At 64.2% G+C, this 60,948-nt stretch overlaps 6 protein-coding genes across 12 annotated transcripts; 3 read left to right on the forward strand and 3 right to left on the reverse strand.

The window, feature by feature from the left end:
- The first annotated feature begins 17,067 nt into the window (after positions 1-17,067).
- POLR2H (RNA polymerase II, I and III subunit H) lies at positions 17,068-19,300 on the forward strand. 2 transcript variants are annotated; one of them, XM_064457408.1, is made up of 5 exons: positions 17,071-17,216; positions 17,513-17,596; positions 18,329-18,422; positions 18,578-18,661; positions 18,789-19,300. In XM_064457408.1, exons 1-5 carry the CDS (start codon positions 17,144-17,146, stop codon positions 18,904-18,906), a joined length of 453 nt encoding a protein of 150 aa, XP_064313478.1. In that variant the 5' UTR covers positions 17,071-17,143; the 3' UTR covers positions 18,907-19,300. The 2 variants fall into 2 exon arrangements, with proteins under 2 accessions (XP_064313480.1, XP_064313478.1); XM_064457410.1 differs by lacking the exons at positions 18,329-18,422; positions 18,578-18,661 and having other exon boundaries at positions 17,068-17,216.
- A 392-nt stretch (positions 19,301-19,692) lies between these two features.
- Positions 19,693-21,963, reverse strand: THPO (thrombopoietin). 2 transcript variants are annotated; one of them, XM_064457407.1, is made up of 5 exons: positions 21,728-21,963; positions 20,773-20,900; positions 20,599-20,685; positions 20,222-20,386; positions 19,693-20,119 (listed from the first exon to the last, which is right to left on the reverse strand). In XM_064457407.1, exons 1-5 carry the CDS (start codon positions 21,765-21,767, stop codon positions 19,937-19,939), a joined length of 603 nt encoding a protein of 200 aa, XP_064313477.1. In that variant the 5' UTR covers positions 21,768-21,963; the 3' UTR covers positions 19,693-19,936. The 2 variants fall into 2 exon arrangements, with proteins under 2 accessions (XP_064313477.1, XP_064313476.1); XM_064457406.1 differs by having other exon boundaries at positions 19,693-20,386.
- A 69-nt stretch (positions 21,964-22,032) lies between these two features.
- CHRD (chordin) lies at positions 22,033-37,470 on the forward strand. Of its 2 annotated transcripts, none has more exons than XM_064457404.1 (25): positions 22,033-22,298; positions 26,932-27,237; positions 29,308-29,581; positions 29,997-30,100; positions 30,659-30,785; positions 31,176-31,322; positions 31,403-31,520; positions 32,405-32,501; positions 32,605-32,746; positions 32,818-32,958; positions 33,471-33,553; positions 33,644-33,791; positions 33,889-33,995; positions 34,082-34,198; positions 34,287-34,443; positions 34,529-34,770; positions 34,866-34,979; positions 35,234-35,434; positions 35,518-35,611; positions 35,742-35,798; positions 35,895-35,998; positions 36,175-36,277; positions 36,414-36,568; positions 36,746-36,839; positions 37,005-37,470. In XM_064457404.1, exons 3-25 carry the CDS (start codon positions 29,452-29,454, stop codon positions 37,070-37,072), a joined length of 2,850 nt encoding a protein of 949 aa, XP_064313474.1. In that variant the 5' UTR covers positions 22,033-22,298; positions 26,932-27,237; positions 29,308-29,451; the 3' UTR covers positions 37,073-37,470. The 2 variants fall into 2 exon arrangements, with proteins under 2 accessions (XP_064313474.1, XP_064313475.1); XM_064457405.1 differs by having other exon boundaries at positions 30,662-30,785.
- A 2,164-nt stretch (positions 37,471-39,634) lies between these two features.
- Positions 39,635-51,920, forward strand: CLCN2 (chloride voltage-gated channel 2). 4 transcript variants are annotated; one of them, XM_064457413.1, is made up of 24 exons: positions 39,635-39,787; positions 44,375-44,528; positions 45,019-45,150; positions 45,245-45,373; positions 45,752-45,885; positions 45,970-46,047; positions 46,148-46,226; positions 46,817-46,942; positions 47,018-47,102; positions 47,213-47,314; positions 47,398-47,482; positions 47,560-47,715; positions 48,079-48,148; positions 48,324-48,434; positions 48,672-48,885; positions 48,982-49,115; positions 49,228-49,355; positions 49,437-49,542; positions 49,611-49,684; positions 50,100-50,150; positions 50,653-50,691; positions 50,892-50,996; positions 51,069-51,155; positions 51,237-51,920. In XM_064457413.1, the coding sequence occupies exons 1-24, from the start codon at positions 39,737-39,739 to the stop codon at positions 51,441-51,443; spliced, it is 2,637 nt and encodes an 878-aa protein (XP_064313483.1). In that variant the 5' UTR covers positions 39,635-39,736; the 3' UTR covers positions 51,444-51,920. The 4 variants fall into 4 exon arrangements, with proteins under 4 accessions (XP_064313483.1, XP_064313481.1, XP_064313482.1 ...); XM_064457411.1 differs by having other exon boundaries at positions 49,228-49,542; XM_064457412.1 differs by lacking the exon at positions 50,100-50,150 and having other exon boundaries at positions 49,228-49,542.
- LOC135314355 (heat shock protein beta-7-like) lies at positions 51,890-53,941 on the reverse strand. Its single transcript, XM_064457416.1, has 3 exons — positions 53,697-53,941; positions 52,779-52,930; positions 51,890-52,231 (listed from the first exon to the last, which is right to left on the reverse strand). The coding sequence occupies exons 1-3, from the start codon at positions 53,836-53,838 to the stop codon at positions 52,043-52,045; spliced, it is 483 nt and encodes a 160-aa protein (XP_064313486.1). The 5' UTR covers positions 53,839-53,941; the 3' UTR covers positions 51,890-52,042.
- A 1,178-nt stretch (positions 53,942-55,119) lies between these two features.
- FAM131A (family with sequence similarity 131 member A) lies at positions 55,120-60,497 on the reverse strand. The gene is given in 7 exon segments (XM_064457415.1): positions 55,120-56,119; positions 56,492-56,620; positions 56,822-57,004; positions 57,275-57,368; positions 58,461-58,585; positions 60,009-60,052; positions 60,054-60,497. Coding segments are annotated over 7 exon segments (1,074 nt in total). The 5' UTR covers positions 60,110-60,497; the 3' UTR covers positions 55,120-55,676.
- Between the last annotated feature and the right edge of the window lie 451 nt (positions 60,498-60,948).

The following is a 60,948-nucleotide window of genomic DNA, read 5'->3' on the forward strand; positions in this document are numbered from 1 at the left end:
TCCGTCCACAGGCAAGCTTTGCAGGAAGGGAGGTGGGAGGATGAGCCAAGCCAGGGCAGGAGCACTGGGGCGGGATCGCTGAGGTGTTTGAGCTGGCGTCATCAGCCCTGTGCAAACAAACCTGTGGGGCCATGCAGGGATGGCGAAGAGCCAGGCAGAGGGATGGGGAGAGCCCATCCCATGCCAGCCCTGGCTCTGAGGCTCATGACATTGAGGCCCCAGGTGATGGACCCATGGCATAGCACATCTGGGGGCTAGTATGGAACAGGGGCTGTCCCTGACAGCATGATGGCAGCCGTGCTGCAGTCCCAGCCCATGTCCCTTTATCCCCTTGGGCCCAGGCATCAGGCATGGGATGGGGTGCACCAGCACTGGGGGCACAGGCTCCTGTTCACACGCTTCCAGCAGGTGATGGACAAGGCATGTCGCAGCCTCTGCACCGAGATAATCCCATCCCTGCCAGCACTGCCGGCCCATGGCCGGCATTTATCTCTCACCAGGGCTGACGTCACCCTCCAAGACCCCAGCCAAGGAGGCCTTGCTTCTCCTCCTGGCTTTTCCCAGGGACAAGGGGCTTCGGGCCCCTCACCCCGGGCTGTGAGCAGGTGGATTTATGACTGCAGCCATGCTCTGGCATCCAGGGGGACAGGAGAGGCAACGGGGTCTTTATGGCTTTAATACACCTTTCTGACAGTGAAGTTTAAATAGCCTCATAAACCCCACCATCGCCCACCCCCAGCAGAAGGCAGTGGTTTATTAGGGCTGTAATTCTTCTCCTGGCATTTCATCTGTGTCCTTTTAATCTGCACTTGGGTTTTTTTTATTTCTGTTTAACACCAGCAGCTGTAAATGCTGTTAGGGATGGTCTTGTGCAGGGACCCTCCAGAGGGTGACCGGGTGCTGGGGCAGGAATACGATGGAGCAGGGGGAGATGGTGGATGGACCCCATTGAGGCATCACACCGGTTAAAAGCCGAATTTTGTGGCTCCAAGCACATCCCTCCTCTGCCAAGCGGGCCCACGGTGCAAGGAAAGCCTTCCCAGGGAACCTTGGGATTTCAGCAGCAGAGCCGGCCGGGAGCTAATCCTTTGTGCCAGGCTTTCCACTTTCATCTCATTAAGTCCTGCTCTCTGTGCCGCTGCCCTTTCAGTTTTTCTGGCGGGGAGATAAGTCTCCATGCTCAGCGCGGCGAATCCTCCGTGCCTGCTTGCCCGATGCTCCTGGTCGCGCTGACGCTGGCAGGCAGCTTCCATCCAATTACAGTGGGGTGAAGCTCATTTTAATTGCATAGAGCAACTGGGATTACGCAGACTTTATCTCCTAATTCCCTCTTTATCTCTTAACTTCACACTCGCCGCTTGCATTGAAGGCAGGACAGCTTGTGCTGGCGTTCGCAGTTTCTGAAGTAGCCTTTCCCTATGTGCCACCCCCTTGCCCAGATGAGGTTGGCCCCAAAATGCCCCAAAATGCTTCAGAATGCCAGAGCTGGGGAACCCTCCATGTCCCATGGAGCCAGGACGAGCTGCTGGCCACAGCCCCCAGGATATCCCTGCAGCACTGGGGGGTCAAGCCCCCCTGCTGGAGGATAGCACCCGTTGCATTGGCTGCTTTGGGAGGACAGCTCACCCTCAAGCTGGTGTCCCCATCAAAGGCCATGTGACACCTGGAGGCAGAGGCTCTCCAGGGGCGGCTGGGATGGGCACAGCGGGGAGAAAGGGCTTTTCCTCTTAACACTCACACCCCCCCCAGGCAGCCTGGCAGGTGCTCAGCACCACTGCTGAGGCTGCTGTAGGGCTCAGGGGGTCCCTGTAAGGGAGGGACGGGGTGTTAGCCCCCCAAAACACACCCTGGAGGCAGGGAACATCTCAGCCAGCTCCTTGGGACTCTTGAGGACCCTTTACTTGTCCTGTGCACTTAAACAGGATGAATGCTGTGGCAGGGCACTGGGGGCTTGTTGGTGGAGCCAAAAGGTGTTTTGTAATCTCTCCAGGTACAACCAGCACCATGGGTGCCTGCCTCCCCCTTCGAAGGTCTGCCCCATCATCCCTCCCTATAGCAGGCGCAGCGCAGAGCCATGGTGCTCTGCCCTTCCCACACTTATTTATTCACACCCCTGAGACATCCATCAGTACCCAGGGCAGGGCGGCTTGGGGATCCAGCAACACCCACTTCTGCGTGCGGACATGTCCACCCCGACCCAGAACGAGCTCTTGAGATAACGAGATAGCCGGAGGCTGCCCCGACCAGGGGCACTTGGCGGGGCCAGCCCTGATAACAAGTCAGCAACCATCCCCTCTCCCTGCGATATCTTCGTGTTGGTTTGATGGCATCATGGAGAGCCGGGTGCCAGGCTTATCCATGCTGCAGGTGGGTAAACTGAGGCAGCAGGACAGGGGGCAGGTGCCTGGCTTAGCAAGCTCTGCATCAGCAAGGTCAGGTGCTAATTAGCTTCCATTAGCACATGCTAATTAATCTAATTCCGATGACCCACAATTCTGGAGCGTGAGAGCTGCTCTTTGCTCTCTGCCTTTGCCGTGCACAGGTCTGCCCATGCCATGGCTGGTGGCAGCAGGGAGGGGATGGACCAGGGAGCCACTGCTGCTGGTGCCAACCTGCAGACATGCCCTCCCCAGGCTCAGCCCTGTGTGGTGGGCACGCTCTCGGCCTCCCCTCCCCAAGCACAGCCCGCACAAGCCAGACCCAGCAGATCAGGGATTTCGGATGCTGGGAGAGCCACACTAAAACTGTCAGCTTTTACTGCAGGAGTGCCCCGAGTGACCATCCCCTTGGCCTCCTGCTGGTGGCACACACACACCCCCTGCCTTGCGTATCGTGCGTGGGGGCCAGGCATGCTCGGGGGGCTGAGTGCTTTGGTGCGGGGGCTACGGCAGCGAAAGGGTGTTTCTTAATCCAGTGGCAGCTGCGGGGCCCAGGCTTGCTTGTTCAAGGGATATGGCAAATCGGTCAACAATCCCCCGGTACGTTTCGGCGGGGGATTAGCAGCCCCCCAGGGAGGGAAGGGGCCCACATGAATATTAGGTGGGTGGGAACATGGCCCCGCAGAAACAAAGCCGGCTGAGGAGGGGTAAGAGAGTGGATACCCACCATCCCAGGGTGTCCCTGAGGTGGGGGACAGGGTCTTGGGGACCGTCCCTGTCCCCATCCCGCTCTCACACCCCAAGGTGCCAACAGGAGGGAGCTCTGGTTATCATCCCATACCACCCCAGTGTGATAGCCCCTGACAGCACCAGGGCGGATGGCAGCTCCCTGCCACCCCCTTGACCCCCTGTCTGTCCCCATGTCCTGACGCCCTGGGCCCCGGAGGAAGGTGGCACAGGAAGCTCCCAAAGGCTGACAGCTGGGAGCTCCCGGCAAATAGGGCAAGTGTGTAATTAGTCCTTGTTTGCCATGGGGTGGCCAGCTGGGGTGAAATCCGTGCTGAAGGAAGCTATGGGGTGTAAGGTCAGCCTGGCAAGGAGGGGAGCTGGGCTCCCTGAGGACCACCCCCAGGGGCTGTGGGAGTCTGCCCCACTGCTCCAGCGCAGGGGGAGCTCTGGCCCCCTGAAGCACCTGTGGGTTCAAAATGTCTGGCTTCTGTCTGAGCAGCAGATAGGACCTGGTCAGAGAGGAGAAGGGTTTGCGTTGTTGGCATCAGTTCCCACGTTTCCTATGTGTTCAGCACCCCTCCATCTCCTCTGTGTCCTGATGTGCCCCATACTGGGTCCTCGTGTGGGGACCCTCCAGCCTGCCTTTGCCCGGTACTTGAGGCTACCTGTGTGCAAGGTCTCAGCGAGCAGCCCTGCAGCCCTCGGTGTTTGCTGAGCAGTTTGGAGCTGAGCCCTAGGGCCTCGTCTGCCCTGGGCTTATCTCCCTGCTGAGCAGAAACCCTTTCCAGGGCAGCTCCCTCCAGGGCTGAAGGGGTCCCCAGGGTGGATGAAGGTCCCTTGGGGCCACAAAGGCAGGAGAGACTGGGGTGTGCACCCAGGGAGATGTCCCCAGTGTTGGTGGAGCTCACAGAATGAGTGTCCGCTGGGGGGGGACGTGTTGGGTGCATGTACATGTGCTGCTGGGTGCTCCCGTGGGCTCCCCCCAGGGTCCCCTCACACCATTCCCTGCGGGTGCTGAGCAGGGGCCACTTTTCTGCTTCGTTAGCCACAGCTGTGCTGGCACATAATGACATGGTAATTGCGAGCTGAGGCCCGGCCACACGCACTGCCCGGCTCATCGGCCAGTCCTCGCCACACCCAGGTTAGCCACTGCCCGGGGGTCCCACCACCTGCCCAGGGGAGCCCCGCATCCGGCTCCATCTGGGGTCTGCCCCAGTGGCAGTGTGGGGGGGAACCCCACAGCAGGCTGCGGTCACCTCCTCGCCTGGGAGCTGGGAAACCTGTCCTTCCCCGTGGTGTTTACATGGGTAAGAGGGGTCCTCCGCCACTGCACATCGCATTTTCTGCTTGGTCACTTCCATCTGTGTCCCTGCATAATGATTTTTTCTGCTACATTAATTTAACACACTGCGGTGAGCCGAGGCGCTGGGACCCCAGGCTGCTTAATTGTGTCAAAGGAAAGGCTCCCTGTTCCTGCTTTCAGCAGCAGCCTGGGCTGCTGCAGGGTGGGTGTCCCTGCGGGGGGGTGGGAAGGGGTCTCAGGGTGGTCATGAGGTCTGGAGGGAGGTGGCGGTGGAAGGGTGTGGGGTGTCACAGGGGTTGGCCTGAGCGTCCCCGTCCTGGGGCAGGCAGTGGGTCCTGGCTCAGGACATCAACTGGGAGCTGTGGGGTGAGAGTGGGGGGTCCTGGGAACTCTAAAACATCTCTTCCAGAGACCCTGGCACCATGGGGCATGCCACCTCATCCCCATGGATGCTGCAGCAGGATGGCGGTGGCACGTCTGGGTGCCCAATGCATTGCTTGGGGCCAGCCAGCCCCACACCCCAGGGATGGCGGGAGCCGGAGGGTTAAGTGCTGTGTTTGTGTTGGCTCAATGCAGCAGGAGCTGAACAAGGCCCCCACAAATGGAGGTGAAGGGCTGCCCAGACGGGATGTGACAGCCCGATTTCAGGGCTGTCAGCCCCGGCATGGTGGGCATTGAGCAGGGACATTCCTCCCCGCTGCTCCCCACTTCCCTGGCTCCCACACCATAGCTGCCAACAAAGACGATGGGCAGCCCCTGCCCACCTCAGCCCCGCCATCTGGGGTGCCATGGGGCATCTGTGGGGCAGTGCCAGGCCTGGGGCTGGGCTCTGTGCCCAGCTTTGCCACACCAGCAGAGCGCGGTGCTCAGTGAGCCCCTGGCTGAAGCAGGATGCCGAGAGCCCCCCTTGCCCTCCCCACCGGCAGCCCCACCGTAAGTGGCCTCCAGTATTTGCAAACACTGTGGCAAGGGGCTGGGAAGGTCTCGGCCCACCCCAGCAGGTGTCTTTATGCTGCACAGACCCCTGGGGACTCATTTCCATCCCGCCCGGGCGCTTGCCCCGTTCCTTTCAGCACCACCAGGCCTTGCTCCCCACTCTGCCAGCGTGCCAGAGCCTGGCAGAAGCAGCACCAGGCACACAGCTGTGCCCCAACCTGGCACCATTTCCATCCTGGGGGCTCATGTCTGCATCACTGGCATACTGTGCCATTGTGTGTGCCGCTGCCCCACGGGGTCGTTGCTGAGCTGGTCTGTCCTGGTCCCTCCAAAACTCACTGAGGTTCCCTGTGTCTGTGCAAGCTTGTATAGGCATGTGTGCACACTTGTGCATGGACTGCCATGCTCAGAGGTGTGTGCGACAGAGCACACACCTTCTGCACACACAGCTGTGTGGATGCACCCACTCATGCACACCCACCCTGGCTTCCTTTTCCCTTGCACATTCACCCACACCAACTCCAGCTGTGCACACCCCACTGTGCACACTCCCTGCCCTGCCCTCAGGCTCCCCCAAGTCCCCCCACCCCAGCTGAGCAAGGTGCCCTGGGCTGGCAGGCAGCTCTACCCAGGCTGGCAGAGCCAGATCCCACAGCACAGGGATGCCATGAGTGGCTCTGGGGTCCCCACACTCCCAGCACCCTCCCTGTGCACCCAGCTGTGAGGTCACCCTGTCCCCTCTGATGCATTTTTGGGGGCCGCCACAGCCACATGCCCTATTAAATCACAGCAACCCAGTCTGGTGTGGCGCAGCTAGATCTCAGGCAGCACCCATCAGCTAGCACTGGTGGTTTATGGTCTGCTCAATGCCCGCAGATCAATGCCAAGCCCCATTTTATTTGCTTTTGGAGTTATAAAGGTGGATTACCCAGCCGCGCCTTTGCAACTGCTCTCCGCTGCTGCCAGGTGCAGAGTGCAGGAGATGGGCAGGAGACAGTGGGGCCCTGGGACACTGTGCCTATCCCTCACGGTGCCAGGGAGCACCCGAGGGAGCTGGGGTTGCTCTTTTCTCGCGCCTTTTGTGGCCAGTAAATCTCCTCGGGGGCCCCCAGCAGTGACCTCTTCCCGGGCGCAGCCACTAAGCCCTTTGTAATGGGATTTTGTGGCAGAACCGGCAAATTAGGGGCGAAGTGAATGTGTTAAGCTGCTGGTTTCTTTCTGGCGGGTTCCCCCTCCCTGGCCCACACTGGCCAGAGCACAAACAAAAGCAACGAGCTCTGCTTTTATCTCTGGCCCTTAGAAGCTGGAGCTGTACAGGGCTGTGTTCCCCCCGCCAAGAAACAGCCAGGCTGGGACAGGGATGGGACAGGGACAGGCAGAGCCCGGGGCTGTGGGAAAGGAGCATGGGAGGATCCAGCTGCAAGTAGGTTTTGCTGCCATGTTGGTTGTGGCAGCAAATTTGGGGCCGGGGGGCAAAAGGGCCCATCTTCGGGCCTGGAAAATGTGACAGAGGGGTTCTCCCAGCTTCGGACCCCTCAGCATCCGAGCCGGGGCACAGCACTGAGAGGGCAACTAGGATGGGGCAACGGCTGGGGACAGTCCCTGGCATCACCTGGGGACACATGGTAGGAGGACCCACCTTTGCTCTGGAGCCAATATTTTTCCAGTGCAAGGACTTTATTAACACCGGCAAATACAAGCCATAAATACTCATTAATTCCCTGCATCACTGATGGCCTTGGGAGCCAGTGCACCCCCACTGCACCCCCAGCCACCCGTGGACCCTTTGCCAGCCTCATCACCAGGGAAGGCAGGGGGATGCTGGGTGTCCCTTGGTGGAGAACAGTGGGCAACACCCAGCCTGGATCATCTCCCCTGGGCAGAGCTGTCCCCCCCTAGGAGGTGTCCTTTCCAGGGTGCCCCACCGGCCCCCCGACTTGGGGTGACGGGTGATCCCCTTGGACCAGCCCCATGGCCCCAGACAGCTCTAGGCACATGCAGCCAGGAGAGAAACACCACAGTGCTGGGCAGGGACAGTGGTACTTTGGCACCCAAAAACCCCCAAAGGCAGGCAGGGCGCAGGTAGGGGACAGAGCGCTGCCCCCAGGGTCCCCGTAAGGGCCTGATTTATTGCTGTCTCTTGAAGGATGACATTAAGGGAGCGGCCAGAGTGGGGAGCGCAGCTGCTGGAGCAGATCAGTGCCTGATTAATGTTGGGCAACTTGTTATATTGTCAGATAATTATCCCCAAACTGTATGACTTTTCTGCTAAGTGGCAGGGCTTAATTGCATTTTTAATTACACCGCTGTCACAGCAGCCCCTCCACGCAGGAGGTGGGGATGCCAGGAGCGGGGTAGGGTCTCTGGGACCCCTTGCAGAGGGCATAGCAGGGGCATCCTGCCCTCACAGACCCACCCCCCCACTGTGGGGCACCCAGCTGCAGCATCCCCAAGCTGTGGGTGCTGCATGCAGCAAGGTTTTGGGGTGATCCTTGTCAGTGCTCCTTGAGGCAGCAGGCACGTGGGGTGCAGGAAAATGGGGAGTGAGGGAGGATGCTCCCCCTTGCCCACTGTGGGCTTCAAGGGCTCACCATCCTTTGCAGCCCCCCCGGCCCCATCCGGCTGGGGGCAGCCCAGGGTCTGGCTTCCCCTCGCAGGCAGGGCTGGGTCAGGGGTCAATGCATTTAAAATTCCTCCTTGCTCTTAAACTCAAGAAAGCAGCCGGGGGGGCAGCGGCTGTGTGGGGAGCACCCGCCAGCACCCCAGGCAGGGAGCACACGTGTACAGGCAGGAGCGGGCGTCAGTGTCTATATACGTGCGTGTGCATGTTTGTGTGTGAGTTCGTGTGCATTTGTGTGTGTGCACTTACAGGGGTGGGGGGGTGTACAGGGGGCCACGTGTGTGTGCATGGATGTGCACTCATGCAGGCGAGTGTGCAGCATGTACGCATATGTGCATGCCTGTGGATTTATGCGTGCACTCACAGGGGCTGTATGTATGCATGCAAGTGCATGAGTGCATATGTGTGCACAATTACACATCTGCTGATGTGTACATCCGCACAGGTTTGTGTACATGTATAGGTGTATGCACGTATGCGTACGTGCACGTGTCCAAACGTAGAGGTATGTACTTGCATGTGAGCCTGTCTGTGGGTATTTGAGCACGCGGAGGAGTGTGTTTCTGAGTCTGTGTGGGACATCAGTAGGGGTGCCTGTAGGGGTGTATATATGCGAGTGTCTGCATGTGCAAATGTGCGTGTGTGGCTGCACACCTGTGTGGGGTGCATGGATGCCCCTGTGCACCCACCCAGATGGCTCCAGCATCTGGGGTGGCCGCGGCAGGTCCCAGCTCTGCCCCCCTGCCCCAGCCATGCTGGACCTCCCAGGGAGCCTCCTCCCGGTGACCCCGTGGGGTCAGCCCTGCACGGGGGGGTGGCAGAGGGGACAGGACCCCCGGGGCTTCAGGTGCAGGAGGCACCTGTGGGTCATAGCAGCTCCTCTCCCCCATCGCTCCCTGGGACAGTGGTGTTCCTGGTGCTGCAAGATGGGCACAGCCTAGGACCCCCAGCACTGCCCAAGCGCTAGACCCCCACAGGGCTCAGCTGTGCCCCCCAGGGCTGTGGGGCAGCCAGGGCTGTTCCTGCCGGGGGACACGGTGCCGCGCCTGGGCAGGCCCCACACCCCAGCCCTCCCCACCAGCCGGATGCCAGGCAGAGCCAGGAGGAAATCCAGGCGTTATCGGGCAGCTGGCTGCAGCCGCAGCCTTGGCCGCGGCCTCTGGCCTGAAATTTCCTGGTCTGGCCATCACAACAGTGTTACCCTGAGCTTTACTTTTTCCACCAAGTGGGGAGGTCAAGATGTCAGGAGAGATGGCTTCCCCTGATACATGGGGGTGAAGGGAGAGGGTGGATCAGGCCCCCCATGTCACCATCACACAAGTGGAGAGGAAGAAATGTGGATTTTGATGGGGAAGGAGCCAGCCCCAAGCGCCCCCTTCCTGCTCAGCCGCGGCCCCTGCTCTCATGGGATGCATGGACTGGGGCAAGCATAAGAGTGAGCATCACAGCCTGGGGGGGAATATGCCCCCTGAAACACATCCTGACCCCCAACAGACCCCTTGCCAGCCCCTCTTATCTTTGTGGCAGCCGGATGGGGTCTCACCAGAGAGGCCAAAATTTCAAGGAAAAAATGTAAATAAATGTCCCTGTCCCACGCCTGTCCTCATTATCTCAGGAATCCAGAGTGTGCTGGCCCTGCCTGCCAGCCGTATTTCATCCCAGCCATTGCCGCTGGCCGCAGACCAAAGCAGTGATGATGGGGACAGAAGGAGGCTGTGCCTCAGAGTCCGCCAAGACCCCCAGACCGGGAGAGCCACAGCACCTTCCCACCCCACAGTGCTAGATGTCATAGGATGAGCAGGGGGCTTGGTGACCTGGCTGTCACCACAGGCCACCTGGCCACAGGGACATGAGGATGGGAATGCTTTCAGGTCCCTGTTGCCCACCTGGTGTCCCCAAGCAGTGGGGTGGGGGCTTGTCCGCTTCCCCTTCCTGCTCCGAGATCAGCCGCTAATGATGTCTCCCGACCTGCTCGCAAAGAGTGTAAATTATTTAGCTCCTCATCAGGGCAATTAAATTAACTCGTCATTGCAGGCCATGAATATTTCAGGGGGGCAGGGACCAGGGAGCTGCAAGGGGGGTGGCAGGGCTGGGGCTGAGCCCTGTCCCTCAGCCAGGATGTGGAGCGAGTCATTGTCAGCCCACGGGAACCAGAGGGAGCAGGGAGAAGGGGCTGGGGGGTCTCTGAGTGGGGGGCTTGCAGATGGGTGCCTGGCGGTCTGGGTCCCACGGCTGGGCCTGTCTGCCCAGATTACTTCCACTGGCTGCTGATGGAGTCCAGGTGCTGGGCAGCCCTGGCCTCATCCCTGAGAGCCTCCTGCACCCCATATCACCCCCCCTTTCTGGGGAGAGGGAACCTGGGTGTTGGTGGCACCACAATGGTCTGCCTCCACCCCAGGGACCCCATGTACCCCCTGCCCTTCCCTTGCCCCAGGCTGTGCCGGCCCCTGCCTGCCACCCTCCCCGGAGCCTGCAGGATCTCCATCAGGATTTCTCTTTCCTTTCTTCCTTGCACCGAACAATTAATAATTTATCCCATAATAAAAGAGGAAATGGTTAATGAGATGAAAACAAGCCAGAAACATCTGCTGGGGTTGCTTTCATCGCCTCCCCGGGCCGCCTGCACAGGAAGCAGCGGTGGAAGAGGGCCGGGGTGCTGGGGGTGGGGGTGGGGGGCCTGCGGCAGCAGGAGGCTGTCCCCCACACCCAGCCTTCCTCACCACAGCCCCCTCCTCCTCGGGGACCCCTAGACCACCCCAGCCCAGTACCGTCTCCTCACTGTACCACCAAAACCTGGCTGAGACCTGCCAGGCTTGAATCACGAATGGTGCTGGGTGTCCAGCCATGGGGGTGTCACCCCAAAACGGGCAGTGAAACTCCCAATGCTTTAACTGGTCTGGCACTGCCTGGCATCCCCAGAGATGCACTTGGCTGCTGGAGGGGGACCAGACTGTCCCCTCCATCCCCTCCGTCCCCTCCGTCCCCTCTGTCCTCTCCATCCCCTCTGTCCCCTCCATCCCCTCTGTCCCCAGCCCCCATGCCCAGATGTTGTTCATTACTGGTGATCCGATCTTCAGCAAGGGGGGCTGCCCCCAGGGCCTGATGCTATCAGGGTAGCAATGTAACCCCAAACACTGCCGTGGTGTTGGGGGGGGGATGCGTGGACTGGGCACAGCACCCTGCCAGCAAAGGGGACTGCAGAACTGTCCTCCTGGCTCAGTGCTTTGCTGAGATTTATGGGGCCTTGGGAGGAAGCTTATTTTGGGACCATTTATTTCAGCAATGGCTTTGTGGCACTTGAGGAGAGGTGCAATGGGACACAGCCAGCATGTGGGTGGGGATGTGGGGCACTGGGGAAGGCAGGGAGAGGGGGCATGAAGAGCGGGAAAGGGGCGGGCAGGGAAAGGGAAGGGGAAGGCAGCAACGCCCGGAGGCTGCTGACACGCAGCCAAGACCCAGGCTGGAGGGAAGATCCTTCCCCAGACAGCCCACCACCAGCTTGGTCACAGGAGGGGACTGTGAGGACCTCATGGAGGCCCTGGGCTGGCAGGGTGGAGACAGGCTGGAGTGCTGCTGGGATGGCAGTTTGGGCAGGGGGAAGAAGGGTTTAGGCAGGATGCTGCCGCCCGCCTCTGCTTCCAATTTAGCTGATCCTTGCCCTGATCCCTGCAGCTCCCTAATCTGTTTATCTTCCAAAGCCATTAAGTTAATTTGGAGACCAGCAAAATCCCCCAGCTCTAATCCCAGCCCACCCTCCAGTTTAGCCGGGTTCGGCTCAGTGGGTCTGGCCAGGGTATGGCTGCCAGACACTGCCACTGCCCAGCACGGAGCCCCTCACCACTGCAGAGGAGCAAGGACCTGCTCCTGCAGGCTCCCAGCCCCAGCAGTCCCCACGTCCCTCCCAGGGCCGGGTGCCACTAAGGGCCACCACAGGGCCAGGTGGGCCTGATGACAGCTGGGGGAGATGGCCTGTCACTCTGCCCGGCACCTGGCCCTGCTCCTGAGAGGTGTTGCAGAAAAACTGACGTCAGCATCAGCTGGCATTTGGCTGACCTGGTCCATCCTGGCTGGGGATGGGGACAGGGGCCTCTGCCATGCACCACTGCAGTCTTGAGCAGGGCAAGGGTGAGCGGGTGTGCTATAAGCCCCTTCCTTGCTGTACCCTCTCCCAGGGCTGGGAGCATCTGGGAGCACCCCTGGGGTACCTACTGGGAGCCATTGTCTCCACTCCCTGCAGTCACATGTCCCTTCTCGTGACACTGGTGACACCCCCTGTGCCACAGGTTGGGGTTTATTTCCCCAGAAGCTCATTTTTTTCACCCAGGGCCTCAGTGGGGGTGGGGGGGTAAGGGGCTAATCCCTTCCCAGAGGCCTCCAGGGCTTCCGGCATGGCTGTGGCCAGGCATCCCCTCTGTCCCACACCCTGCAGGGTGTGGCTGGTGGTCCCCGGGGGGCCAGTGGTGATGGGGAAGCTGTCGAGACACGGTGACACCCCCCAGCCACCCCCATGCTGAGGATCCTGGCATCCTGCTCCCCTCCCCCAGCCATGCCACTCTCCATCATCTCCTCATTCCCAGCCTGGTAATTGGTGGCTTGGTGACAGACGGGCTATTAACAGCTTAATTTCGGCTTCCTCTCTTCCTGCCCGACCCCCAGCCCAGGTGGGGACCAGCCCAGCAGGGTGCAGGGATGGGCACCATGAGGCCACTGAGCCCCATTGCTGCACCCCATGGAGCTGGCAGGAGAGTACACGTGTGCCCATGTGTGTGCAACACACACTGGTGGGAAGCACTGCCCTGAGCAGCCCCATGCAGCCTCAGCTCCCCAGCATTGGGGGTGCATGGGGGAGACCCCCATCCCTGGACATGGGGACGGTGCCACAATGCCCCTTGCCCCACCACCCACAGCGATGCCACCGGGGCACGTGCACGCAGGTGCCGGCAGCTGTCTTCCCTCCCGGCCTCACCCTGCCCTTGTTTGCTCCCATAACGGCAGCGGCATTTCGGCTCCTTTGTGCCAGCAGATAACAGGGGCTGCCGCCGCCTCTGAAACACCCGCTGGCAGCCCAGGCACTGCTGCCACCCTGCACCCTGAACCCAGCAGCAGGCAGGGGTGCTGGCAGAGGTGTCAGCAAGGGGGTGCAGCCAGGGTGGCAGGTAGAGGCATGGGTGCAGGCAAGGGGTATGTGTAGGAAAGCAGGCAGGGATGCATGGCAGTACAGGCAGCATTGCAAGCAGGGGGTATGGGCATGGAGTGCAGGCAGGTTTCCCAGCCCCACTGCTCCTCTTCTTCTGCCCTCAGGTCCATATCCAGCCTAGGAGCCTGTCCCCAGCACCCCCTTGCCCGGGCAGTGCCTGAAATCACGTCTTCCCTCCCCATCCTTGGCAAAGACAGCCAGAGACAGCCCAGGGCTTATGTTGGGCCCCCAAAGGCCACCCTGCCGGATGGAGGCCTGGCCGTGTTTCAAAGGCACTCTTGTGTTGTATAATTTATCGGCTGGAGATAACAGCCGAGCAGCTAATGAGGGGGGGGAATTGCACCCCGCTCCAGGGAACCTGGCACCACGGGCACCAGGGCTGCCAGGATTCGCCTTGCTGGGAGCATGGGTACCTCCCCAGCCACAGCAGGACAGGGGAATGTCCCAGTGGATCCCATTTTGCACTTGTATGTTTTGGAGGTGCCCCAAAGCAGAGGCAGAGACGGGGGCACCAACTATGTGCTCCCCACCACCACAGGTACGCCTGCCCCGGCCACCCCAATGCACAGAGACCCCAGGGGTTACGGCACAACCAGAGCAAGGGCATCCTGCAGTTAGCTTTTGGGGGGCTCTTCACTCCCAGGCACTCATGGCCTGGGTGCCCCCTGCAGCCCAGGGGAGGGGGGCAGTGGGCATGGGGGAGCCACGGGGTAGGGGAGGACAGGTCCCATGGGCACAGGGGCAGCACCTGGCGCCGGATCTGGGGAGGGTTTATTTAATTCCAGATAAGGTGACGCCAGGCACCTGGCTGGCAAACAGGCACTCCGGAGGTAACGGCACCAAAGGCAGTGCCGACCCGCCCGAGCACCCGCCAGCACCCACGCCAGGACCATCTGCTCACCCCCTGGCAGCACAGGGCTGGAATTAGCTGGGCACATGGCCACCCACGCTCCTGTGGCACAGTCTGGCATGGCGCTGCACGGCACAACATGGCATGGCATGGCACAGCATGGCACGGGGTCAGTGAAGCAGTGGGCACACAGGCAGAGTCAGGGCAGATGGGGAGGTGGTGCAGGGAGAAGCAGGGTGCCCCATCCTCTGCCAATCCCAGCCGGATTTACGCCAGGGCCAGCCATCCCCTGGCTGATCCTGCACCATGGGCTGCCTGAGCGCGGGGCCGAGGAGGGGGCTTGGCACAGTGGCCATGCCCACAGTCAGCCCCTGGGGGCTTGGGGCTGTGCCAGGCTCCTGCTGCCACCCTGGCCCCGTGGCATCTGGGGGGCACCTGGAAACCTGCCCCTTCTGCCCTCCACCGGCTGGTCCCACAGGTGGCTGCGTGCCTTTGATCCCCACGCGGGGCTGTGTCCACCTGTGCCCAGGGTCGGGCCTCAGCTGTGCCCTGGTCCCACAAGGGCAGGGAGACAGACGGTGCTGCTGGCTGGCAGGAGCCGCAGGCAGCAGCATCCATGGGGGGCTGCCTTGCCGGCTGGTGAGCACAGCCCTGGCTGCCTGCTGGCCTGCACCAAGCATGCCAGGTCTCAGCAGGGGCAGGCAGGGCCAGCCAGGTGGGGTAGGGCCAGGGTGAAGCCTTTGTGTCATCCTGCAGTGGCCCTGAGAGCCCAAGCAGAGGGTACAGCCATGCAAGGGCCCCCCAGCCTGAATCGCACCAGGCTCCCAGTGTGTACCCCTGAGTGGGAACTGGCACCCAAAAAACAGCCCTGGGCCCCACAGCTGGCCGCAGCCTGGTGGGTCACATCCCTCCGGAGCTGTACCCTGGGAATGCTGGAGGGAGCAACTTAGCCTGGTAAGCCTGGCTGGGGTTTCAGGGTCCCCTTCCAGCACACACTGTGGAGGTGCTCTGCCATGCTTGGCGTGTTGCTGCCACCCCCTGGCAATGTGCAGTCCTGGGTGCCCCCCATAGCCCCCCACACGGGGTGCACAGGCCCCCCACAGGCCAGCCCCACACCCCCCACAGCAGGCAGGGGCACCCTGGGGTGCAGCATGCTAGGAGGGTGCAGGGACCTCATGGGGAGGTTCACACCCCACACCTTGCACCAGGTGGTGGGGCCTGGGCACGGCCCCACGTATGGCCCCACATTTAGGCAGGGAGGGTTGTGCTCCTCTGGGTGGGCAGAGCAGGGAGGGGGTGCAGGGCTGGGTGGGGGAGGTCACCTACCCAGACGATGATTAGAAGGAGCTGAGGTTACATCCCACCACATTAAGGCTGTCCCCACTGAGTGCCACCGCCACAGGGTGACCTCGCTGTGAACCACCCATGCCCACGCCCCCAATGGGCCACCAGCCCCCTCTTGCCAGCTCCCCTGTCACGCCACACCAGCGTCCCTGCTGTGTGTCACCACGCTGCCCCATCTCACTGCCTGTGCTGCAGCGATGCGCTAGCACTTTGCCACAGCAGGGGACACAGGGTAGAGGGGTCACACCTGGGTGGGTCTGGGTACCACGCATATCTTGTGGCAAGCATCCCAGCACAGATGCTGGGGGCACCTTAGCTCGGGGTACCACTGCAAGCCATGTCCTGGAGATGACCAGCTCCTGGGGACAGCATGGGCATTGACCCCACATGGCCACCTCACTGCAGGCACTGGGGCCGCACACGGGGACCTGCATCCCATAGATGTCCCCACTCATGGCCTTGCCACCCCCAGTGAGCTGCTGGCATGGGTCACACACATGACGCCATGCCACCTGCCTTCCCCAGTCCCCGCAACACCAGGGGATGAGTCCCAGCCACCCACTTCTGTGCCAACCCCCTCAGTGCCACGTCCAGCGGGCACCCCCTGCCCAAAGAGGGCGCAGGGTCCCCACTGCCATGTCTCACCAGAGCCAGGGAAAAATCAGTTCAGGCAGGCTGGCAGTGGCATTTGGGGACCAAGGTGGCCAGGGCTGAACTCTCGACCCCACACCGGCAGCTCCCAACCAGCTGCCAGGCATGTGAGCACCCCATGGCGCCCCAATGTGTGAGCGGCCACCAGCTCTGCCAGACCCCCCCGCCCCCCTCACGGTTCATCGGCAGGCCACGGGTGACGGCCATCGCCTGTCCCTCCCCTACGTGGCTGGCGTGGGAAGGGGAAGGAGCCGGCGGGGGCTGAAGGGCCCCAGCCCCATCCCTGGCTGAGTCCACGCAGCTCATGACACAGATGCCCAGCTGCAGCCGGGGGCCCGGGTGAAGCCCTTCTGTCCACGCCTCGAGGGGGGCGGGGGCCAGGGGACGTGAGGCCCTTTGCGGGGCAGTTGGGACCTCCCCACGCAGAGTTGCGCTCGCTGCGGGTGGGGGGCGCTCCGGGCCGGGCCCCGCCCGTAACGGTGGACGACGCCGTGGCGTGCGCGGCTACGCGCGGTGCCATCCGCGGCCTCGCAGCTCCCCCTGCCGACACCCGGCCGGGCGGGCCGGCACCCCCTGCCGCACAGGCACCCCCGGAGGGGCCCAAACGCATGAGCCCCCCCCGCGGCCACAGGCTCTGCGGAACCCTCGTGTGCCAGCCCACGGCGATGCGGCCACGCCGGGGGCACTGGCAGCCCCCCCATTTCAACGCACCTCCTTCTGCAGCGCACCCCACTGCAGCGCACCGCAACTGCTGCGCACCCCATTGCATTGCCGGCGCCCCCCCGCCCCCGCCCCCCGCAGTAGCAGTGTCCCCGCCAGCCCCGGCTCCGGGGGTGCCAGCCCATTGACCCAGCCGGGAGCCTGCGGCGGCCCCGATGCACGGCGCCGCACGGCGTCTCCCGCCCGCAGGACGGTCCGGGCTGCGCCCCACGACAGCACCGGCGGGCACTAGGACTGCACGGACACCCGCCGGCGGCCGGCAGCAGTGCGCAGGCGCGGGGAATTTCCCCGGGCCCCCTCCCCCAGGCTACTTCCGTCCTGCGGCGAAAAGGGCGCCTGCGTAGCAGGGCGTGGCGGAAGTGAGGGCGCGTCATCGGCGTGCGCCGGGCGGGAGCGGGGACGCGGGGCAGCCGCCATGGCCGGGATCCTCTTCGAGGACATCTTCGACGTGAAGGATATCGACCCTGAGGGCAAGAAGTTCGACCGTGGTGAGCGGGACCCCGCGCCGCCTCCTGCCCGCTCCCCGCTCTGGGCCGGGGCTGCGGACACTGCCCTCCGGCGGGGTGCCGGACCCCCAGCTGCCCCGCCCCCCACCCCCGCTCCCCAGGTCCCCTTACCCTTCCCGCTGGCGGGGCCCGCCGTCCCCCAGTCTGCGGCGCCCCAGAACAGCTTGGGTGCCGTTCCAGGGTGGGAACACGAACGGCCCGGCACTGGGACCCCGCTCCCACCCGGCCCCGGGGGGGGTCTTCTCTGCTCTCCTTCCTGATTCTGCCGCTCTCCCCAGTTTCCCGCCTACACTGTGAGAGTGAGTCCTTCAAGATGGACCTTATCCTGGACGTGAACATCCAGATCTACCCCGTAGACCTTGGTAAGCTTATTAGGCTGCTAGTTCAGAACAGGCTGGGATGAGGTGAGGTTAGAGGCACGTGGTGGTGCTCGGAGCAGGGAGGCTGAGCTTCCTGTGAACAAGGAATGAGCTGTGTCAGATTTCCTTGGGTCCCCATGCAGCACCCAGGTCGCAGGAGGTGCTGGGCACTCTAACTGTGCTGGGGCTGATCTGGATTGTGGCTCTTTTCACTGTGACTTGTGTGCTTATCTCTGGCCTATTCCCCACAGTTGCTGCCTAGTGAAACTGCCTCAGCTGGTGGTAGCCAAGCTTTGAGGGAGACCTTCTGAAATAAGCTTTTGTGGCTAAATGTACTAAACAGGTGAAAAAGAGAGTCTCCCCCTCAACAAAGCACAGAAGGGCTGGAGCAGATGCTGGTGCTGTAGTGTCTCACGTACCTGCCCAGGGCCCAGACAAGCCTTCTGGGACTCTCCCTGTGAATATGTTGCTGTGTCCCATGAAAACACCAGCAATAGTGTCCTGGTGGCACTGGTCTCCTCTGTGGGGGTGACCAATGTCTGTGAGGAATGGGGAGATGGAGGATCCAGTGTGATCTTTTCCTCCTTCCCCACAGTTCTGTTGGAGGATTGAATGTAGGGACGGGGCTTTGTGCTAACCTTCCTGGGGCAGCTCCTGGCCACCACCCCAGGATCTGCTGTAGTCACTGCTGCCCTAGCTACACCCACCACTTTCTCACCACTCCTCTGCTCTCAGGGGACAAATTCCGCCTGGTCATCGCCAGCACCTTGTACGAAGATGGCACCCTGGATGATGGCGAGTATAACCCCACAGACGACAGACCGTCCAGGTACGGGGGTCCAGCCGGGACCCACTTGATTGGGGGGGGTGGGTGAGGGAAAGGTGAAGTGCTGAGGAGCTGTGAGGTACCTTCTCCTAAAGGACGCTCAGCTGGGGGAACACCCGGGTTTGACTCTTCTCTGAGCTCCCACCGTCCCATCGCAGGGCAGACCAGTTCGAGTACGTGATGTACGGCAAGGTGTACAGGATCGAAGGGGATGAGACCTCCACAGAGGCAGCCACGCGCCTGTGAGTGCCTGTCAGCAGGAGGGGAACGAACATGGTGCCCCAGGGTGGGGTGGGGGAGGCACCAGGACCCCGGCCTGGGTCTCCCATGTGATTCTCTGTGCTCACCACTCCCTTCCTCATGCCCCAGCTCTGCCTACGTGTCCTATGGGGGGCTGCTTATGCGGCTGCAGGGAGACGCAAACAACCTGCATGGGTTTGAAGTGGACTCTCGAGTTTACCTGCTGATGAAGAAGCTGGCCTTCTAGGAGACCTCCTGCTTCTGTGGGCTCCCCCAGAGACATTCTGCTGGCGAGCAAACAGGAGCCCTTTGACCCCAAATCCTGCCCCAGCTTCCGTGCTCCTTGGCCCGTCCAGAAATGGGGAGGAGGGGGCAGCCCCCCTCCTCATCCCAGCCTATTCTGACTCCTGCTGGGGTCCACAGCCCCCTCCTGCATGGAGAGAGGTGCCTGGCAGCTGAGTGGAGACTGTGCTGGGTGCTCCACAGTCCTCTGCTCCAAAAGCAGGCTCAGCCCTGGCTCTGGCCGGGGGCAGCGGGACTGGGACAGCCACCTGTCTGCCTCAGGGCTGCGGACTGCTTCCTAAGGAGCTGGCCTGAGGCAGGCCGGGCTTGTTCATCATTAAACTGGGATGTGTTTTGTATATCTGGCTCTGCTGGCTGAGAGATGAAGCTGGCGGGGAGGGGGTATGCCTGTGCAGGATGCAAGGGGGCCTGTACCACTTTCCCAAAGGATGGACAGTCCAAACCTGCCTTGGGCTCTTCTCTGCAGCCCCTCTGGGCATGGTGTATGCTGGGGCGAGGGAGAGACAGGTGGGTGCATGGGACAAGGAGAGGTAGCTCCTGTCTCCAAGTGGGACCGGGTGCCCTACGGAGCCCCTTTGCCCTGCAGAGCTGGCAGCTGCCGCGGGAGGGAGCTGGGCACTGAGGAGAGACTCCGAGCACCTCCCCGAGGGGCTGCCTCTTACTGATCCCCTGGGGGTCTGTGGTCCCCCTGCCAGGGCCATAGCAGGGGGGAAAGGAGGACACAAGGCTCTAGAAAAATAGCTCTTTAATTGTAAAGCATTCACAGTGGAGGGGTCTGCCTGGGTGGGAGCAGGGCACCGACTGGCGCACAGGTGTTGCTGCTGTCTGCCTCTGTGGGCCACATGGTTGCCGAAGGCCTGAGGAGCAGGAGCCAACCCTTTCCCTGCAGGCACCTTCCTGGGCACCCAGAGCACAGCTCAGTGTCCAGCAGGATTGCTCTGACCTGGGAATGGGGATGAGCCCTGTGCGCAGCCTTACTGGGCCCCACACTGGGGGTCTCTGCCACCCCCCTGGCCCTGCTTGCATAAGTCCTTGGCCAGGTCGTGGAAGAAGAAACGCAGCTTGCCCTGCACCAGCTGCCGGTAGGTGAGGAAGATGGCAGTGACGTGGGTCTGCTCCGTGGAATGTGGGGAGCAGCCTGGCTCCCAGGGCCCTGCCTGAGGGGCAAGAGTGGGACAGGGGGATGACAAAGCTGTTGTACCCAGTCCAGCGCAGCCGGCACCTGCACCAGCATGGCCTGGCTCATGGGGAGGTCTCACCTCCCAGCTGAAGGTCTGGAGGAGCAGGAGGAAGGAGTTGGCGTGTTGGTAAAGCTGGCTCAGCTGCCTGGCCACACACTCTTGGGTCACCTGGCCCTGGGCCCCTGCCGCAGCGCGCACCAGCAGCACCAGGTCACAGAGGATCTCCCGCCGCTTGGTCTCGTTCTGGGGGAGCAGGCAGTGAGCAGGCTGGCCCTTGGGCCCGACTTATTCCTTTGCCCACCCTAGGTCTGGATGGGGTCTTCCACCCACCTGTGCCACCAGCTATGCCCACAGGCACCTTGTTCAGCATTTCTGGTGCCTGTGCCAACCTGGGGGCTCTTTCTCCACCCCTGTGGGCACCCCAGTGCCAGCACCATCCTCCCAGCCCCTCTCACCGATTTGGATTTCCACTGCTGGAGGTTGACACCCACCACAGGCAGCACCATGGGGCAGCTGAGGGTGCGCAGTTCCTGGCACTGGCCCTAGGCGGGAGAGGAGATGCTGAGGTCAGATACCAGCAGCTGTGCCTGTCCCTGGCCTTGGGTTCTGCGGGGGGACTGTATCCTCACCGCTCTCTTCTCCATGTCCTTGGCCTCCCCGATGTACTTCTGGATGAGCCTGTTGTCGCAGACCAGCCGTGTTGGGCTGGCATGGCCTTCTTCCACATGCAGGAGGAAGGATGTGAGGAGGAGCAGTCCTGGGGGAGAGAGGATTGCCTTGGGCATCATGCCACCTGCCCTGGGCAGCTGGAGTCCCTTGCCCCAGTTCAGTGGTGGCCTTGATGGCCCTGTGGTGGGTGTGTAGGGGGAGATCTAGGGGTGCTGAGGGGGGCCTGGTGCTGCCCTCCAGTCAGTCAGCGCAGGTGCCCAGTGCTCGCTGGGGAGAGCTGGGGTTTCCTTACTGGTGGTGTGTGCCAGGTATTTTGACTCTGCTCCAGGTTGGGCTGTAGGTGGGGAGCAGAGCCATGCTCCCTGCGCAGACTGGCGCCAGCCCTCCCAGTCTGTGCCAGGAGCAGCTCCGGGTGTCACGTGCGCTTCGGGGAATCCCTGCCTGCAGTATCCTGCAGTGTACGTCTGCTCATCACTGCTGCTCTGGCCAAGGGCTTGCCTGCTGGCACTGCCTTCCCCAGCGCTGCTGGCACGCTGCTGCCCTGGACGCCTCTCAGCCGTGCGGCTGCTATACCTAGTGACTGCCCTTCCTGGCAACATGCATCTTCTCTCCAAAGGCCCTTTGTGCATCCACCTGCCTCACTGCCTGCCTTGGCACTACACCTGTCCCCAGAAGCCCTCAGTGCATTCTGTTTCCCCAGGACGGGCATGAAGAGATGCTTGGCTGCCCTTGCCAAGCACCGGTAGCGGCCAGGTCCAACCAAGCCAGAGCTGCCCTTGGGGTTTGCTGCCCACCTGTGGGGCTCAGTTCTCAGGGTGCCCGTATGGGGGCACTGGCTGTGTGGGCACGGTGCTTGCTGCCAATGCAATGCCTCTTCCTACTCGCTCCCGTCCCCCCTTTTAGCCACGGACTCACTGTTCAGCTCCATGCTCAGCTGGGGGCTTCGGCCCTGCATCTTCCACCCTGGGGCCAGTGGCTGCTCCCCGGCTCCCGTCCCCCTTCCATGGAGGGCAGCAGTAGCGCGGGCTCCCCACGAGCCGCCCAGCAAGGACGGAGGGCCGGGGGCCAGGAGTGCCCCTGGAGCGGCACGGCTCTCCGGCTCCGGCCTGGCCGCCCAGCCGAGGCAGTGCGATTTCCTGTTGTGTCGCCGCTGACCTTCGAGCAAAATCGCAGCAGGGGCCCCGGGCCCGGGGGACGGCTTCCTGCCTCCGGCCGCTTCCTCCCTTGGCTCAGGGAGCGGGAAGGGCGTCCCCAGGCACCCTCCGGGGTTGCTCACCTGCCCCCTGGTCTGAGCACTCGGCTGACAGGACCTCAGTGGTCAGCACCTTGGCTGTGCCTGTCCAGGGGCTGAAGGTGGCACTGGTACCTGCAGAAGAGATGGCATTGGTGACGCTGCTGGGTGGCCCCGGGACCGTCAGCCCTGATGGGGTCCTGCTCCCAGCTGGGGCAGCCAGGCACGAAGACTACCAGAAACCCTAACCCAGAGGTGAGCTCCTACCCTGGTCATCTTCTCCCAAAGGTGGAACCCAAGCACAGTTGTCCTCTCCCAGAAGTGGACTGCAACCCTGGTGACCCTTGCCCAGAGGTGGACCCCATCCTTGGTGATCTTCACTAGGAGGTGGACCTCAACCCCACTAACCATAGCCCAGAGGTGGGCTCTGACCCCTGCATCCATCACCCAGAGGTGACTCAGGGAGCTGGAGATCCCTGGCAGGGCTGGCTGCAGTGCATGAGACCCCTCTGAGCTAGGGAGGGTGATGGAGCACGGGGTCCCAGCTGGTGTGTGGTCCCCAGGGCTGTTTCACCAGCAGTATTGGTGGGGGGGCAGGTGAAGCATCCATGGACACCCCTTCCCTGGATGGGAGAAGCACTAGGGGGTCTGCCCAGGCCCTGGCATGGTCATGACCCAGCCCCCCTGGGGCACTCTGGCCTGCTGGGGTGGGGGGTAGTTGTGCACCCACCCATACCCATGTATACATGCACGTGTGTGTCCATATTGCACGTGTGTACACACTCCCCCACCTGCACCCTTGGACCTACATGTGCACATGCACACTTCCCATGGTATGCGTTGGGATCCCCGCTCAGATAATCCCCCAGGCCAGGCAGCCCCCACACACACTTCCCTTTGGGTGGGGGACCCCCCCCCCAGCCCACATCCTCTTGCCCCTGGTCTCCCTGCAGCCTGCGTGTTTCCTTCTCACACCCCTGCTCTCACACGCTCCCACCCCTGTCCCTGTGGCTGGCGGTTCCCGGCAGCGCCTGGCTGGGTGACAACAGGCAGAGTAAACACCTCAGCCCTGCTCTGCCTGCCCTGCGCCCTGCTTGGCTCCCAGCAGCCCACCTTGCGGGTTGCAGGGTGCCCAGACGGAGGGTCCTGCGGGTGCTGTGGCTCTAGGGACAAGGCTGGCAGCCCAATTCACCCGTGGCACAGCTGGTGGCAGCAGGAGCCGTGAGCACAGGGGTCAAATACCGCTGGGCTTCCCCTGCATGGCCATGCCCCGTCTCTGCGGACGTGACAAGTTGCAAATGCGCCCTGCCAGCACCCTCGGCCCCTCTGCCAGCGCTGGACCTGCTCCCACCGCTGGCCCCATGCCAGCCCCTGCTGTGCCCAGGTCCCCCTCTCTCCCTGGGTGCAAAACACTTCACAATGCTGGGCTGGAGAACTGCAGTGCCCTGCGCTCCCTGCTTGCCCTCATAAGTAGACAAATGAAACCATCAGGAGAAACTTGAGGGTGGCTGGTACTTGGGAAGCTGCCTGCTGGACTCCAGTGGGCACCAGAGCACCCCAAGCTGCCTGAAATATTCCCTTCACTCCAAAATACTCCTTTTCAGCCGTGCCAGAAGCTGGCAGACAGCAGGAGCCTGTGCCCGTGGGCAGCGTGGTATTATTCTGCTGGAAAGGGCAATGTCAGCATTTGCTACCCATGCCAGAGGGGCAGAGGGGAATGTGCAGAGGGTATCCCCTATTGCTGGCCCATAGCATTTCCCCCAGTCCAAATCCAGGGATGCCATGTGCCCTGGAAGGAGGGGGAGTGGGGCAGCAAGTGGGGCTTAGGGACCCCAGAGGGGCACGGGGACTGTGGCCGAGGCAGGCAGGGCTCTGGTAGGGGGCAGGAAACCAGGTGGGGGCCACGGAGCTGCGCAGCTGGCTGGATCCCAGTGCCAAGTTTCCCACCTCTTCTTACAGGGTGCAAAGTGTTGGAATCCCGCTGCGGGGGGCAGCCGTTCGCACCCACTTCGCCAAGGTGCTGAGGGCAGCCGGAGGTGCCAGGCATCGGGGGGGCCAGGGGTTGACCACAGGCAGGTGGCACAGCTGCTGTCCCTGCCGGCCACCCAGATGTGCCCAGTGGTCACCCCCAGCATGTCAGCACAAGGCAGGGGGGCATAGGAAGCAAACGTGGGCTTCCAGGGATAGGGAGGGGGAGCCCAGCCCCCTTTGAAGCCCCCATAAAAGGGTCTGGCATAAAAGGAGGAGAAAGTCAAAGGAACAAAGAGAGCGACTAATCCTGGTGTGAGCAAACAGCCCCGTTTGCTCATGGCCCAGCTGGCCCTGGGGCCAGGGAAAGGAGCACAGCAGGGCTCTGGGGGTGCCAGGCAGTGGGGGACCCTTTACCCAGGCTGGCCCCCTCCCCAGACACAGGCAGCCCCCGGGATCTGGGTGCCCCTGCCCCCTCCAGGCCTTTTTTTACATTTGCAAATTGCCAATAAACATCCATGGACAAATCCCGCTCCTCATGGCCTCCTCACCCTGTACTGTTCCCTGGCAGCCTGTCGTGGCAAGGCACCACAGCGCTGCTGGGCAAAAGGGCACCTTGGCTGGGGTGCCACAGCTCAGGGGTGAAGGCTGGCAGGGTTTCCCCCACCTTTCCCAATGCCCAGCAGGCCCCACACTGCCCAGCACCCTGGCACGAAGCCCCTGGTGCTACCCAGAGGATGCCTATGGGCAAACCCTCCAACCACTGCCTTGCGGCAGAGCACCTTGGCCAGTGGCCCTGCTGGCATCCAGGGAGATCCTGCTGTGTCCCCTTTCCCCGATATGCTCCTCAGCCAAGCTCCCGACCCCGATGGGGGGCATGGGGGGTGCCAGGAGGGCATCTCACCCCTCTCCCTCCATCCCTTGGGGCAGCGAAGGGGTTAATGCCAGGCAGCCAAGCCGCAGGTGGGCGCAAGAATGAAATTCCTTCTCGCCGTCCTGCGAAGTCTGGGCACAAATATTTGCCTGCATGTCCGGTGGGGAGGGGGGAGACCACCATCACTCAGGGAGCCTGCTAATCCCCATGCCAAACATGGCCCCCCATGCCCTGCATGCCCCCTGGTTTCCTCCCACAAAGTTTGCCCTGCACGGCCTTTGGAGAGTGGACATTTGGGGCCAGGGGGACACCAGCACCTTTGGATGCTCCTATAAGCAGGGAGCTCTATGGAGCTGACGGAGCACTGGGAGCAGGCACAGTTCTCTGGGGCATGGCCGGGATCTGCCTGGCCTGGCAGATGAGGCTGCTTTGGCATCTACATCCAGCTCCCCAAGCCATGCCCTCTGCAGCAGACTGGGACGAAGGCGAGAGCCTCAGCCATCCCTGCCATGCCGGCAACACACCCTCTGTAATAAACCCCATGTGTTCGCAGACAGAAAACAGCCACTTCCCCCCCCCCCCCGCCCGGCCCGCATCACCCCCCCAGGCTGCATCCCCCTCCCCATACCTGCTGCCCCCAAACCGCCCCCCCCCAACCCCAGACCCCCCTGGCCTTCGTCTGGGGCGGCCCAGCCCTGCAAGCCGCCTACCAGTTGTGCAAATATTGCCGGAACGGCTGTAATCCCCATGTCCAACGTGAATTATGAGATATTTCCACCCATTACGACAGTGCTCCCCCCCCGCCCCGCCGCGTGTGTGCAAGGCCGGGGGGATTAGTCACAGGGCAAGCCACGCTTAGCACAAAGCTTTGGGGAGGCCGACAGCTCTCTGCACCCCACGCTGGTGAGGGTCGGTCGAGGGGGGCTCTTTTTGGAGAGGGGGCTGCCCCCTGAGCCTTTCTGGCTCCAGGCTCATGCCTGGCACAGGGACGAGGAGGGGGTGTCGGGGTGCCCGGGAGGCTGTGGGAAGGCGGGGCTGGGGTGTGCGGTTTTGCCTCGACCCCATCCCCAGGGAGCAGAGGCTCCTTCCTGCCGCCCTGAGCCCAGCTCATGTTCAAAGCCGCGAGCAGGCAGCAGCTAATGAAGCCAGACAATAGGGAGCTGCGTGGGGCAGGAGTGTTGGCGAGGGCCCGCCGCGACGCCCCCATGCCAGGCACTGCACAGTCCCGGCACCGCAGCCCACTGGGACCCTCTGTGGGACCCTCACGACTAGGCAGGGCACGTGCCCACGAAGACCTGGTGGCGCTGTGGGCTGTTATGGAGGGCGCCGTCAGGGTGTCCCACCCATGCTGTGCCAGGATGGGGCCCATGGGGCCACTGCTTCCCACCTGGGAGCAAACTGGGCACCCGCTCCAGGTAGAGGTGCCAGAGGGGTGCTGGTGCCAGGAGGGGTGGCCAGGGCTGCCTGCAGCCAGCTGGCTCCATCCCTGTGTGGCTCCAGCTGCCCACAGCTGACGGCCCCGTTGGGGCTCTGCCGGCACCAGGCCCAGTTCTGGAGCTCCTCAGAGCTGCCTTTGTGCAGGGTGCTACCAGCACACATGTGCGGACACTGGGAAGCAGCTGGCGGGACCAGGACCCTTTCCCAGTGCTGACCGTGGCCAATGCCACCCCCTCCCCAACAGCACAGGGACCCCCAAGGCTCTGGCAAGCCATCCTCTGCCCCTCATCTGGTGGCCCCCATTGGCATTTCCAGGGGCAGCCAGGGCTGTGGATGAGGGATGCCCAGGCATGGCTGGGGCATCCATTTTCTCCCTACCCATGTGGCCCCACTGCAGTGCAGTGGTGATGCCCCCTCCCTGGGCAGAGGTGCCCAGCACCCTCCTGCTCTGCCATGTCCCATGCCAGTGTACCACCCCAGTCCCAGCCTGGCAGTGCCAGGACACCGTTGCAGCCCCCCTCTCCCTCATGCTGCCCCCCCATGCCTCAGTTTCCCCCACGCAGAGGGCCGTGGCCAGGAGGGCTGCCCGTCTCTCCTTCCTTTCCCCAGGAAAGGGGAGAGAGCTTCCCCCGCCGCTTCCCTGCATGCTGCAGCTGAGCCAGGAGACTGTGACGAGCTCTGGGTGCGCGGAGCCAGCGCTGGATTCCTGGCACCGGCAGGGCGGCTGGGAGCCATCGCCCGCCTCCTCCCTGCTCGGCCCTGCTCAAGTCCTGCCGTCCCCCAGGGCCGCTGCTGTGCCACAGCGGGCACCGTGCGGTGACGCTGGCACGGCCACGCAGACCCCAGCCCTCCCCTGCCTGTTGTGCTGCTGGATCCCCAGCCAGCGGGGACGCCGGGAGAGAGGAGAGGGGACAGGTCAGTAGCACCACCAGGGGCAGCAGGGAGGGCACAGGGCCGGGGTGTGCCATGCTGCCGGGCATGGTCTCCACTTCCAGAAAGTGTTTGCAAGCAGCAAGGCATTGGGCACAACCATGCCCGGGGGATGCCCAGGCCTCTGGCTGTGTCCCAACCCTGGCGAAGCCAGTGGGCCATCCCACCGGGGGAAGCCCAGCTGCTCCTTGCTGCCTCGCGACAGCACCAGCTCCTGCCACAGGGCAGGTCCCCGGCATGGCCAAGCCCCCACGCCCCACTCGTCTCCCCAGAAGAGGTGCCCACTGCACGGGGACACGTGCCAAACCGGGGCAGGGAATGGCATGGTGCCGCCACGGGCGAGCTGGGGATAGGCAACCCTACACAGGCTGGCACCAGGGGCACGGGGTGGTGGGCTGCAGCCCCCCCAGCCGCTCGCCAGGCCACGGGGAGGCCCAGGAGGAGCCTTCTGGGGAGGCAGGGGCCTGTTGTGCTCCAGCTGTGCCGTGTTTCCCTAGCTACACCGCACAGCTGGCCTGGTGTTTGTACCGCCCGGAGTTGATTTTGGCAGCCCCGCACTTCCCCCTCCTCCCCTCCCCACCCGCCTTCCACTCCCCGGGCGCCTGCCTGCCACGCACCCACCACCTGCCAACCCTCCCTGCCACGCTCAGCAGGGGTGGCGAGGCTGGGACACAGGTGGCACACGCTGGCCCTCCTCCCAACTGCCCCCCCCCGCCCCCTGCAGTGCGTGCCTCAGTTTCCGCAGCTGGAAGATGGTCTCCCCAGGCTTTTCGATGGTGTCTGCTCACTTCCCACCACCACCACCCTCACCAGCCAGGGCACATGTGGGTGAAGAGTGGGACCAGTGCTGGGTGCTGCTCTCTCAGCCTCCTCCACAGCTGCTCCTTCCCCTCCCGGGGCAAGGGAACCCAGACATCTGGGCTCCTGTCCCCCTGCAGCCACTGTCACTGGTGGGCAGGAGCCTGGGGTCCCACTCTGGAGCCTTCCTTTGCCTCGGGTGGGCAGCTGCCAGAGGAGTCTGAGGATGAGGGCACAAGCTGTGGGGTGTATGGGACTTTGCAGAGTGCAATGTGGATTGGGGGGGCATGCCTTGGGGGCCCATGCTCAGGGGTGCTGAGTGGATATAGGATCTGTATGTCCCGGGGAGGGGCTGGCTGCAGGCAGGAGGTCTGCAGGGGGTCCATGGCCCGCAGGGGTCCATGTGCCACAGGGGACTGTGTGGATGGATGGTGCCCTGCAGTGCCCTATGTCTTGGGGTGCCAAGTGGCCTGGGAGGGGGCTAAGTGGATGGAGGAGTCCTCAGGATGCCCCATGCTTGGGGTGGCCCAATGAGCCTTGGTGGGCTCATGCCTGAAGGTGGGCTGTGTGGGTGGGGCGCCCCCAGGATGCCCCATGCCCAGGAGATGCCCCATGCCAGGGGACAGTATATGGATTGAGGAGGGGGGCATTTGAATGGGGGTGCCCTTCAAATGCCTTAATCCCTAGGGTGCTTATGTGGATGGGGGACTCACCGGGGGGGGGTTCCTGTCCTGGGAGGGCATGTGGATGGGGCCATACCCAGGTTGTCCAGTGCTCAGGAACACCCCAAGCTCTGTGGAAGGGATGTGGATGATGGTGGCGGTGTCTCCACAGCGTCCTGTGTCCCAGTGGGTGTTGTGTGGATTGGGGGGGGTGGTTGTTCCCCAAGATTCCCAGCCCCTGGGGGTGCCCCGTGCCCTAAGGGAGGGTATGCAGATGAAGGCATCTCTCCAGTACCCAATGCCCTGCGGCTGGCATGTGAGTGGGAATACTCTACACCGGGGAGGTGCCCCATGCCCGGAGGGGGGTGGGGTGGCAATGGATGGGGTGGTCCCCAGAACACCCCGAGTCCAGGGCTACCCCATGCCAGGAGGGGCAGCTGCGTGCCCCGGGGTGCCACAGGACGGCCCATGCCCGGCGGGGGCGGCGGGGCCGGGACCCGGGGGGTAGGGGGGGTGTCGAAGCGCGGCGGGGGCGCGTCCCCCCCCCCGGCCGGCCGCTGCCTGAGCCTCATTAGCGGGGCCTTTGTTTGCACAGGGCTCGCAGCTCCCGCTTGCCCATGCCGCCGCCTATAAAGCGGAGCCGGAGCCGGCAGCCGGGCAGAGGCGGCGGCAGCGACAGGCAGCGCCCGGCCCCCCCACCCCGCCCCCGGCCGCCTGCCTGCCCCGGCCGGCCGGCACCATGCGCGCCGCCCTGCTGCTGCTGCTCGCCCTGCTCCTGCTCCTGCTCCTGCCCGGCCGCGCCGCCCGCCCCAAGCTCGCCCTGCCCATCCGGCCCGACACGGACCCGCTGCCCCCCGGGGGGGCGGCAGGTAGGAGCACACCCCCCCCACCCCCGCCTTCCTTCCCCGCACCCCGCCGCTCCGGGCACCCCTCCGTCCTATGCAAGCCGTTGCCGCACACCCCACCCCACCCCACCCCCCCACCCCCCCCAAACTTCGTGCATCCCGCGTCGGGCACCCCCTTCCCTGCCACCCGCTCCCCGTCCGTGCACCGCATGCTTGCACACACACACCCCCTTTCCTCCTTCTCTTGCACCCCCGCATGCCGCTCCGGGCCCCGCAGCTGGCTGGGACCGGCACCGGGAGCAGCAGCGGGAGCGGGACTGGTCGCCGTGCCCAGCGGGCGGCGGGGCGGCGACGGCCGCTGTCCGGGGCTACGGCAGGGGGGTGCCCGCGGCCCGGAGGTGACCGGGGCCGGCGGTTGGCGCGTGGGTGGTCTCCGCAGGCTGCGCCTTCGGGGGGCACTTCTATGCCCTGGACGAGACGTGGCACCCGGACCTGGGGGAGCCCTTCGGGGTCATGCGCTGCGTTATCTGCCACTGCGAGCCGGTGAGTGCCCTCGGGCCCCTCCCGCTCCGGCACCCCCTTTCCCCCGGGAGGTCCCCCAGGATCCGGCCCCGCTGGGGAGGGGGCTGGCAGGAGGGTAGATCGACCCCTTCATTCGATACATATCCATCCCCCGCCCCCGCCCCGCTATAGAAAAGGGGAGAGGGGATCCCTCCAGCCAGCCGGACACCTGGATGTGTGTGTGTGTCCCCACCGCGGCAGTGGGGAGTAGAAGGAGGGTTTAAAGGATCAGGCTTCATTCCTCCTCCTCCTCCCCGGGGAATAGCTCCCGGCCCCCTCCTTCCTTCCAAGCAGCCCCCCGAGGCCCGGGCTGGTGGGGCCGCGCACAGCTGGGCAGGGGGCTGGGGGCCGTGGGGAGGGGGCCCAGGCTTGGCTGCCGTACAGGCAGCTGGGGGCTGCAGAAGGTGTCCGGACTGCCCGCGGGGGCTCCAGAGGTTATGGGATGGGAGGATCCAGGCTGTGTCAGGGGGGAGCACACCTTGGCATGACTTGGCACACCTTGGCACTGCTCTCCCGGGCTCTTCTCCCCCCACCCTGCAGCAGAGGAACCGCCGGGGGAAGCCAGTGGGGAAAGTGAACTGCAAGAACATGAAGCAGGACTGTCCCGTGCCCGCCTGTCCCCAGGCCACACTGCTGCCCGGGCACTGCTGTCACACCTGCCCCAAAGGTGAGGCCAGTGGGTACCTCCCTGCAGGGAGACCCCTGCACCCGCAGGATTGCCCGTGGGCATGGGAAAGGAAGCACTGCGTACACACCCCAAAAAAAGCATGCTTGCTTTGTTCTGGGGCTTGCCAGTGTCTCAGAGGCACTGGGCAGGGGGAAGCCATGGTGGGCACAGCCATCCCCGAACCACCCTGGGAGGGATGCAGAGAGGATGTGCAGGGCTAAACACCCTGCACCCAGCGTGCCCCCTGCACCCCAGCGCAAAGCAGCAGTGATTTGCAGGGCACATCTCAGTCTACCTCGGGAGAGGGGATTTATTATTGCCCCCCACCCTGAGGTCTTGGGCACAAGCAGCCTGGTGCAATGGTCTCCCACTGTGCCCACCCCATACCAGCCTTGCCAGGCCCCCTGGAGAAGAGTCCCGTGCCCCCCTTCGACACCTTTGAGTACTTCCAGGACAAGGAGGATGACCTGGACAAGCCCTACAACGATCGCTCCTATCTCAGCTCTGAGGGGCTGGCCCGCGATGATGCCCGCACAGGTGAGCCGCCTGCCTGGGCAAGCAGCAGTGGTATGGGGCACCCCCTGTGCTCCCCACCATCATCGGCATCTTCTCCTCAGAGTTCGTGGCATTGCTGACAAGCAGTCCAGAGCCATGGCACCCCACATCCAGTGCAGTGGCAAAGGCACACTTCACCCTGCTGCGCTCCTATCTGCTTTTCTCCATCAGCTATGAGCAGTGAGTCCTGCCCTCTGCCCAGGCTGGCAGAGTGGGCACCCCCTGGAAAAGGAGGGGGTGCAATGGTGCTTGTGCCTCGGTTTCCCTTCTGACATCCCCCCACAGTGTCACAGCCTTGCATTGGCAGGGCGAGGGATTTGGGGAGGGGGGCAATGTGCTGGGGGTCTAGCCCGGCCGAGCAGCCTGGATTTCGGCACACCCGTGGCACCAGCCCAGCCTCACCCCTTCGCCTCCAGGTCTGGAGCAGGAACAAAAGGGATCGGCTCCAGGGCTCTGCTGAGGATGCTGGGCAGAGGTGCCGTGCTGCCCCGCAGGCTCTGCCGGTGGGAACCGCCGAGCCAATGCCACCAGGGTCCCCCATCCTCACTGTGTGCTCCCTGGATGCCTGCCGGCAGCAGAGTCTCTCGTCTCCCTCCCTCCTTCCTGCTCCAGTTTCTTCTGCTCTTCCTTGCTTCCAGGCCCCTTTGCATAGTAAAGTGGTGACTAATTTCCAGCTCCGACTGGGGGAGCCAAACTGAGCTGAAAATGCTCCTAAATTACAGCTGGGCCTGAGCGCTTGGCTCCCAGCAGGTCCTGCCCTGCCACCTTTCCCAGTGGCGATGACCCCCTGCTCAGTGCCAGTTTGGCACCACTCCGGGGGCAGGGAAGCCCAGGGGACCTGTGCTGAGCTGGCATCTGGTGGGATGGTAGCATTGGGCCAGCCTGGGCATGGGAGGGCAGAGCGTGGTGCCTGGCACTCCAGGGGGACATCATCCTTCTCTTGCCCACCTCAAATAACTGGGTGACCCCCATGTGCCCTCCCTGATGCATCCCTGTTCCCAGCACTGAGTGAGGGTTGTGCCAGGGCTGGGCAGGGGGTTTTTGCTCACCCCGTGTGCCCACAGGCTGGGACGGCCAAGCCGGGTGCGTTTCAGTGACCCTGAGGGCAACGTGCTGTTCGAACACCCCGTGCAGAAGAGCGCTGCCCCCGAAGACGGCATGGTGAGAGGGGATGGGAGGGCAGGGGCGCACAGCACCCCTTCCTCTCCCTGCCTGGGTGTGTGGTGCCCCCCTGGCCCCTGCACAGCCCTGCCCTCACCTGCAGCTCTGCGGGATGTGGAGGACCGTGTCCAAGGCCAACATCCAGCTGTTGCGTGGGGAGCAGCTTCGTGTGTCCCTCATCACCCGTGCGCAGCCCTCTGGAGAGGTCCACGGCCACATCCTCAAGCACCGGGCACTCTTTGCAGGTTAGTCTGGCTCCCGCATGCCCAGCCAGTGGGTGCCCACTGGGATGCTCCTCATGCCTCTCTCCACACAGAGACGTTTGGTGCCATCCTGACCTCGTTGGACCCCACGCACCTGGGTGCTGGGGGCATGGCCATGCTGACACTGAGCGACACTGAGAACAACCTGCACTTCATCCTCATGGCCCGGGGGCTGCTGGAGCCAGGCGCTGGGGGTGAGGGCAGGCACAGGCACCCCGCAGGTCCTGGCACTGCCCAATGGGGCTGTGTAGGGCTGGGGGTGGTGCATGGCACGTACATGGCTTGAGCTGCATGGGTCAGCATCTGTGGGGTCAGGGTGGGCACATGGTCTGGCTGTAGGGCTCAGGGTGGGTATAGGGGCTGTGCATGGCGGGGTGGGGGTGAAGTTGCATGATTTGGGGTGTGCATGGAGGGGTGTACTTATGGGGGAGTATGGGGCCAGGGTGTGCTGGAGTGTGGGCATTGGTGTGCAGAAGGATGGGTTTGGGATGTGGTTTGTGCAAGGATTTAGGAAATATGGGGCAAACAGTGAGGATCATAATGTGTGCAGGGGTCCAGGTGTGCAGGACAGGCAGCTGGCAAGAAAGTGGGGGATTGGGTGCAGGGGTTTGGGGGCAGTGGACACAGAGGGGTGAGTTTGGGGGGCACAGGGACAGTGGTTGCAGGCACCCAGTCCAGTGGGTCCAACCCCCTCTGACATGGCCAGAATCCCCCTGGGTTCCGCTGCGGGTCCGCATCCTGCACCAGGGTCAGACACTGCGGGAGGTCCGTGCCAACATCACCGTGGAGGTAAAGCCGTCTGTCCCCCACGTGCCCCGGCAACTGCGGTGCCTGCCATGCCAGAGCTGAGCTGTGGCACCGTGATGCCCCCCCCAGCAGGACCCTGACTTCGCAGAGGTGTTGAGTGACCTGTCTGCCCACGAGCTGCAGTGGCTGGTGCAGGGGCAGCTCCGCATCGTGGCCGAAACAGAGGGCCAGCACGCACGCCAGCTGGCGGGCACCATCACCACCCGCCGCAGCTGTGACAGTGAGCACGGGGCAGGCACCCCGGGGTGCAGGGGGTGTGGCTGTGCCCCCCACGGCAACCTCACAGCCCGCTCCGTGCCTCTCTCCCTGGGCTGAAGCCATCCAAAGCGTGCTGTGTGGAGCAGATGCCTTGCTGCCGACCAAGACGGGGGCTGTGGGCTCGGCCAAGCTGGCGCTTCATGAGAATGGCACTCTGGAGTACCAGGTAAGTGGAGGATACCCATCTCCCTCCTGAGGGCCCCAGAGGTGTCTTCCCCTCCCCAGCACTGCCCCTTGGCAACCTTCCTGCAGGTGCAGGTGGTGGGCACTGCCAGCGAGGTGGTGGGCATCACGCTGGAGACCAAACCCCGGCGGAAGAGCAAGAGGAACATCCTGTTTGACATGACACCCAGCTACAAGGATGGGCTGGTGAGTGCTGGGTGGCACTGGAGAAGGGATGGCACAGAGACTTTGGGTGAGTCCCTGTCCCGACCTGCATGGTCTCCTGCGTTGGCAGGCTCGGGGCAGCTGGCAGAGCCCCAGCGCCCGCGATGCCCACATGCTGCTGCAGAATGAGCTCTTCCTCAATGTGGCCACCAAGGACTGGGCGGAGGGCGAGCTGCGGGGCCAGGTCATCTCCCTGCCCTACAGCGGGCTGCTCGCCCGCTACACAGGTACTTGGGGGACACGAGGGGTGGTGGCAGGGGCAGTGGGACAGCCCCCCACCCACTACCTCCCATGGCTCCTGTCTGTATGCAGAAATGCCTGTGGCACTGGCAGGGCAGCTGGTGTCTCCCCCGGTGGGCAGCGGTGCCGGGGGGCACGCCTGGCTCTCACTGGATGAGCACTGCCACCTGCACTACGAGATCTCGGTGGCGGGGCTGGGCCGTCCAGCTGATGGCACTGTAAGTGCCCACCTCCATGGGGTGGCTGAGCTGGGCGAGATGGGTGCCCGTCCCCACCAGCACAAGCGCCTGCTCAAGGGTTTCTACAGCACCGAGGTGAGGTGGGCACCCCGTCAGGGCACCCCACAGTGGGGGCTGGGCCAGCCCTCATGTCCATCTGTCCCCTACTGGTGCCTCTCTCGTCCCGATAGGCTCAGGGTGTGGTGAAGGACCTGGACACAGACCTGCTGCAGCACCTGGCCCAGGGCACTGCTTTCCTGCAAGTCAGCACCAAAGCCCACCCCCATGGGGAGATGCGGGGACGGGTAAGTCCCCACCTGGTCGGGACACCCCTGCACCTCCCCACCACTGCCCAGGGTCTCCAGCCAGGTGACGCTGCCCAGAGTGGGGTGGGAAGGGGACAGGATGGGGGCACACCATAGCACAGTCCCAGCAGCCTGACATGGTGTGTAGTACAGTCATGGGTGCTTCTTCCATGACATGGAAGGCAGTCAGGCATTGGCATATGGAGGAGGGTCCCCCGGCAGTGCCAACCCTCCTGCTTTGTGACCCCATCCAGGTGCACATCCCCAACCGGTGCCATGCAGGAGGGACCCGCCTGTCCCCAGGGGAGGCCGAGCTCTCCGAGGGTGCCAAGTCCAGGGACCTGGAGCAGCTGAAGAAGGACCCCAATTCCTGCTTCTTTGAGGGGCAGCACCGGGCACATGGCACCCGCTGGGCACCCGACTATGACAAGAAGTGCTCCATCTGCAGCTGCCAGGTACAGGCAGGGAGGTGGAAGCTGGGGGGCAGCACCTGTCAGCAGTGCCTCCCTCTAACAAACCCTGTACCTCCTGCCCCCAGAAGCGCACAGTGATCTGTGACCCCATCTTGTGCCAGCCCCTCAACTGTACACGCCAGGTGCACCCTGAGGAGCTGTGCTGCCCCATCTGCGAAGGTACCTGGGGGCTGGAGGGGTCCCGGGTGGGGGACTGGGCCAGCAGAGGGGCTCCCCATGGGTACAAGGTGGGATGGAGGGTCCCTCTCTGAGCCTCCGTACCCCATCATGGCTTCCCTCTTCCTTGCAGATAACAAGACGGGGCAGGAGGAGCTGAAGCTGGAGCGGGCACGGGACAGTAGCGAGGGTGAGTCTCAGTGGGCACAGGCTGAGGGGACAGCTCTGCCCCTGGCAGCCCCAGTCCCCCCGTGGGGGCTGTGCCCACCTCCTCCTCCTCTCCCAGGCTGCTACTTTGATGGGGACAAGACATGGCGAGGCTCTGGCACCCGCTGGCACCCTGTTGTGCCCCCCTTTGGCCTCATCAAATGTGCTATTTGCACCTGCAAGGTGAGTGTGGGTCCTAGTCCCACCCCAGACCCCCACTCTGGGTCAGCAGGAACATTGCCCTGGCACCCATGGTGGCTGCCCTGAACTGCCGGGCCCTGTAGCAGGGGCTCAAACGTGTGTGCGTGCTTTGTACCAATTGCCCCGCACACTCCATAAGCCCCCAGTGCTCCCCGCAGGGCACCACTGGTGAAGTGCACTGCGAGAAGGTGCAGTGCCCGCGGCTCACCTGTGCCAACCCTGTGCGTGCTAGCCCCTCCGACTGCTGCAAGCAGTGCCCAGGTACCTGCACCCTCTGCCCTCAGCTCTCTCTGCACCCCTGTCACGGCCTCAGCACCTCCCCATGCCTCTGCTGGCGATGCCACAGGGTGCCCCTGCTGCATGCACGCCTGCCCCCTCCCAGTGTCCTTTCCTGCAGCCCCAGAGAAGAGCGTCCCTGAGCTGGCCGACACCATGCAGGCAGATGGGCCACGGGCATGTCGTTTTGGGCGCCGCTGGTACCTCAACAACGAGAGTTGGCACCCCTCTGTGCCCCCCTTCGGAGAAATGAAGTGTATCCTGTGCTGGTGTGTGGTGAGTGTGCCAGGCCTCGGGCAGCACCAGCAAAAGGAGAGGTACCTCTGTGCCAGTTCCCAGTGCTTTGGGGACAGGTGGGAGAGCAGCCCGGGGTGGCACCCTGGGGACCCACCATGCCCTGAGAAGCCACCAGCCTCCCGGCCCTCACGCTCAACCCCTCTTTCTGCCTCACAGTCAGGGGAGACACACTGCCAGCGCCAGGAGTGCCCACCGGCTGCCTGCGCCAGCCCCACCAGGAAGGACAACCCCTGCTGCACCAAGTGCCGTGGTGAGTGCATATGCTTGCACGTCTGCACTGCTCCCCCAAACACCCCGCTGTGGCCCATGCGCCTCCCTGGCCCCCTGGGGTGCCAAGCCAGTGTTGGGACCAACCCAAGCGCCCTCCTGGCACCCACCATTCCTGTCTCTCAGCCCTGCTTTCTCCTCCCCACAGCCTCGGATGCTCCCCTAGATGCCCGGGAGAAGGTCCATGATGCCAGGGCAGAGGTGTGGAGCCGCTGAGCAGTGACCACTGCCCAGAGCAGGGCAAGCGCACAGCAAGGCTGGGTGGCCGTGGGGTGTCCCCATCACCCCTGCACAGGGCGGGGGACACAGAAGAGCACAACGGGGTGGACGTGGCCAGGCACCCAGTCTTGGCATGGCCGTGATGCTGGGGCTACCCTGCCCGCTCGTGCCAGTGGGCAGCGGCCAGGCCGGCAGAGCTGAGGCACCCACTACCCACCCCTTCCGAGCCCCCCTGGCCAGCAGGCACAGCAAGCATCATGCCCGCCTTGTACATAGTGTAAAATCCCTCCAGTCCCCGTCTCACTGTGCCTGCCCCAGCTCAGCTGGGCTCGTCATGTAATTTATGGTGCCAGTGGATGGGGTCCCGATGTATTTATTAAAACCAGAGATATTGCCCACCCAGCTCCCCCCTCCCGCTTCCTAGCAGCAGCAGCAGGTGCAGGGCCATGCCCCTGCATCCCACACTGGGCTCTACTGCAATTTGCAGGCCCTGGCCTTGCTGGTTTTGGGTGTGTGTATGCTGGGGGTGGTATTTGTGGGGCACAGGGCCTGGGAGCCAGTGCCCGGCTGGGGGCATACCCGGGAGCTGTGGGGTGGTGCTGGGGGGGTGGTACTGGACAGGACCAGGGCAGGGTCCCCTGCCCACAGCAGGGGCTGTGATGACAGCCCTGCCTGTGCCCATGGTGGGGGCTGCAGACCTAGCGCCTGGCGCCAGTGTCCACTGGCACGGGGACAGCAAGGCCCTGTACGCCACACCTCTGTGGTGGCACAAAGAGCCCAGCCCAGGGCCCCAAGCCAGCTGACGCCCACAACGGCGCCTGCCCGCAACACCCACAGCAGTGTGTGCTGAGGGCTGGGTCTGCCACACAGCCACCTGTACCGGTGCCAGGGCAGACCATGGCACATGCTCTGGGGCAGTGCTCCCACAGTCAACCCAGTACAGCTGCACTGGACTAAGGCCTCATGGAGGCCAGGGGAGCCCCAGAGCTGCCACCTGCCCTTCAGTCCCCAATGTGAGGGACTGGGGCACCTCTGGGGACATCACTATGCTGCACTGGGGTACACTGCAATGACTGGGGCAGCACCAGAGCTATACTGGGCTATGCTGGAACAGTGCTAGAGCTGTAAGAAAAGTAATACTGGGATCTACTGGGGCAGCACTGAGGCATACTGGCACAACACTAGCTCCATAGTGGGCCTACACTGGGATGGCACCAGGGGTGACACTGGGCTAGACTGGGGTAGTGATAGGGCAATAGGACAATGGCAGTGGGGCGTATTGGACTGGCACAGAGCCCTGGGTGCTGAGCTGGATGTCCTGCCCTGTCCATGCCCATGGCCATGCAGGTGCCTGTGCCAGCAGGGCGGCAGCACCCGTGGTGGCCTTGTGGTGTGCTGGTGGCCCGCAGCTGGGCACACTGGTGGCAGCAGGCAGAGCGTGTGTCCTAGCACGGGGCTCCCCCTCCGGATGAGCGTTCTGGCTGCCGTGGGGCAGTGCCAGGAGCTGACAAGCAAGGAGGGAGCTCCGTGCCCGGGGCCACAATGAGCAGGCAGCCCTTTTTATCACCTCCCTGCCGCAAACCATTTTGCATCCAGCAATGAACCCTCCCAGGCTGGCGTAGGCCATATCCCAACCCCCAGCCCGGCCATCATCTTCGGGGTGCCAACGTCAAACCAGAGGGTGGACCCAGGCAGTGAGAACTAGCCCGTTCCTGGTCCTGCAGCACCAGCCCAGCAGTGCCACGGCTCTGCCCTTCCCTGCACCCAGTTCTTGCCACAAAGGTGCCATGCAGTGCCCTGGGGAGGAGGGCGAGCTTGGCCCTGCCAGCTGCCCCTGAGCCCGTGGCGGCGGCGGCAGCAGTGAGACGGAGGTCCTGACAGTGAGCCTGCCATGCTGGAGCGTCTTGCCCAAGGATTGCTGGTGCCAAGCTCTGCCCGTGTGCCCCTCTGGAGACAGCTGAGCTGCTTCCCAACGGGTTTGGCAGAGAAGAGTAGAGACCATCTTCCTTCCCTGGGTCTGGCAGTCCTGGAACACTGAGCGGCACCACGGTAAGGACGAGCTCCCTGCCAGCTTTGGGGTACTTCTGGTGAGCCCTCACTGTGCCATGGGGCCATGCCACCTCTGGGCATCCACAGGTCCCCCTGTGCCTTCAATGGCAATACCTCAGGCATTCCGCCCCCCCAATTCTGACCCCCAGCCAGGCATGGCCATGAGCCTGAAGGCCAGCGCCCGCGGTGTCCCCAGCACAGCCCTGCCCAGCTGCCCACATCCCACTGGGGAGAAACCACGGGCAAGCAGGGATCAGTGGCAGTGCCAGCCCCTTGTGCCCGTGGGAAGAGAAAGGGAGCAACGTGTTCCTCCGAGAGCTGTACCCGCGGTCACCCCCCGCCACCTGCACCCACCGGCTGCCCACGGCTGCCGTCCTCTGCTGGGAAGCCTGCGGGCAGAGACCGCGGGTGGAAGGGACCCCGCCGCGGAGCAGCCCCTGCCCGGCGCTGGCTGCCGGTGCCGGCCGCTGCCGGCGGAGGCGGAGCGCGGCCGGTCCCTCCCCCGGGCAGTGCCCCGGGCCCGCCCCGCACGGCCCGGGAGGAGCCGCCGCCGCCGCGGGCACCGGCACCAGGGGCACCGGCGCGGCCAGGAGCGGCGGCAGCGGCGGCACCATGGCCTCGGAGAGCGAGGCGCAGCGGGCGCTGCAGTATGAGCAGACGCTGGTGAGTGCGGCCGGCACCGGGGGGTACCGGGGGGGCGCGGGGCGCGGCGGCATGCCAGGGGGAGATGGGCGGCTTGTGGGTGCTGCCCCGCTTATAGTGGCAGTGCCCATGAGCTCTGTGGTGCCCGCTTTGGTGGGGCCGTCTTCGGGCTGTGGCTGGGCAGGGCACCAGGGGTGCCACCCCGCAGCCCCCCTGGCGGTGGAGGAACCCAACTAAGCCCCCATCCCCAGGGCAGGACTTGCACACACATCATCCCTCCCGCCCCCAAACTCCCGCATCACTGCGGGGGTGATGCCCACCCTGTGTGGGCTCCCAGAGGCACCGCCCAGTCACCCTTCCCCGCCATGCTATGCATCCCCAGCCCTCTGCCCCCAAGATAGTGTATCTCCCCTGCCTGCAACCTTAGCCCCATGTTTATGACTCCTTCCCCTCCAAGGCCTCCCCGCTGGCACACAGATGCCTGGCTGTCCTGGGGGTATCCTCCCTCCTGCCGTGCCCACAGCCCCTCCATTGCCCACAGCCCTTGGACGTCCTGGGCAAAGGTGCTTCTCCCTGGCCTTTGTTTGGGATGGTGGCTGCCTGGGGTGGCTCAGCAAATGTGTACTTTGTCCTGGCAAAGGCATTCAGGCAGGCAGGGCCAGGGAGGTGGGCAGGGAAGGGGTGGCTGAGCTGCTAGAGGGTACCCATGTCCATGGCTGCCTGAATTTGCTGAGAGCCTGAGCCAGTTGCTGCAAGCAGAGCCAGCCCTGCTGAGGCTTGCCCACCTGGCACATGGGCACAGGGCAGCATCAGGGCACTACTGCACTGGGCACCCTCCATATAGTCTTTCCAAGCACCCAAAGCCCTTGTCTGGGGGTCCCCCTTAGTGCCCATCCCAAACCACCCCTTTCCCGTTGCTGTCAGGTGGCTGCGGTGCACCAGCAGGCCATGCCAGCATCTCCACAATCTTATCGGCCCCATGGTGCCTCCCTAGCAGGGCTGAGCCAGGGAGCAGCTGGGGGCACTAGCAGGGGTGTATGGCACTGTCCAATACGAGCCGTGGGGGTGCCTCTTCCCACCCGCCCAGCACCAGACTGTCCCCTCAGTGCTGTGTCTGTGGTGGGTGGGCAGAGAAGCCAGCCCAGCTGGGCACTGTGGGGCAGAGGAGCCTGCAGGCAGCACAGGATGGGAGAGGCATGCTGGGCTAGCATCAGGGCAGCCTTGCACAGTGCCAGCAGACTTTGCCCTCCTTTCCTCTGGGCGGAGTAGCACCCATGCCCTGGGCACCCCAGGGTGCCCATCCCCATGGCCTCCAGGTTGCAGTGAGGCTCATGAAGCTGCCTGGGGCTCATGGGTGAGGCTGCGTGTGGGCTTCTGTCCAACAGACTCACGCCTAGCTGTCAGGAGCCACCTGGGCACATGGTGGGCTGAAGGGGTGCCCAGCTGCCTCCAGTGCATCTGAGCCGCCACCACCTCCTGCTGGCACCTGCCAGGAGGGTCATGATTCAACCAGAACCTGGCACAGGCTGGTCCAAGCTAGACCACCCTGGGGACAACCCTGGGGACAGCTCTTGCTGTCCATGCATACAGCAGGGGCACCACAGCCAGGCTGCAGGGCTGTGCCCAAAAAGCCCCATCCCACTTCATGTCCTTACTCCCACAGATTTCACCAGCCCTGGGGTGTCATGGCCATGGTGCCACGGGGGGCTGGCACTGCCCCAGCCCTAAAGGTCTCCCCAGGCAACGGTGTCCCTCCCTGGGGACCCTGTGCTGGTTGGTTGCCCGTGAGAACCCCTGGCCATGCTGGAGTGGTGGGGTGCATGCCAGTCCCGGTGCCCCCTGCATGCCAGGCTGCCGTGGTGGGGAGCAAAGGGTCCCCAGGACGGGGGGATTAAGCTTGACAAACTGCCCTTGTTCATTGCGGAGCTGCTCAGGGCGATTAGAGCCTGGCTAAGACAGGCAGCGTGACACACACCCCCATGGACTTCGCCTGCCTGCTGCCAACCCAGGAGATCCCTGGCCCCGCCGCCCTAAATATCCCCCCCAGGATCACAGTTTTGGGGGTAGGGTTGGCTGGCATTGGCTGTGTGGAGGTGGGCACAGCTGCCAGGCAAGCTCAGTGCTATGGCACAGGGTGGCACTGGGACATGGCAGCACCAGATGCCAGCACCCACCCCAGGCACAGCATCGCCTGGGTACAGCGGGCACCATGGGCTGGCATGGCGTGGTGGGCTGCAGCGTGGCCGGTGACCGCAGCGCAGGAGCCTGGGACTGACATAGCAGCCTTGGCCTGTGCCCGTGTCCCCGGGTGCCCCCCATCAGGCCCCCCCCGTGCCTGCTCCCTGCCCGCCCGGCACAGTGATTGTTCAGCTGCTTCACGGCGGAGGCCGGAGTCCCAGGGCTGTTTGTGTTTCAAAAGGCCTTTGTGGAAAAATAACCCAAGCGGGAGAAGGAGGAGGAGGAAGGACAGAGCCCACCGCTGGCCTTCACCACAGCCCTGCACCACAGTGCCAGGGCTGCAGGCATGGTGGCTGGGGCTGCCCCGCACAGGGCACCCCTGGGGTCCTATGCCCTGCCTATGGGGCTGTGTCATGGGGCAGCAGGGTGGCACAGGGGCAGTGGGGTGGCACGGCCCCTTCACTTGCATCCCTGTTTTTCCAAGGGGGTTGTTTGCAAACAGGGGGAGCAAAATCCCACCACCCCACCAGGCTGGACACCTGGGGCTGGGCATCCTTCCAGGTGCCCCAGGACCTGGGGGCAGCATGCCAGCCTCAGGCACAGCCCCAGGAGGTAGACATGGAGGGAATTTGGGGGGCACTCAGCCTGGGGGTGCCCTGGTCCCAGCCACGGCTGGCCGTGGGGCAGCAATGGGTTCAGAGGAGGCAGGCGCTTGGCAGGGAGACAGCACTCCTTGGGGAGCCAGCTCATTTCATCTTCCAGAGGAAACAAGCTTCACCCGAAGGGGGCCTTTGAACACTGGGCCCCGTGCAGGGCCAGGGTCTTCCTCTGGCAGCCAATGCTGAATCTGGCCCCCAAAGTGGCCACACCAGCACCTCCACCCTGCTCATGCCTTCCCCACGGCACATTTCTGTAGGGCGGGGGGCCTCTGAGCCTGTGCTGAGCAGGAGTGTGGGGGGAAATCTGTACCAGAAAGGGGTCAGCAATGGAAATGAATGTGCCCCTGCTCCCCATCTGCCTCCCCACCCTCCCTCCCACTGCTGAGCACAACCAGGGTATTAGACAGCAGAGAATACACCTGGCGCCACTCTGGCTGCTTTCTCCACCCTGCCAAAGAGACCTGGGCAGGAGCGATGCCCTGTGAGAAATGCAACTTCACTCCGTCCCCACGGGGAGCTGACACGTGCCAGCAGGCCAGGGGGTGTGAATGGGACCCAGGCGCCCGGGGCAGGCACCGCTGCCGGCAGCTGGGACCGGGCTGCCCACGTGCCAAGTGCGGTGCCCACCCGTGGCTTTGCCCCTCTGCCAGGAGCCAGCACAGACTGTGCCAGGGAGAAGGGTGGCTGCACCCCGGCTGGGCGGCCACATGCTGTGCCAGCACAGCACGGCGGGTGGGCACGCTATCGGCATGGGGCTCACGTCGCCCCAACGTGGGAGCCTGGCAGGGGCCCCCACGGCCCTGAAGCCTCCCTTTGTGTTGGGCCAACCTCTGGCACTTGGCATTCAGGTCATGCCAGGGGGAGCAAGGCAGAAACCAAGCAACCGAGTCCTTGGCAGTGCCCGCCAGCGCGGGACAAATGCCCCTGGCTCGGTGGGGAGGATGGGCACAAAAAGCTCTGGGCTGGCACAGGGGGCACTGCCAGGGCCACCCCCCTGCCAGGGCCAGGCCACATGCCATGGCCAGGCAGGAAGCACCCAAGGTGGAAGGGGTGCCCCCTACAAGGGCACAGAGCCCCTTGCACCCCCTTGCACCCCCTTGCTCCCCAAATCTCCTCCTCACAGCCCAGGGACTGCCCTGTGCCCAATGCTGCGAGCCCCTCTCCCCTGGGACTATGGGGTATGCCCTGCCCTGCCCTGCCCTGCCCCCTCCTTGCCCACCTGGCTTCCTGCTGCCAGCTGAGACCAGCCAGCTCCTGTCACGTGTGGCCTGCCAAGCCTGCCTCCTGGGGGGAAACCCAGCCCTACTTTTAGTGATGACAAGGGGAGGTGCCCACAGAGCACCCGCACAACCCCCATACTAGCCCTCGGAGAGTTTCCAGGCCAGGCTTACTGTGCTCCCATCACCAGAGGCCCTTCCCCACCCTCCACAACCGCAGCACCATGCCCGGGACACCTAGGGAGGGCTGGGGACTTGTACTATTCTTGCTGGCTGCCTGCACTGGGCACATCAGCAAAACAATCGCCATTGAACCCAGTGCCTTATCTGCCCAGCCCCTTCCCACGCCCCGGCTGGCAGCCGGACACCCTCAGAGGCACTGCTGCCCCTTCCCCTGCGGATGCCACGGCTGCCTGCCCCCTCGCCTGGCAACCCCCAGTGCTGGGAGGCCATGCCAGCGTGCCTACCACTCCCCTGCCTCAGTTTCCCCACTTAGGTGCAGGAGCTAGGGTGCCAGCCGCCGCTGATGCCCTCGCCCCCTCCTTCTCCCCCAGATGTATGGGCGCTACACGCAGGACCTGGGCACCTTTGCCAAGGACGAGGCGGCCCGGCTACGGCTGCAGCAGGAGCAAGGGGAGGCCACCCCCAGGCCACGCCGCCCCTCTGAGCTGCTGGAGTACACCCAGGGCCGCTGTGCCCCCTGCCGCAGTAAGGGCCACCAGGGTGGGGACACGGGGGGGGGCACCAGTGTGCATGGCCCCACGGCAGTACGCAGTCTGGGCATGGCTGCCCACCGTACCACGCCGGCCGCAGTTAGGGTTTCTCCAGCTGTCATGGGACACCGGCGCCGAGGACAATGCCACCTGCCCACCAGGAAGCGGGGACACAATAGCCCAAAATAGCTGGGCACATGGCAGGGACTGGGGGCCCCCAGCCCGTCTGACTGGGGCCATGCCAGGCGGGCTGTGCTGGTGGGAGGTGCATGCCTGGCAGCACCATGTGTGACTGTGCACAGCCAGAGCCCCCTGTTCCCGTTCCACACCAGAGCAGCGGGGCTATGATGGCTGGGCACGGTGGTGCTCCTGCACCAGATGGTACCACCGGTTGTGAACATTTGAGTCCCTGCCAGCCTGGCCGCGCTGCCCCAGTGTGCCCATCCCCAGGGCACTTTGTCCTGAGCCTGGCCTTGTCCCTGCAGTCTGCGCCTTGCAGTGCCAGCGGTTCCTCATCTCCAAGGTGGGCGAGGACTGGGTCTTCCTCATCCTCCTGGGGCTGGTCATGGCACTGGTCAGCTGGGCCATGGACTTTGCCATCGCCACCTGCCTCCAAGGTGAGCGGGCACCTGTGGGCTCCCTGAGGGGGGCAAGGGGTGGCCGAGCCATGCCCCTTGCCAGCCATGACTGCCTCACCGACTGTGCCCGCAGCCCAGAAGTGGATGTACGGGGGCCTGGACACCAACGTGCTGCTGCAGTACCTGGCCTGGGTCACCTACCCCACTGTGCTCATCACCTTCTCAGCTGGCTTCACCCAGATCCTCGCGCCCCAAGCCGTGGGTAGGGCACTGGGGGGGACTGCCTACACCGTAACGGGGTGTCCCCTCCCTTGGGCTGTGGGTTGGGAGCTGCATAGGTGTCCTCCTGGGCTATGGGGTTGGCAGCCCCAAGGGTCTTCCAAGATCTATGGGATGATCTTCAAGAGGGTCTCCTGGGGCCTACAGCACTGGGGTCCCCACAGGACTATGGGCTGGGGTCTCCCTACATAGCCATGGGGCTGTTCCTGCGGACTGTACTGTGGGAAGAGGTGTCTCTGGGACCTCCCTTTGGCAGTGGGGGATGACAAAGTGTCAGGGATCCCCTCAGAACTATGTGGCAGGGGTCCCCAGTGTCGTCATCCCCTACGACCATGGGTCAGGGCTGTCCTTATGGTGCCAGGCTCGGGGATCCCTGAGATGAAAACCATCCTGCGGGGTGTCGTGCTGAAGGAGTACCTCACCCTCAAGACCTTCGTGGCCAAGGTGATCGGGCTGACGTGCGCCCTGGGTAGTGGCATGCCCCTGGGCAAGGAGGTGAGGAGAGTGCCCAGGGCAGAGTGGGCAGGGGGCGGGGTGGGGGGGGGACTACTCTCATCAGCCACCTCACTGGCCCCACAGGGTCCCTTCGTCCACATCGCCAGCATGTGTGCAGCCCTGCTCAGCCGCTTTCTCTCCCTCTTCGGGGGCATCTATGAGGTGAGTGGCCCCAGGGGGGCTCTGCCTGTGCCCCCAAGCAGGGTTGGCAATGCCTGGGGCAGGGGGAGGCAGTGCCCACTCACCCCCGGCTCGCCCGCAGAACGAGGCGAGGAACATCGAAATGCTGGCGGCTGCCTGTGCCGTAGGTGTTGGCTGCTGCTTCGCCGCCCCCATCGGAGGTAGGGTCACCCCGGGACCCCCGAACTCCCACACACATCCTGCACTGGCACGGGGGTCTGCCCAGCAAGGCAAGCAGGACTCCCAGGATGGCTGGCATGGGAGAGGGCAGTGCTGATCGGCAGGGAGGAGGAAGGGAGGAGCAGGCACCATCCTCCTGGAGGTGTAACATCTGCTTTCGTCCTCTCCCCTGCCGCCCTGCGCTCCAGGGAGCTCCCCACTCCGGCCCCGCTGAGCCCTGCCCGTAGGTTGGTGATGTGTCTAACTCTTTCCTTGCCCTCTGCCTGCTGCGCTGCCCCATCCATTTTTCTGTTTGTCTGCGTGCACCCTCACCTGCCATGTCTCTGCTCATGTCCCCGCACTATGCTCTTGCTCACACCAACTCCTGCTCTGCCGTGCCCGGTGCCGCTAGCAGGGCACCAGCCGCGCGCTTTGCCAGGGAAGCCCTTAAACTGCCCTGTAGTGTGTCTGTGGGGCTGGCCATACCCACACAGGCCGTGCATGAGCATGGGCTCAGGGCAGGAAGCATGCCAGGCACCAGGAGCCTGCCTGGGTTTCGCCACCTCCCTTGTGCGCTTTCCCCTGGCGCCAGGCGTCCTCTTCAGCATCGAAGTCACCTCCACCTTCTTCGCCGTCCGCAACTATTGGCGTGGCTTCTTTGCTGCCGCCTTCAGTGCCTTCATCTTCCGTGTCCTTGCTGTCTGGAACAAGGATGAAGGTACCTCCAGCAGGGTGGGGGGCATGGGGCTCCCCCCCCAACCCGTCCCTGCTGACCCCCACTGCCCCCCCCCAGAGACGATCACAGCGCTGTTCAAGACCCGCTTCCGCCTCGACTTCCCCTTCGACCTGCAGGAGCTGCCTGCCTTCGCCGTCATTGGGTGAGCACGACCGCCATGGCGCCTGTGCCAAGGCCCCAGGGTGGCAGTGGCGGTGGTGGCAGTGGTGGCAGCAGGACACATGGGTGCTCACCCCCCCCACTTCTGCGCAGGATCGCCAGTGGCTTCGGGGGCGCGCTCTTTGTCTACCTCAACCGCAAGATCGTGCAGTTCATGCGCCGCCAGAAGGCCATCAACCGCTTCCTCATGAAGAAGTAGGTGCTCAGTGGTCTGCGGCACTAGGGCGGTGGAGCCAGGGCTGCATCAGCATCACCCCCACCCCATGCCACCCTGCCAGGCGCCTGCTCTTCCCTGCCCTGGTGACGCTGCTCATCTCCACGCTGACATTCCCACCCGGCTTTGGACAGTTCATGGCCGGCCAGGTACCTGCCGCGGGGTGGCACAGCAGTCCCCACCCTGGGGCTACCGCCAGCCCCGGCTGACCCTTGCCCCTCACCAGCTCACCCAGAAGGACACCCTGGTGACACTGTTCGACAACCAGACGTGGGCCAAGCAGACGCTCAGCAATGAGTTCGAGTACCTGGGCATCCTGGAGGCCTGGCACCACCCCCGCTCCAACGTCTTCATCACCCTCATCATCTTCATCCTCATGAAGGTGGGTGCCTCCTGCCCCTGCCAGCTGAGGGCCCACCAGGAGGCTCTAGGGAGGGAGTCCTGGGTGCTATCAGGGAGGTGCTGGATGGTTGCCAGCAAGGTGGCACTGGGTGGCTGCTCTCAGAGGCCGCCAGGGTGTTGGCTGGGTGCTGCTGATGTGCTGTCACAGAGATCTTGGCTGGGAGCAACCAAGGTGCCAGCAGGAGGTGCTCACAGGGTGCCCCGCGGAGGATCGGGGCTGCCCCTTGACACAGTGCGGTGCCCACGTGCTGCTGCATGGCAGCCAGCTGTAGGGCACAGCAGGGGCAGGAGGCAGGGATGGGCTGGGGGGGGCAACTAATGGGTGCCTGTGTCCCCTGTGCAGTTCTGGATGTCGGCCCTGGCCACCACCATCCCAGTGCCTTGCGGAGCCTTCATGCCTGTATTCGTCATCGGTGAGAGCCTGTACCCTGTGTGGGCATGGTGGGAGGAGGGAGCCACCAGCCAGCCCACGCTGGCGCACCCAGATGTCCCCTTCCCCAGCAGTGCTGGGACAGAGGAGAGGGTGCAAGACTGGGTCAGGTGCCGGGAGAGCCCCTGCACCCACTCCCAGCCCCTTTCTGCGGGCAGGGGCAGCCTTCGGGCGCCTGGTGGGGGAGAGCATGGCAGCCTGGTTCCCCGACGGCATCCACACCAACAGCAACACCTACCGCATCGTGCCAGGGGGCTACGCCGTGGTGGGTAAGCACCGGGATGGCATGGGGACACTATGGTGGGCATCACTTGGAGATGCTCCAAAGGAGCCAGTGGGTCCCCAGGGCTGAGGTGGTGTACCAAAGGACTGGGGGTGATCCCACCACCAGGGATGTCCCCAGGAGGTTCCAAAGGCTCAGGGTATGACAGATGCCCTGAGTTGGTGACCCAGCCCAGTAGGCAGTACCTGGCAGCAGCCCCCATGTCTCCTGGGGATGGGTGTAGGAGCGGCTGCGCTGTCAGGCGCTGTCACCCACACGGTGTCCACGGCCGTCATCGTCTTTGAGCTGACGGGACAGATCTCGCACATCCTGCCTGTCATGATTGCCGTCATCCTGGCCAATGCTGTGGCTCAGAGCCTGCAGCCCTCCCTCTACGACAGCATCATCCGCATCAAGAAGCTGCCCTACCTCCCTGAGCTGGGCTGGGGCCACCATGAGTGAGTGTGTGTCCCCTGCCCTGTCCCCAAGCCCCTCACCGGGCACAAGAGGAGGGACTGGCATCACCCTGAGGCCACTGTTGCCCATCTGGGCAGGAAATACAATGTCCGGGTGGAGGACATCATGGTGCGGGACATCCGCTACGTCACCCTCAACTGCAAGTACCGGGACCTGCAGGACGTCCTGCAGAGTACCAAGATGAAGAGCCTGCCACTGGTGGAGTCAGCTGGTGAGATGCAGGCAGGGGTCTGCACAGGCACCCACCCTGGCAATGGGGCATGCTGGGATGGGGAGGGGTGATGGCAAAGGGAGCCAACACAGCCACTCACTGCCACCGGCAGAGTCCATGATCCTGCTGGGCTCCATCGAGCGGGCACAGGTGGGGGCCCTGCTCTGCCACCAGCTCAGCCCCCAGCGCCGGCTCCAGGCCCTGCGGCACCGGCTCTCTGAAGCCAGCATCTGCTTCCAGGTGAGGGGGGCAGCTACCTTGGGGGATGCCCGGCCAGGGTGCCCCCCACAGCCGTGCTCTGACCACCCCACCCCCCCACAGATCAGCACTGAGGCCTCCTCAGGCCCCCCAACCCGCACTGCCTCCCGCAAGCCCCTGAAGCCAGCGCTGAAGCGGGTGCCCAGCAGCTTGGCTGAGACCCTCCCAGGTGAGTCTGTACCCGGCCCCCCCAGCCCCTGCCTGCACTCCCCCACTGACACTCCTCCCCACCTGCAGCTGGCTCCGCCGACCACAGCGGCATTGCCCTCAAGAACCTCTTCTGTGCCAACACTGCTGCAGAGCCCACTGAGGTGAGCACCTGGCCCAGCCCATCCCTGCCTGGCCCTTTTTACCCACTGCCATCCCTTCCCATCACTCCCATCCCTTTCCATCCTTTCACACTCCTTCCCAGTCCTGCCTGTCCCTGCCCATCACTTTCCATCCCTTCCTGCTCCTGCCCATCCCTTCCTGCCCATTGCCTTCCCTCCCTTCTCGTCCCTGCCCTGTCATGCCCACCCCTGCTTGTTGTCCCATCCCTTTCCATTCCAGCTCAACCTTGCCCATCCCTTCGCATCCCTGCCCATCCCTTCGCATCCCTGCCCATCCCTTCCCTTCCTTGCTCATCCCTTTCCTTCCCCACCCATCCCTGCCCGTCCCTGCCCATCCCTGCCCATGGCACCACCACGCCATGCCCTAACGCCACTGTCTCTCCCCACGTGGTGCCAGGCACAGGGCATGGCCTATCGCAAGGCCAAACACGTCCGCATTTCCATCACGGTAAGCTGCAGCCAATCACAGGCTGGGCACAGCTCTTCTCAGCCAGTCGAAGCCCAGCATGGATTCTCTGAACCAATCAGGGCCTGACAAGATTCTGCTTGGCCAATCAAGTTTGGCCTGTGTCTGTGCAGCCAATCTTGGATTGTCCCGATTCTGCTCAGCCAATCACGGTGTGCGTCCTCTCAATCCCAAACCTTCCTGGCGAATCATAGCATGACCCAGAGTCTCACAGCCATGGGGTTTGCCCCACTTTGCTCAGCCAATCATGGCACCGCCTGCATTCTCTCCACCAATCACAAACCTGGCTTGTCCCACCTTGGCCAACCATGGTGTGACCTGTGTCCTCTCACCCAAGCACGTTAGTGGGCCTGCACCCTACCCACTCGCTGCTGCCATGCTGCCCTGCCTATACCCTGCTCGCTCTCTGCCTGTGCCTTGCCTGCATGCTGCCTGCCTGCTGCCTTCTGCCCCGCCAGGCCGCTCATGCACGCCTCTTTTGCAGGAGGAGATGGATCTGGGTGACAAGATGACCCCAGCAGAGGTGAGGGGGTGGGCAGGGGCAGGCAGGACCCTCCTGCCCACGGGTACCCCGGAGATCCCAATGGGGTGCCAAGGCACGGCAGGGGGAGGGGGCAATGCTCCCACAGTGCTGGGTGCAGAGAGGGTGGGGGGACATTTCCTGGCACCCTGGGAGGGCTGTGCCCCTTCACCCTGCCCCACAATGTGTTTTTGCCCCTCTAGATCCTGGACTGGGAGGAGCAGCAGCTGGACCAGCTGGTGGACTTCAGCAGCGCCAAGATCGACCCTGCGCCCTTCCAGCTGGTGGAGCACACCTCACTGCACAAGGTACGCCGCATCCCCTCAGACACCCCCCCCCTTACCGCCTCAGACCCCCAACTCAGCCCTCTCTTCCTGCAGACCCACACCATCTTCTCGCTGTTGGGGCTGGACCACGCGTACGTCACCAGCATTGGGCGCCTGGTGGGCATGGTGTCCCTCAAGGAGGTGAGTGGGGGTGTGGTGGGGTGGAGACGCAGGGTGGGGGGCACCCAGAGCTGCCTGCTGATGGGTTTGGGGTGCCCGCAGCTGCGCAAGGCCATCGAGGGCTCACTGACAGCCAAGGGGGTGAAGGTGCGCCCACCGCTCGCCAGCTTCCGCGACAGCACCACCAGTGCCGGTGAGCCCGACACCACCGCCCTGCGCCAGCTCTGGGACCGCCACCAGCACCACCCCATGCCCCGCGAGGCCAGTCCCGGGGACAACAATGACAACAACACCCCCAAGGGCCAGTGATATGGGGTCCCACCCCGTGTCCCCAGGTGTTGCAGGGGCTCCCAGTGGGTGCTGGGGGATGCCCACCCTGTGCCTGCCTGTGCTGGGCTTGGCGTAGGGGTGGGAACCCTCAATCCAGTGCCACTGTCCTCCCACCATGCCAGGGGCTGGCCACGTGGCCCCCAGCCTGCCCATGCCCCCCCACCTCCCTGCCAGCTCCTACTTTGCTACCTCTGCCCCCCATCCTAGGTGCCCCTGGCACAGCCACCGCCCTCACCCCCCACCCCAGGCACCCCAATGTCCCTGCTCAGGGTGGCACATCGGGCAGAGGGGCATCAGGTCAGGGTGCCCATGGGGACACAGGTGGGCACTGCCCCCCTCCCCAGCACCTCATGGCTGGGAAGGGGGGGGGTCCTGCCACCTCTCCACTGTGTACCCCAACTCCATGTAAATACAGAGATTTTTATATTAATTTAATAAAAGCACTTTATAAACAGAGCCAGAGTGCCGAGGGACTGGAGGTGGGAGGGAGCACTGCCAGCGGGCACCAGCCGAGCCTTGCCACGGCACCAGGATTGGCATCACTTGGGGCAAGAAGCCTGTCTTTACCCGGTGCTGGGTCACAGCACGGCCTCGCTACGGTACAGAGGCTGCGGGGCCTCGCCGGGGCAGATGCCGGCACGGCGGCGGGCGGTGATGACCAGCGTGCCGGCCTCAGTGAGGGCACAGCTCACCGACAGTGGGTCCGTGTCCTCAGGTAGCTGGCACTTGTGGGTGAAGGTGTCACAGATGGTGCCATCTTCGGCCACCTGTGGGGAGGCAGCACTGGCATGGTGGGGCACAGCATGGCACAGCAGCGCATGGCACAGTCCAAGTTACCCCAGTGCTAGTGATGGGGCAGCTCCCAGTCACCCCAGCTCCAGCAGGGAGCTCAACAAGGCAGTTCCCACTTACCCAGTACCTCAGGGGCAATTCCCAGTTACCCCATTGCCAGCAGACAGCAGCTCTTAGTTGTCTCAGTCCTGGAGGTGGGGTAATTTCCAGCTACCCCAGTGCCAGCGGGGACTGTTCCCAATTGACCCCCACCATCAGAGAATGCAATGGGACAGGAGTTCCCAGTTGCCCCATTCTCAGTGAGGACAACTCCCAGTTACTCCAGTGCCAGCAGGGGCTGTTCCCAGTTATCCCAGTGCAGGAAAGATGCAGTGGAATAGGAGCTACTTGTTGTTCCTATCACCAAGGGACAGCTACCAGTCACCCCAGTGCCAACAGTTGCCCCCCTGCAGGAGAGGGTGCCGTGGGGCAGAATCCCTGTTGCTCCATGGCAGGGGGGTGGTGCCCCCCGGGGTGCCTTACCTTCTCAGCCTGGATGGTGACGTGGCAGTTGGAGGTGGTCACCACAATGTCAGGGGGCTCAAACTGGCTGACGTCGGCCACCACCTGGTAGATGTCACCCTGGGCACGCACCCAGGTGCCCAGGCTGCAGGGGCACATGGCGCCCGGGGACCCTGCGGGCATTGGGGTACTGCTGGGCATGGGGACACAGTGTCCAGGGGCTGGGGCACTGGGGAGCTGCAGAAGAGGCTGAGGACCCTGGGAGGGGGACTGGGGGGTAGCAGGTGACACTGGAAGTCTGAGGACATTGGGGTTGCTGGGGGATTGCAGGGGGAACTGGGGGCCCCAGGGCTATGGGGAGTACTGGGTGGTCTGGGGTGGGGGTCTGAGAGTAGCAGGAGGAACTGGGGGCTCTGGGGGCACCTGGGGACAGTAGGGGAATGGCACAGGAGCCTGAGGACATGGGGGACAGCCGGGAAAGTCTAGGGGGAGTGGGTTGGGGGGACTCTGGGGGTGCACAGAAAAGGTGGGGGGGGGGGTAACAGGAGACACCGAGGGGTTGGGTGTAGAGGGGGGGCTGAGGACATAAGGACAGCCAGGAAGGGGTGGGAAGGCACATACAGGGGTCTGAGGGCAGTGGGAGGCTCAGAAGGTTCTGGGTAAGGGGGACCTGGGGGCATGGTGGGCTGGAGGACAGCAGGGACACCGGGGATACCAGGGAATTGGGGCGGGGGGGCGGGACGGAAAGGGAAAGGGGAGAGAGGGTTGGAGGACAGTCCAAAGAGCCATGGGGCACCTGGGGGGCAGTCAGGGCTCCCCCCAGCCCCCCCAGTCTGTGCTGGATGGGTCCCACACTGTGCCCAGGCACCAGGAAGCTGGATAACCCTTGTGGGGCCCTCCCTCAGGTAGCAGGGACCCCGACCCCCCCGTCCCCAGTACCTGGGTACCCAAAGGCCTCATGTGCCCGCACCCCGAAAGGGCCATGCTGCCGGTCGCCCTCGAAGCGGGGCTCGCCATGCCCCTGGCCGTAGGCACCCATGCGCTCAGCACGGTACGCAGAGGCCGAGCCAAGCGAGGCCATGGCGCCTGCTGCCTGTGCCCCTCAAGTCCCCGGCCTCGGGGAGGGGGCCGGCCGCCCGCCTGCCACCACCACCGACACTGCCAGATGCCCATAATTAGGCACCCCGGCCCCAGGAATGCGAGATAAGGGCCGAGGCCTCACCGTCACTCTGCAGGGATGCGGCAGGAGGAAGGGGGGCACACGTGCCTCTGCCACCACTGGCCTGCCGCCCCCGGCCCCGGGGAGGAGGTGCCCCCCATCCACAAGAAGAGGCGCCTGGCGTAGCGCTCGCACGATGGACTTTATTCGAGACCTGGCAGGATGAAGGAGGGGGTGCTGGGATGTGGGCACCCCGCGGGTACTGCCGCAGCAGGGTGGGGGACTCAGGCAGCTCCTGCGGGTATGCACACACGTGCACATGCACATACACTCCCAGGTGTGTGCACGCACATACACACAGACACACACACGCAGAGCAAAGCCCTCCACCCACCTGCAGGCACCCCATACTGCCCAGCCCCTACCAGTGCTGTGGGGAGCATCTGCTGGAAAGGGGGTGGGTGGTGGGCGGCAGGGAACCCATCAGTGTGATGTCAGGCCTGCTGGATCCTGCACTACCCCCTCCAAGTTGGCCATGCTGGGAGAGGGGAGCCAGCCCCACGCTGGACGCCCCACGGCAAGGAGGGGCAACAGGTGCTGTGCCCGGCAGAGGTTGATGGGGGGGGTGCTGAGGGGGTGCACGGGAGCAGGGGTGTAGTGGGTGCTCAGGGCACCACGGGGTGCGGGGCTGGGGGGGGCCGTGGCCGGGCTGGGCAAGGAGTAGCATGCAGCAGACGGGCAGGCCCACGAGAACACTTGTCATGCAGGAAGGGGGAGGGGGGGGCACAAGCATTGGCAAAAACTGGCATTCCTCCCCCAAACGGCGTGCCTGGACCCCCGGCACAGCCCTGGGGGGCCCCCAAGCTGGGATGCCACCCCCGGCCAGGACGGGGGAGCTGGTCGCCCTTTGTGTAGGCACTTGGTTCCCTGCTAGGGGTGAATGACTTGGGGACGGGGATGTCGGTCCCGGGACCTGCCTCCTCCCTGCTCTCTCCACCCCATGTTGCCCCACAGCAGATTTGGGGTGCCCTAGCTGGGCTGAACCCCCTACTGCAGGGCTGTGCTGTTGCTGGTGGCCCAAAGTCCCCAGCCTGGTGCCCATGCCCACCTGGCCCCACAGTCTCCCCATGCCGGCCCCACACACATACAAAAGTATAGAAAGCCCCAGCACCACGGCACATCCGCAGCACCCCCCGGCACCCCCCCGCTGGCCCCATACCCCGAGGCAGCAGTTCACAGTATAAAACTCAGTCTGATAAAAGCCAGCCAGGGAGAGAGGAGAAAAGCCCCCTGCTCCCCAAATCCCCACTATGGCCCTGAGCCGAGGGTGCCAGGCACAGGGCAGGGGCACCATAGGATACTCAGAGAGGTTTAGCCATGCCGGGGGTGGGCCACGCCTGAAAGGGGACCCCAGGGTGGTTTGGGGGGGAACATGCGAACAACCAGCCCCACTGATTCAGTCTCATCAGTTTTGGGGGGCACATGTGGGCATCAGGGCAGGGGTTGGACCTCCCCAAGCCTTTCCCCGTTCTCATGCAAAAATCCAGGGGGGGCAACAATGTGGCCAAGCGGGGCCGGGGCACAGTGGGGGCACACTGGCCGGGGGGGCGCTGTGACAGCCCCCCAAACCTCCCCTGCGCCCGGCTAGCGAGGGGGAGTGGCAACAGGGCCTGTCCCTCGCCCAGCACAGGGTCCGGCTGGGGGGCAGCAGCTGGGGGGCTGGACCCCCGCCAGGAGAGGCAGGGCACCCCAGGGGGGCATCAGGGCTCTTCAGCCTCCTCCTCCTCCAGCGATGCCACCCCGGAGGAGGCGACATCAGAGACTTTCCGGCGGAGCGGGAAGTCCTTGCTCAGCACCACCTCGTCCTCCGTGGGTGAGAGGCAGGCTTCGGCGTAGGACACAGAGTAGAGGGAGTCCTGGCACCGGAGCCGTGCCAGGCCCCTCAAGGCACTTTGGCTGGCCGGGGCGGGCAGCTTGGGCAGCAGCAGGTCCTCACCCCCCAGGGAGCCCAGCAGTTTGGCAGTGAGTTCAGAGGGGGACACCATCTCCAGGCTGCAGAGGCTGGAGCAGAGGGTCTCAGGGGATAGGGTGTGCGAGGAGTCGCTCTCGGGCTCGCAGGAGCCATGCCGCACGCCCAGCTGGCACAGGTGACCTTGCAGCAGGTCTCGCAGCAGCACACTGGCAGGCACCGTGCTGGACATCTCTGCAGGGAACCAGGATGCCTGGGGTCAGTCTGGGGCGGATGGCACCAGGACCTGCCAGCCACCCGCCGCCCTTTGCCCCGCAGGACAGGAGCAGTGGGATGGGAGCAGCCCTGTGCCAGGTACTGTGCCCACAAACTGCTGCATGCCTGGCACTGGTGACCACCAAAGGAAATGCAAAATACGGTCTGGCACTGGGTTGCAGGGCTTCCCCATCCCCTCAGGGGCACTGCCCCATACGGGGTTGGCCAGGCTGGGGCACCCAAGCATCAGGCACCCTGCTCCTTCAGCCCTTGGCACCACCAGTGGGACACCGACACCGGCAGTGGGACACCTTGCTCATCTGGCAGATGCCTGCTCCCCATGGCGCTTACCGGTGGGCTGGGAGCTCTCTGTGGAGGGCATGAAGTCCTCGTCGTAGGACTCATCGTTGGAGTCATCCCCGTCCACCGAGGACCAGGCTCGCAGCTTGGCCTCAGCGATGGCAAACTGCTCTGCCACGCCTGGCATGGGACAGGCATGGGTCATGCGTGCACCGAGAAGCACCCCCAAAATCCCCCTGTCCCAGTGCCTCTGCCCATGGTGCCATGGCACCAAAGGAGGGAGGGAGGAATGGATGGATGGGGACAACCCGCCCCACCACCCCTGCCCTCGGCCATGGTTGGGAGAGTGTGCCCGCCGGCCGTGCCCCATGTGGTGCCTACCAGCAGCGAAGCGTGCCTCCTGCTCGCCCTCGCTCAAGTGGCAGTAGGAGCTGAAGGCGCTCTCCAGGGCGGTGCGCGGCTCCACTGGTTTGCACCAGCCCTTCCACTCGATGAGGTGGGCGACACGGCCCTGCGCCATGGCTGTCGGCTTTGTCACATGCTCCTTCACCACCTGTGAGATGCCTGCAAGATGTGCCCCTGCATCAGCACCCCCCGGGCACCCCAAGTCCCCTCCACAGAGCCCATGACCCTGGGACCCAGCACCCCCACCTCCAGCCCTTAGGACTTGGCACCCCCATGCCCTTCTTTTGCATGTCACCAGGGAGCCCAGGGATACCTCGAGCCCCCCAGACCCTAGAGGGCTGACCCCAATGTGCTTCCCAAGATGCCCAGCCCCCTCACCCGCAGGAGACCCCCACTTCCCCAGATGCCCCAGGTCAGACAAGCTGTTACCGTGCAGCGAGGAGCGGGCCAGGGCAGCGATCTCCTGGATGGTCAGCGCACGCCGTGATTTGGGCAGCATCTCGACAGTGTCCTCCACATTGACCTGCCAGAGTGGGCAGGGGGGTCATGGCCACCCAGCCTGCTGCCTGCCACTGCTCTCCCTCTGGGACCCCTGTGCCCTCAGAGGGGGCTCAGCCCACTCAGTGCCCACGCCAGGAGGTGCCATATGGCAGGCGTGAGGTATGTGTGCACATGCATGTGTTACAGGAACACACGCACATGTGTGCAGAGGGATGATCACAGCCACTACACGCAGGTCAGTGGATACAGGCACACCTGTGCCTCTGTGCACATCCCCAGGTTGTAGTACACCCTTACACTGCTACTGCATGCACACTCACACCTGCACTCTTATATAGGTGCACACGTACGTGCACACACAGACATGCTCAGTGGACACAGGCCGGCACATGCATGCTCACATAACCACATAGACACACATGCACACGCACTCATGCACATGCACTGACCATAAACACATGCACACTTGCTGCATGCACATGCACACTCACATATCCACTCACTGCAGCCAGGGCCATCCTCACCATGTGCACACATGCACTTACTGCACACACAGACATGCTCACTGTGCACATGCCATGTGCACATGTACTGCACACATACGTGCACTCACTGCACACACACACACGCATCTGCACATGGGTACACACACATGCGTGTGCATGCCTTGTACTAGTTGGTGCCACTGAGTGTCCTCTCCAGCTCATGCACGCGCACACACACATGTGTGCAAGGCCACTGTGGCTGGGCTCCCCAGTCCCTGCTCCCTGGCAGCACCCATCGTGCTGGGGCACCCAGCCACATGTCCCTGTTGTCCGCCCCGGCCACGCCAGGCCCAGAGCCCATTGCCAAGGGGGAAGCGATGCGGGATTTGGAGGCGCGCAACAAATTGCATTGCCATGGCAACGAGGCACCGTGGACTGATTTCTCCCAGGATACAGCCTGGCTTGCAGCTGACGTCAGAGCAGCCCCGGAGCCGGCTGCGAGCTGGCAAGGCCAGGTGGGCAGCGGGGTGGCAGGCAGCAGAGCCCATCGTGTCGCAGGCCACGGCCAGGCCGGGTGACCCACTGTGGGGTACCAGCACATGGGCACCCTGGCCAGGGCTTGGTGGTACCTGGAGGAAGTCCTGGCTGTCGAAGGAGGCCTGGCGTGCCAGGCGGGGCAGTGGGCGGGTGGCACTCAGCGGCGACAGCGCTTTCACCTCCTTCCACTCAACGCACAGCGTCGTGTCCACAGCCACTGGGGGAAGAGCCGGGGAGACATCAGCACCTCTGTCCCCCTGGCAGTCCCCTCAACCCCCCACGCCAGGGTAGCAGCTTCTTGCCTGGTCTGAGACCAGACACAACTCATTGCAGGGCTGCTCCGGAGCAGCTGGGTGCTGCAGCATGGGTGACTCACGCCCAGGCAACTCTTCTGCCTGTGTCAGCGGTAACGCATAGCCCCTGCCTGGCACTGGGGACCAGGCACCCGTCCTGGCTTGGCAGCTGTTTCAGAAGGGGTGGGGGCAGCTGGGCCAGGCTGTGGTGGACTAGGGGCATGGATGGAGGCGGCACTGGGCCATACTGCGGGGGGCTGGTGCTCCTCCACCATCTTCAACCCCCCCCTCACCTGTTCCCCATCTCTGGGGCAGGAGTGAAAGGAACAAAACAGGGTGGGGGAGATAAAAGCACCTGCACCTGTCCTGCACTCCAACAGCCTGACCTCCTAGCACCAGCACCCCAAACAGATGGGTCTCTGCCCCCCGGGCACTGACTCACAAGCACCAGGGCCAGGGAGGGTCCCCTGTCACTGTGGCCCAGCCAGCCCCCAGGGGACCAGGGCAGGATGTCCCGAGGAGCCTCACTCCCTCTGCACCGAGGTGAGCTCCGCTGAGGGCGCCCCCAGCATGTCTGCAGCATCCCCAGCACCATCATAGGTCCCACCAGCACCAACCCCCAGAAAACCCTCGGATCACAGCTACAGCCCCTATCACCCCCAACCCTTCTGCAGCACCCCCAGGATATCTGTGGCACCCTCACAGCACCCTGTGGCACCCAACACACTGCAACGCACCCCTGCCAGCCCCCATACCCTGCCAAACACCTCTATCCTCCCAAAGCACTCCCACACCCTCCCAGGCCTCTGACCAGCACCCCAATCCCACACCCGCTTCCCAGTGCCCGCCACCCCCCACCCCCTCCACCACCTCCCCCAGACCTGCACTCCAGTCCCTCCAATCCCCCCAATCCCTACAGATCCTCACCCCCAATATGTCCTTGCACCCCCTGGGCCACCCAGCTGCCCCAGACCAGCATCCCCAGGCCCCAAACCTCCTGTCCCTCCATGGCCCCCATCCCCCCATATGTACCCAAGTACTCCAGAGCCCTCAAGCTCCCTGTATGCCCCTCCTCACCCTTAAGCACCCCATTTCTCTGTGCCCCCCTCCACACTGCCATACCTCCCTATATCTCCCAGCCCCCATAGCCTCCCAGTCCCCATAAACCGCCCTATACACCCCCACCCTGTCCCCTAGATCCCCACCTTCCCATATGTCCCAGCCTCCAACACCCTCATCTCATCACCCCTGTCCCCCAGCCGCTCCCCTGCACCCCACATCCCCAAGCCCCTCTATACCCCCCACGGCTCCCCATACCCCGCTCCCAGCCCGGTGCCGCTCACCCACCGATGGTGGTTTTGGAGCCGATGCAGCCCATGCTCCCGGGGGGGCCCCGGTGCGGGCACTACCGCCGGCTCCGCGCCGCCCGCATCGCCCCCCGGCCGCATGGGCGGCCCCAGGCAGCGCCCGCGCCTTGCCGGAGGCTGCGGCCGCGCCGGGCCGCGGTGCGGGAGCCCCGAGCGGTGCCTGCGCCGGGCCGGGGAGCAGCACGTCCAGAGACGTCACTGCTGGGGGAGGAAGAGGAGGGAGAGGGGGAGGCGGTAGGTGGGAGGGAGATGGGGAGGAAGAGGAGGAGGATGGGGACACGGAGGGAGGAGGGAGAGGAGGAGGAGGAAGGGCGGGAGGAAGGCTGGGGAAGAGGAGGCAGAGGGGGATGAAGGATGAGGGAGAAGGGGAGGATGGGGGAGAGGGAGGCTAGGAGGAAGAGGAGATGTGGACAGAGAGGAGAAGGGGGGTGAAGGCAGCCGGGGAGGATGAAGGAAGAGGGGGGGCTGAAGGAAGAGGAAGAGGGGGATGGAGGAAGAGGAGGGGGGGCGGGTGGAGGAGGAGGATGGACGAAGGAAGAGGAGGGGGCTGAGGAGGAGAGGAAGGCCGGGCACCGCGGAGAGCGCCGTGCCAGCACCGCGGACAGCGCCGCCCCACCCGGCCCCGGGGCGCTGCCGCCCCCAGAGCCCCCCCCGGCCCTCGGGGGAGCCCCGAGCCGGCAGGAGCTGGGGGGCATCAAAGGTCAGGGACCAGGACCCTTCAGCAACACGGCCCCCCACAGACCCAGGCCTGCCCACAAAAGGGGGACTCTGGCCCTGCTGGCCCCCACCCTGTCCCAAGGGAGCACACAGCCCATGACAGGGGGCTGGGGTCCCACCTCGCTGCAGATGGGTTTGGGGCAGGTGGGCGCAGGCTTTAGAAGATCACTTCTGATGGCACCACAGGGGCAACCCCTGCAGGA

Source organism: Phalacrocorax carbo, chromosome 7, assembly GCF_963921805.1.
Source record: "Phalacrocorax carbo chromosome 7, bPhaCar2.1, whole genome shotgun sequence".
NCBI lineage: Eukaryota > Metazoa > Chordata > Aves > Suliformes > Phalacrocoracidae > Phalacrocorax > Phalacrocorax carbo.

Bases quoted from the DNA above. Each gene is read 5' to 3' on its own strand.
- CHRD (XM_064457404.1), top strand. From the start codon at position 29,452: ATGCGCGCCGCCCTGCTGCTGCTGCTCGCCCTGCTCCTGCTCCTGCTC. The intron at 33,554-33,643 runs GTAAAGCCGTCT...CCCCCCCAGCAG, and splicing joins GTGCCAACATCACCGTGGAG to GACCCTGACTTCGCAGAGGT. The intron at 33,792-33,888 runs GTGAGCACGGGG...CCTGGGCTGAAG, and splicing joins CACCCGCCGCAGCTGTGACA to CCATCCAAAGCGTGCTGTGT.
- CLCN2 (XM_064457411.1), top strand. From the start codon at position 39,737: ATGGCCTCGGAGAGCGAGGCGCAGCGGGCGCTGCAGTATGAGCAGACG. The intron at 45,886-45,969 runs GTGAGGAGAGTG...CTGGCCCCACAG, and splicing joins GCATGCCCCTGGGCAAGGAG to GGTCCCTTCGTCCACATCGC. The intron at 46,048-46,147 runs GTGAGTGGCCCC...GCTCGCCCGCAG, and splicing joins TCTTCGGGGGCATCTATGAG to AACGAGGCGAGGAACATCGA.
- LOC135314355 (XM_064457416.1), bottom strand. From the start codon at position 53,838: ATGGCCTCGCTTGGCTCGGCCTCTGCGTACCGTGCTGAGCGCATGGGT. The intron at 52,931-53,696 runs GTACTGGGGACG...CAATGCCCGCAG, and splicing joins TGAGGCCTTTGGGTACCCAG to GGTCCCCGGGCGCCATGTGC. The intron at 52,232-52,778 runs GTAAGGCACCCC...GCCTCCCCACAG, and splicing joins TCACCATCCAGGCTGAGAAG to GTGGCCGAAGATGGCACCAT.
- THPO (XM_064457406.1), bottom strand. From the start codon at position 21,767: ATGCAGGGCCGAAGCCCCCAGCTGAGCATGGAGCTGAACA. The intron at 20,901-21,727 runs GTGAGTCCGTGG...TCTCTCCCCCAG, and splicing joins GCTGAGCATGGAGCTGAACA to GACTGCTCCTCCTCACATCC. The intron at 20,686-20,772 runs GTGAGGATACAG...TCTCCCGCCTAG, and splicing joins AGGACATGGAGAAGAGAGCG to GGCCAGTGCCAGGAACTGCG.
- POLR2H (XM_064457408.1), top strand. From the start codon at position 17,144: ATGGCCGGGATCCTCTTCGAGGACATCTTCGACGTGAAGGATATCGAC. The intron at 17,217-17,512 runs GTGAGCGGGACC...CGCTCTCCCCAG, and splicing joins GGGCAAGAAGTTCGACCGTG to TTTCCCGCCTACACTGTGAG. The intron at 18,423-18,577 runs GTACGGGGGTCC...GTCCCATCGCAG, and splicing joins ACAGACGACAGACCGTCCAG to GGCAGACCAGTTCGAGTACG.